The sequence below is a fragment of the Struthio camelus genome, chromosome W (genome assembly GCF_040807025.1).
Source record: "Struthio camelus isolate bStrCam1 chromosome W, bStrCam1.hap1, whole genome shotgun sequence".
Taxonomy (NCBI): Eukaryota; Metazoa; Chordata; class Aves; order Struthioniformes; family Struthionidae; genus Struthio; species Struthio camelus.
The window spans coordinates 54,887,570-54,949,407 of NC_090981.1; the positions used below are offsets into that span (position 1 = coordinate 54,887,570).

The window sequence follows — 61,838 nt, forward strand, 5'->3', positions numbered from 1 at the left end:
TCATCTATTCGATATCTGCCTGTTTAAGATGCAGAAATAGATGCCTGGTGGTCTAGCTCACTAAGTCTCTCAATAACCTCCTCTGGCACAGGGAAGTTTGTGTGAGCAAATACTTGTGCCTTCGGGTTTTGAACACTTCCCCCCATACACATGGTTGATGGAGTCAAATTTCCAATGTATGCAAGAAGAGCTGGAGTGTGCAAGTTTGAGAAATGTGACCTGTTTTCTAGTTCTATCACAGTAGATTGCTGCTATTATTTTTCTATTAGCATGCAAGATTAATGCCCCTTTGATAATTTTAGAAGCATAGCCATTAAACTTTACACCTCCTTCAGCCTCTTCCTTGCAAAACAATCATCAGATTCAGGAATTAAACACTGAACCTTCCTCACTCTCCTTCCAGTTCAGTTTATACAAGATTCTTTTTATTAACATTTTTCACAGAACAAATTCTTCTCTGCTGAATAAAGATTTATATTGCGGTTTCCTAGAATAATCTTCAAGAAGGAAAAGGTATTTCCTCCCTCACAAATCCCCTCACTCCATGCTCACACACCAGCATGCTCTGAATAGGAAGAAGAAAAATTAGTGAGGATATGATTACTTTACTAGAGAAAGACTACTCTCCTCCCGCGCCAACAAGATATTATAGGTCAAGTCAAGTAAGGTCAAGTGAGTTCTTCTCATGTCCAGAATCCTTGATTTATTCTGTCAGCTGTTCACTGTCATGCAGCACGATGGGGTGAGCGTCAGTGCTGAGACAGTGCAAAGTGACTGGACATGTTGATTTAAACAAGGGTGGCTCATGTTCACTTGAAATGCACACTGAGTCCTGCTGGGTGATTATGGATGTCATGGGGAGTGTGGGATGAACAGTATATTAGCGCACATAATTTATGTACGGAGCTTCCTTTGCCTTTAAGAATCCAGCCCTTGTGATGGGGAAGTCCTTTGGGTTCCCCCGCACCCTATTAGTGGACAAGGAAAGGAAAGGAAAGGAACGCAAGGGAAGTGGCACCATAAAACCCACTGCTGCCCCTCTTAGTGAGCTCTTTGCTTTCCCCTTTGCTTCTCTGAGCATTCCATAAGAATATATTTGCCTTTGTAAATTTGATTTTGTTTCATAAAACACTCCCCCAAAATCAAAAAGTTTGCCCGCATAGGTTTATTGCTGCAAAGCGTGTAGATTCGCTAGGCATCTGGGAGAGAAAGTACTTCTCATATAGGCAAAATGAAATTTTCTCTCTTGTGCAAATACCAGCTAGTACTCAATATTAATCTCCTGAGCATGAAATTGGAGCCCCCAGCAGAAGACTTGCTCTCACAGATCTTTCAGAAGTAGCACATGTTCCCCAGGGCTCTGTGCAGCACAGGTTGAAAACCACTGTTTTAGACCTAAGTGCTATTTTAACAATTCACAAGATAAACTGTAAACATTATATTAGTAATATAGTGTAGTACTACTGTATTAGTGACACGTTGTTTGCATATTGTGACTTCAAAGAGGTTGAAACAACTGCATCAAGAGTGATGCAAATTCCCCTCATTCATCTTACTGGGCTCTATGCTTAGGCATTTAAAGCAAGTAAGCTGATCTGAGTAAATGCACTCCTACGGTGCAGCAACGTATACCCAGCATCTCTTGATCTGAGCAGATGCTTCTTAAGAAACTGCTACCTGAGCACAGAGAAATGCCAGCCATAGCAAAGACAGACAGACTACAGCTTGGGACAGCTGGGCACAGTTTTGACTTCAGGAAAAAGTTCAGCACCCTACCCAAGGTCATACAGCAAGACAGAAATACAGCGAGGCCCCGAAGTCATGAGTTCCTGTCTGGCAGCTACCTGCCAGCCCGTGAGGTATGGGTATTCCTAGCCCACACCAAATTATATTTCCAAGGGCTAGAGTTCAGCACTTCCATTGAAAAGGTAAAGTATATATGCAGATTTGTAACACTTTTATTATGCAAGCAAATGATGGCATCAGCCCTGCAACTATTTTTTTCTTTACTTTTATTGGCAGATTTTTATTTTTGGCAGTCCTTTTATTAGGAGTTAGGCGTATTTGTTTATGCTGATCTTTTTCACTCCTTTTTTATAAATACACATTTTCTGTGGGCAGAATGCACAGTAGAACAGTTGCTAAAAGAGAGCTGATGAATATCAGAACATCCTGCACTTTCTTAAAGCGCTGCTTTTTGATAGCCTCAGATTTTACAGGCAGGGTTTTCAACAGCTCAGGAGTCGAAGGCCTCACTTAGAGTGGCAGGTGCAGTCATTCATTGGATATGGAGTAGGAAGCACTACAGTTATATGCAATAATTGTAGCACTGCTCAAAGTTTCAATTTGTCATTGTAAGGGTATATGGGAACTAGGTGATGATATGTGCATGAATTTTTGTGCGTTACCTTATACAAAACCAGAATTTAATACAGAGTGCTTTAATAAGTCTGGTCACACTACAGTATAAAATACCTGGAAGCTAAGTTATCTAGAAGCCGCATAAAAAAACTTATATACAGTGGGCAAAATCGTGACTCTGATGAATTCAATGGCAAAACTTCCATTAACATCAGTGCAAACAGCTTTTCTCACTGTGAAAATACTATTAGGCAGAGTTTTAACGAAAGTGGAATGAAACAAACAACGTTTAGCTGTGGTATACTACTTTTTTTTTTCCAAATAAGACTGACCTGGGCCTGCTGAAAGCCTGTTATGTTTCCACTTTCCACAGAGTTCAGTGGCTCTGCAGCTAAACCGTTCAGCGCCTAAGTCTGCATGTTCACATGGCCTTCCCTGGGAGCCAAGGCGGAGTGCAAGGCTAGACTGACACTCCAATAAACACACCCAGCAAGCATCTGTTCTAGGAAGCAAAGGGAAGCGGAACAATGGCAAAATAATGGGAAACAGTGCTAAAAACTACTTTTTTTTTAATGGACTTCGATACCACTGGAGCCAAAGGAGCAGAATACTGCCAGGTAGAGCAGATGGAACATCACTGCTGTGCTGCACCTCTGGAGCTCTGCAAGTACTTCCAGTGGTTTCTGTTCCTCACAGAATTCAACTTCAGATTCAGGGAAGAATTTTAGAGTTTCCTTTTACATTCAGGTCCTGAAAACTCCTACAATTCACTCTCTTTGGATATCAAAATTATTAAATAACACTATTGCAGCTTGGAACTTTGCCCAAGGCTTATCAAAAAGGTTGAGACTTTCCGCCAAGTCCTAATGTTGCCTTTCATGTGCGGCATGTGATTTCACTGCTGCTCTAATTTTTAGTTTTGATAGAGAAAATATTTGATAAGCAATATTTAGTGGCCTTCTCCATGGAAATTCCAGTTTCCAGACCTGCTTTTATTGGTTAGGCCTCCAAACAGCAAAACACTCAGGCACGCGCATAACTTTAAGCAACTGAGTAATCCCAGTGCTTTGGGCTGCAGTGCTGAAGCGAGTGGGAGTCTTGCCATTGAATTTTATAGGAGCATTATCGGACTGTAAGTGCTTTGCTGGTTCAAGGCCAATATTTTCTCAGACTTCAGAGGAAGCCAGATTGGGCCCGAACTCTACACAGCCTCTCCTAGAAAGACCAAAATAAAAACAAATGATACTAAGCAACAGGAATGCACATAGCATAGAGGGAAGTAATACTGAACACAAGACAGGCCGAGGAAGCCTTACTCATCGAAATACTGGTATTTGAGAGAACGATAGCAGGTTGTTTTCTTCACAGTATCCTTCATGCAGAGTTTTACAGGCAGATGGTTTGTTCAACTAGCAAACAAATCAGCACCCGCCTGCCTGAAATCCCGACAGTGAAAATAAACCAGCCGCAGAGCCAGGGCTGCAGGTTTTCTCCTGCTGAAGGGGGTTATGCCACACTGGTTAGAGAACAGGCTGTGTGAAATATTGTGTGCACTGACTAACCATTTCCCAAGTATTTCTCATGCCTACAGCAGCAGTGAGCAGGGTCAGCCCAGACAGAGGCAGAGCAGACACTGAGGTAGCAGACTGCCAGAGGTAGCAACATAACCAGGGCACTGCTGCTTCTTTGGTCTCTACCTGCATCCAGCCCAGGGTGAAGGTAGAGGTGAGAGCGTGAGGGACAGGATGTGCGGTGCTGGGCCCTCTTCCCAGGCACCAGCCACCCTCATTTCATTACCACAGCGACAGGAGCAGCAGTCCAGAAAAGTCCGCCCCTGCCCCGATAGGAACAACTTTTTTGGAGCAGCAGTGGTCAAGTCCTGCGCCAGCCTTGACCCAACACTTCCACAGTGTCATTTCAGGGAAGTCAATATATCCATACTACAGAACCATTTGGCTTAATATAGCTCTGTTCAAACTTTGCTTGGTGCTATAGTACTCCCCTCACACTACGGTATTCTCCCACATTAGAAACTAGGAAAACACCAATTTTGTCTCGTCTGTGCATCATACACACGCAGTCAGAGCTTGGTATATTCTGTGTACGACCCACTGTAACTTTTAATGTAGCAACTACCATGTGGAGGCATAACCCGTGGCCAGTGAGGTCAGCATAGCTCCTTTTAATTAGCTGAACCTTGTAAGAAAAGAGCCTCTGGGATCTGAAACCACTGACTGCTACACTTGTATCTTAATTTAGGAATAAAACAACCTTTTTTCAGGCTTTTTCTAAAGGGATGAGTTGTTCTTGGTGTGGCTGCTTTAGACAATGCCTCTTCAGGTAAAAAATGTGCAGGTAGACGCTCTGGGTCTGATTCTGTTACTCCTTTAAGACCAATCCAGTTACATATGTTGCTATTCGCATTGAGGTCAGTAAGATTACACTTTCTGGGTAAGATTTATCCCCCTAAAGCTGCAAAATCCAGGCCCATCATTTTCTGCTATATTTGCTTCAGTGGGATAGCCTCTGCTGGGAGAACATTTATTTATTCGTCTCATTCCATTCAGCCCCACAACTAGCCAACTCTTTCAAGCATGTGTATCTTTTTATGAAATAAAATATGACTACCAAATGCCCTGTTGCTTCAAACCAATTAAAATCATTGCTCTGCAGAGCTTATGAACAACTCAGGCCCATGAAAAGCACATACCTTGAATTGCTAACCAGCTCTGGATAGATCAGAGAATGCATTTTAAATGACAATGTCACATGCAGCTTGTGAGTGAGTAAGAAGCTATGCCACTATGATGTCTCTGGAAATAAGCACTACTGTTTTCCCTAGACATTTGATGACCTTGTGTGTTGATCTCTGTCCGTTTTCCAGGTCTGTAAATAAGAGCACTTGGAAAAGCTTTTCTGTTCACACATTTGTAGTTACGAGGGAGAAGTCCTGAATGGAAGCATGGCATCCATCAGGCAAGTGCAGCAGGTGGCACAGGACAGATTGCATTAACCAGATCCTGCAACTGGGACTTCTACTGCATTTCATTATGGCAACAACTGAATATATATTCATCAAACAACATAAAATAGAAAAAAGTTGTTCCCATGCACAGTAGTAGGCTGGCAAGTTTCCAGTCAGCAGTCTGTTGGTAACATAGAGAGCTCACTTGCTGGGGTCACAAACTGCTGGGAATTTGCAATTACTTTTATCAGAATTATCTAGAAGCACCTCACTGACCCAGTAAGGAACCTTTTCTGGACATTTATATTCTCCCAGAAAAAAATCAGATTTGGTAGAAATAAACTTAGGCTGCTTAAAATAAACTGCTTCAGTAAAAGTGTTGTGAAGACATTATAAAGCTGATTTTTCCCCCTTTTTCACTTTCACAAGTGGCAATATTTTCTCTTTCTCTACTAATTTATATTTGTATTGTTGTATTCAGGGCTATCCATGCTGAATGACTAAGAAGCAAGTCATATTAGAAAGGGTCTTTCAGCAATTACAGTTTTTTTCATAATGTCCATGCCACTGTGATAGAAAAAAGGCCGTCAGCGTCTTTTCTGAATGCTGATCATCTGATTTACAGTTTTTCCAATCCTAGAGGTAGAAAAGCAGCTTCAGGAAAGCACAGCCAGCCTGTACTCCCACTTTAAGAAAAAAGAACCCCTACATGGAAAATGACATCTACAAGATCACATACGTGCTGCCAAAATGAGGAAACACTAAGTCCTTGACACCTTTAAGTATCAAGAAGACTAATATAATTATAGTGAGTGCATCACTATTTAAAAAAAAAAACCTCCATCATTCTAACTACTTCCCAGCATCACCTTTATTACTTTCAGACACACAGAAAAGAAGAAAAAATAGAAGCAGAAATAAGTAAATGGCAGACAGCCATGATTACTGGCAAAGTTTCTGCTGCATCCTTCCTGTAATCTTTATAGAGAACATCACCCTGGACATTGTTCTCCTCTATATAATCAGTTATAACTCCTCAATCACACTTTCAAGGCAAGTTGCTGCCTACCCCAGCCTGTCTTGCAGCTCCCATCCAATGTTGAGTAATCAGCCAAAATGCAATAGAAAGGTCGCCTTTTGATGACCTAATTTCAAAATTCCATAATCCATTGCTAAATTTTCAAACAAATACCTCCCTATTTTTCCAACATTGGACCTCACACTTGGGAGCTCTCTGCAAGCAATCACAAAGTCGCTTCATTGTCCTCCTTTGGATTCCTCCTTAAAATTTACTTTTATTGTGATGTTCACCGAGAGCTGAAGACAGCAAAGCACTGAAATTGTGGCCTAGCCAGGTTTTCTCTGTCCAGCCACACCCCGGTTTTCTCTCCCATACTTTTGTGATAACCTCCTTAAGACACGAGGGCTTACATATGATGGTACACTACATCTAGGAAGGCAATATGAATAAATAAATAAAGGAGAAAAGGAGCTTACCACTCTCAGTCAAACTGGAAAATAAGGATAGTTCTTTCCTTCACAGCATCCATTCCTTAATACAATAGTGAAAGGTTTAGGTATATCGCATCATAGCCTATCAATGGCGCCTAGGTTCACAGAAATCTCCCTGACTACAAAAGCCCTTCCAAACTCCACATTAGGGAAGGAGAACCCTCATACAGGGGTGAGGGGAATGAATCCGAAAACCCACAGCTCTCCTACGTGCTAAGCAGGATAGCAAAAAGTTGGCATACTAAATGCCCCAGAGTTTCAATTAGTCAAAAGATCTTTTGATACTGGAGAACTAACCCTTCTCACCAGGACATAAGAAACCTTCCGTGGCTTCAATAGGAATTATTTGCCCTCAGAAGTTGAAGAAGAGGATCTTTGTCAGGAGCAAAATGAGAAATTACGAAGATAACTGACCCAAAACCTTAAAAATAATTCAGAAGGAGTGATAAAGAGAGAGTGTTCAAAAGGATCCTTACACAGAAATGTACAATATACCTGGTCAAAGCAGAGATTTCAGTAGAGTGTTCACACTGCAGAACTAAAGATTTCATTTCTGTAAACATCTTCCTGTTATTTTTGTTTAAAGTCTTCACTGGCTAACAGCATAGATTCCAGTCCTGTAATACAGCATGGAAAGACGACATAGTTGTAAGACAGAAAAATAGCACTGAAGAAAGCACAGAAGTTCAAGTAGGAGTCTAAATAGAAGTGGTTTTGCTCTGAATTTCCAGGCTGATAGGTTTAAATTTTTATCATTCTGTGGCATTACTAACACTTAAGAAATGTGGCATTTTATCCCATACTCAATAACAGGGGAGGAAGGAGGAGATTGCCAGTAACAACACTGAAGAAAGAACGTGTCTTTTCTCAAAACATCTAGTGTTTAGAGTTCATGTAGAATCTCTGGCCAAAGTCACTTGTGATACTGAGAGCTTGTGCATCAATGCCATTAGGTTTCTCCCTTCTCTTTTGGAAAGGTAGAGACTGATAGTCATTTTTAATCCCAGCCAAAGATATATTTTCCTATACAGTCTTTTGAGCTGCCAAACCATGAGCCAGACCTTTCTATAGCAACAAAGCACAGTAGGAGTCATCCCTTCTGGAAGCTTGGAAGGGCAGGAAGAGAGATATGCCAGTGTCTCTCTATTTATACCTTTAAAGCCTATGAGGAGACTGGCGGGGCATGAGGACCATGGCCAGCTCGGAATTCCTTGCAGAGCTAGTATTGCTAGCTGCTCTCAACCTAGATTTCTATGTCTAAGATGACTGCTACTCAGTGGAAATTACAATTACAACTCTTGTGCTTTAGCAATATTTCAGGACAAATACATTAAAATATACTGGAAGTTAATAGCTCTTGTGTTTTGTTAATAAAGACAGGCTGCATGGTATTTTTAATGACTTAAGTCACATAGAAATATTCCAATAATTGCAATATTTCAAAAAAAATTCAAATGTTCCATCCTGGAACAAGTAGAAACCCATGGAAGAAGCTACCAAGACTGTCCACGGATCTGAGAAACTGAAGGAGGACCAGCTGCGTGCAATAAAGGTGCATATTTTATAATAATAAAACCAATTTATTAGTCAAGGAAAAAATATTTTGATCAAGATCTGCAGCACAGCTGATAAATATTTCTCGGTACACCAACTTTTTCCCAAGTTAATCGAACATTTATGTGTAATGTTAATAATGCACATAAAAACCAAAAATCAGATTTGTTTCTGAAATCCAAGAGGTAAGGGGAAAAAAAAAAAGTTCTCTAAAGAGAAGAGTAACCAATTTAAAATATGGAGCAGCATACTAGAAAATGAAAAAAATATTTAATGGCCAGGCAAGTCTGCTTGCAATTTGTTGAGATAAAGCAGAATTTGCTTTTATACCTTCCGAAATAGGGAAGTCTGTTAGGTAAATCACTAGAAGCACTGAAAAGCTTTTTTAAATCTATGTTTAGAGCACTTTTTAATTGTTCCCGTGGAAAAAATGTCCTTTCAGTCTAGATTCTGAGAAACTTTCAGCAGATTATTTCATTTCTCTTTCTCTTCTGAGCCCTTTTTTTTTTTTTAACTGAAAGTGCTAAATTCACCTCTGGTGTATATATATACTAACCGGTATACATCAGGAATGAATTTGCTCTGTTCAGTCCTTATCAGTTAAAGTTTTGCAGCTTTGACTGTAGCAATGCCCTCATTGATTGATTTCAATGGTTTAAAGTGTTGCTCAATCTCAGAGAATTTTCCGCATTTTAACTGCCTCATTTGACACTATAAGCTGGTACAGGAATGCCCAGTTTTTCCTTCCCTTCTTCTTCAGCTTTAGCTTCTCTCCATTTTTCAGGCTCATGGATACTGAAATTGCTTTATACTTGCAGCTTAGCAGTATTATTCTAGATTCAGCTGTATGTTCTTTACTGGTACAACTTGATAATGCAGCCCAGAGTATTCAAATCTAATTTTGCACTGCCCCAGTTATGGGAATTTGACTCAAAGGGCTGCCCAAGAACTACACAGCATCTCCGAACTGCTCTGTCTCCATGCCACAAAGCACTCCCTGCTCTGCCCCCCAGTCCATCCTTCTAGTCTGTCCTCCACAAAGAGGAAGGACAACGGAACACTAGTTAAAGCTGTTTTTATGTCTTTGCATTAGGAAACTTCAGAGGATTTTGAATCAAACCTTCAACTGAAATTTTCTTCTGATTATTCATTACCAACATGCATTCTTCCTCTATGTGCTCATTTTTAGATATTCTCTGGCAAAGGCTCAATATCTCTGGTCTGTTGATTCATAAAGTTAGATTTCACATTTCATACCTGGTTCAGCTCTGCAGAGGTTTACCCAGGAACAAAACAATACTTTTTCTAAAGAGGACCTAAAGAGGTTGCAACTGCATGACTAGCTTGTCTCAGCCCCACGAACAGTCATTTTCCTCGTGAATAACAACGTAGGAGAGAGAGAAACTACTCTTCAAGTTTGGTTCTAATCATCCAACTGTTCTATGATCTGCCTTTAACAAGGCCAGAACTCGTTGCTTGAAATGCAAGGGGAATAACCCAACAGTAGACAGATGGAAGAGTGATCTGCTTCTGGAGAGGTCTTATTCCAGTCCATAATTGTTAGTAGAAATAATAAATAAGATGCTATTTATTACATGATGCAGCATTTTGTCAACCTAAAGCTTTTTTCTCCTCTGCTTCCTCTTAATTAGTACCTGGCCTTTTCCATCTGCTGAAGAGAGATACGATAGCAAGCACTAGATTATCTTCACCAGTATCTGATCCAGCTAACTGTTTCATGTCAGAATTGCCTAAAATGTGTTTCTCTGAAGGAAATGATAAATCACAGTCCTCATTTTTCAGTACACATTCCAAGGCAATGGTTTCCAAACTGTTTTGGACCTTGCCCCCACTGTCAACTCTCAGCATTACTTACACACCATCAGTCACCATTACTGTCAAACACGTAGCCAGACTCCTAGGAAAGGAGCATGGCTCTGTGTGCCAGCTGTACACCATGCCCTGCTGGCCACCACTTGGGACACTCTTCTCAGGAAGAACGGGCTGCTAAGAAACAGGGTTATATACACAGAGTCCACAGTACAGTCAGAACCGAATGGCCCCCACCAGGTACAAGTAAGATATGGGGCAGAAGCAAATTTCCCTCTGCCTGTCAGTCCCAGACAATGGCCAGGGATAACTGACAGCCCTGTGCTCGGAAGAGCTCAATGACCGCACTTTTCTCTGCATGCAGCTGAAAGGTTAATGACAAAATGCTTTTGCCTCTGGAGAGCACACAACTAAATACTGGAAATCGACTGGAAGGAGTCCATTGAGAAACCAATACATAGACTGAGGTGCCTTGAAACGACATGAAGGGAACATGTCTATATACCCTCCTCATAACCTCCCACGTGCATACAGAGGGGCTCAGGCAGCATGTGTACTTGTTACTCACCAGAAAGCTCCTGGAGGTGCTGACTCTCCCGGACTGCCCCTGACTCCACAAAGTTGTATCATCCCCATCACAACACTGACCCTAAATACTTCTGTGAGCCTGTGTCCTGTTGCTGCACGCTCTCCTTTACAGGCTAGTCTTTCCGTGCACATGGCCGCCCCAGCAGCTCCAAGGATGTGAATAATGAAACCTTTGATTCATTTTAGAGAATGATAAAAGTGACCATGAATTGCTGAATACTTTCAGTCCCTCTTCAAGCGCTTGGTCCAGACCCTGTTGTCATTGAAATCTAGGAGTTTTGCATTTGAATAAATCTAGGAGTTTTGCATTTGAATTCTATGAAAGCAGAATTGAAGCCTACAGCCAGCTCGAGGAATTCAAATCCCCTCCTGACTAGGCATTTGAGAGAGGGAGGGCTGCTTCTGTGTCTGCCTCGTTGCTGAAACCTCAAATTTTGATGCTTCCAAACATTCCCCAACGGGTCATTTTCCAAATTTGAAAATTATGCTTTAGGAGAGGAGATCCAGGGAGTTGCTTCCAGCTGGCTGAAGATTTTAACTTTTTGGCCTACAGTTAGCAGAACATCTACCAGTTCATATGAAGCTGTAAGTGTGTCATCAGGATACCACATGCTTTGATAATTACTCTAGTGGGTATTAAAGTTAATCCTGTGCTGTATAGGTCACTTACAAAACACAATAACTGAACCAGAAATCCTTATATGAGACAGTCATAAAATCAGTGGCTAAAAGTGCCAGTGCGTCTCTGACACGTCCGGCATAAATTGGAACCCGAAATTCCTGCCTGGTGCAGCCTGTCAGGAATCCAACTGTCCTGTGATTATGAAATCTGAGGCATGGCAGAGCAGCTTATGTCAGATCTACTGCGTATCCATGAGTCTTAAACCAAGACTTGTGAATATAACCCATGCCCTTCCTGGCTTGTGAGAAGGGTCATGAGCAACTGGTGAAATTTCTGACCAAAATAGCCAGTGCATCACTCAGAGGACCCAGCTCTTCTTTCTTTAAAGACCAGACACCCATCCCAGACACACTGGTCCTACCCAGCTACATTCCCCAATGTGAATTCTCCCATTCTGGAGAAAGCCTATAGAAAAACTAATCATCTACCTTCTAGGCTATCTCAGCTTTGGCTCTAGCCAGGACACAGAGCTAAAGTCACCTTAACTGGCATGATGGAAAGGGAAAGGTACCCATCCTCATCTGCCTGCTACTCTTCTTAGTTACCTCCCTGCAGCAGCTGACACGGCATTGTGGTTTCACCTTAAACAAGTGGCAAAAATCCTGAGAAATATGTTAAGATACTTTCAGTCTTTCCTACCTGAATAACAATGGGAAACAGCATGTCCTTACAATACCCCACTTGGATCAGTATTTTTTTTATGGCTTTTCCAACCTCTTTGTATCACATTGTATTGAATAATAAATTTGGTACAGTCCAGGAGACAAGCTGGACTCAAATGCTGGATACTATGCAGCACTGGATATAATTACCAAAGGTCACCACCCACTGCCACCATGACTGTCTAGTGCTTGGCCAAGATTGGCTTAAAGGTGAAAGATAGCTGTAACCCACCAGCGATGCTTGAAGGCAGTTTTCTCCATCTTGAACCATTCACAGGCATAAAGGTACCATCTTTGCCTGAAGATTCCCAAGCAGTTCCACTGCTCTGGATTCACTGTGTCCTCTGAAAGTAGCATCCATAAATAACACTTCATATGTCCCTGGTTAGGTACAGAACCTTCTCATACTTTCAAACGGGAGCTTCAGCTCTTAAGAAGTATCAACCAGTTTGAACACTGTGAAGTAGCAACGTGGGGTACAGTAGTAGTAGTAGTATGGATTTATTATGAGAATATCAAACCTACACACACTAGAAATTGGCTCAAATCAAATCCAAGGTCTTAATCATTGTCTTCAAGGCATTCTTTTTGCCTCGGTCCAGGATATATGAAAAGGCTATGAGTTAAGGATGAGTGGGGTAAATTTTCTCAAAGACAAAAACTATAACTTTGGGTACCTCACTACTCACCACTCCACACATAAGACTCTCTGATCTTGTCATCTCTAACTTAAACATACAGAAACATCCACAGTTTTTGTTTTTTTAAAAATCATCCTAGCTAAAGATTCTTGATAGTAGTCATTTCTCCTCAAGCAAAAGGGGAAAGGAAATAACAAAAACATAACAGAACCTACGAAGAAAAGAATTCAGGCAGATTTTGAGATTCACTGGGTACTACAACATGGAACAGACCTAATCTTATGATAAGCTCTCCTAGAGCAGCTGGAGGAGGAAAAGACAAAGCTTAGGCTTTTTAGCAGAGCAAGAAGATGGAGAGGAGGAAGCAGGTGGGTTGGCAGCGGCTGAGGAAAGCGAAGGACGCAGTGGATTTTGGGAGCAAGGGAGCTGACAGGAGAGGTGCATCTGAGCTCTAGAAACGCTGGGGCCCATTAGTACAACTTGCTTTGGCACTGGATTAAGCTAGTCTTCTGAAGGCATCAGTGCTCATGTAGGAGCTAGTAGGGAATTACATGTATGATTTCCATCCTGGATTATTTACAGTGGCTGCTCGTGTACACCCAACCCTACCTAGCAAGGAAGGGATGTGTCATTCCAAAAGAGATCCACACAATATGATCCTAGGAAGACAAAGCTTTGCTCTTAATATCAAAATAACCAGTTTTATATATGGCTTTAACAATCAACAGGTTTTTTTCCTTCTATTTCATATGCAAAAAGGGACTGGAACAGTGTCAGGATTTTCTATCAACCTTTGCTTCTTCCTAGCAGTCCTTTTAGCTGTACTCTTTGCCAATTGTTATTTCCACTGGTCTTAATTATTTTAATTAGCTCATTATCCTATTTATTAGTCTTACAGTAGAGGTAATTCTCAGTGAGCTATGAGTTACACTGCCATTAAGACTAAATGGCTATTAATACTATTAATCTAAATGAGGGTTAAAAAACAGTCAAACTGAGGTTAAAAGCACAGCAAATAGACAAATTAGCAGGAACATTGAAATTAAATGACCATTTTGGTCAGATTGTCAAACTGACCTGGCAGTGAATTAATCTTCATAAATCCTTATATAGAAAGTTAAGAGGTAGGTATTTAGTTAATTACAAATCATATGAGCAAATTTTGCCTGTGGCAGTAAAATCAAATTTTAGCTAGGTCTACATTTTAATGCTGGAACCAAATTACTGTTTATGTCTAGATTACAATCTCAAGGCTGGTGAAGGCTTCCTCCCTATATTTCATATTGCTAATCTGCTTCCTTATACCTCCCAACAGAAACTATGGATTTCAACAAGGCAGTCTTTGAGGGGAATGTCTAGCAGCTTGCTCTCCCAGATATATGTGTATGTCTGTGTGTATACACATATACACATACATATACACACACATACATATCCATATATATATATATAGCTGGCAGCTTAATTTATCTGAAACCCTTCACAAAATGAAAAACACAGATTTCAGTCTGAGATTTAGGCCATATAATTTTAAGAGATTTACTTTCATTCCCTGGTGAGGTTTTTACAGGAATTCATAGGCACGGGGCATCATCCAGCCAGTTAACCATATTAGAGTTCCTAAAATTACTTGCAGATCCAAAAGATAAGACCTTTATTCCACCCTTTGGCCCTCAGCTGGCCTCCCTGCAGCCTGTCTGCTGGAGTCTCTGGTCAGTGTGAATCAAGTCCCAACCCAAGCGTACAATCCATAGCCTAGCAGGCTGTGAGGTATATGCCACTGAGCTAGAAACTTTCTTACATAATACCCGTTATTACAACAAATGTAATAATAACAATAAAAAGGAATGTGTGAGGCCAGCTCTGAACCCTGCTCTCTGGAACCGGTGATCAGAGCGTGCTTTTGGTGTTATGAACATCTGCTAGAGAATCTAAAAAGCCATAAACAGCCCAAAAGACTTCCGAAAGTGAGCAGAGCACAGAGGCGGAGCAGTATGCCAGGATCAGAACAGAGCTGGGTCCTTGCAAGCCTGGCACTGCCTGCCTGGGTCTCGTCCAGCAGAGGACCCTTCACCTCTCTGGCACGAGGCAGCCAGGAACAGACAACTGCTTCAGCAAAACATGTTAACTGACATACATTTTCCCTTTTCCAAGCCTTCCAGGAAGGTTTTAAAGGTAAGTTCTCATCCTTGGCATATTTGTTGTCTCCTTTCAGTGGAATACATCTGAAAAATTGACTGTAGAATCATCAAGAGGCCTTAAATGTGAAGGTACACAAAACAACTTGGTGTCCAACCTCACATTTCATTCTTTTGCTCTTTTTATAACCCATCTGATAACCAAGTCTCAGAAAACATTCATGTCCAGGAAGGAACATAAGAAAGGAACCAGGGAAGTTATCAGATGATACCAGAAAGCCCACTTTGACCTTAGTGGAACTGTATAGCTCTGTACTAGTTAGAGAAACATGCCAGTGTTGTCCTTCCCTATATGACCCCTAGCTATATCAAGGAAAGGATCATTCCTCTCTTAGCTCGGCCTGCTCTCGCCATAGAGTGGCTATATATGTCCTATCCCATTCAAACTTCATCCCAAGAGTCATACCAAGCTGTGATTCACATCCCTTTCCCAGGGCCTCCTCTAATAATTCTTGGCCATGCTTACCATGGGAAGCCTTTCAGTCTTCAGAGAGTGAAGGAAGTTTAGCTATCCTGGTGCTTTTAAATGGTATCTCTGACTGACTTTCAGAAACAATAGCAATTGTGGAAAAGCTTTTAAGGCTGAATGTCTTTCACTTCATGGGGCTAGAAAAAAAAAACCATAGTTTGTCAGCAATAAACACCAAGTGGAAAACAGATACTAAAACTGGTTGATTTGTTCCTCAAACTGATCTATATTCCCACTGAAAGGTGCATGCAACCCTTACGTTCAGCACTCTGCTAGTGAAACTTGTAGCTGATATTGCTTGTAACACCTGGCTTCTACATCAGTCCCACACAGCCAAACCACACCAGGAATTTCTATCACTTCTCAAATCAGAAAGCAAGTCTATCATTCTCAAGGCAAAAAAGGCAGAATCCTGAATTAGACACACAGCAAATCCACAGAGGACTGAGATCTCTTTCTCCAGCTTGTTTACAAATTGTGAAGCTTCAACAAACTTTCCCCATTTCAAATGAATTTCAAATGAATCCCCTGCAGCACAGACACATTTAAGTATGACACTACGATCTTTTCACGTTTTTTTTTAGGCAGGTCTAGAATATCATTATTGTATGCAGATTATCTCAGAAAAGTGAAATCAGTTTTAAAAGATAATACTACCTACTAGTGTCCCTCTTCTCTAACTCTTGCTCCATTCAGTTGACTTTTGGGTACAGACAGAACTGAGTCAGAAAAGAATCATTTTCTGTGGTAACCTGTGCTGGAGAAGTAAAAATGAAAATTACTACCACATAAATCAACATTTACTGGCCCTTGCTCCACATCAACAACCTCAACAAAGCATATGCAGGCAGAGGAAAAGCATTCTGGTTTTGAAGAATTCATAGTATAGGACTTCATAGGAGGGCTAGAGCATTAATCCCACAGCATGAAACCATCTACTCTGGTCAACCTTAATTTTATCCACGTTATTGTTTGGAGGAAAGAGGAAAAATACACAGCTCATCTGTCAGTAGGCCAGAGAGAGGTGCATACGCAGGAAGGACTCTCTTATGAGGCCAAGCAGCACATACTTTCTTGGTAATTCTGCTTTACTTACCTCCTTCTGCTCAAATGAAATGAAATGCTATGCAAATACTTCCTACATTACTATATACATAGCCAAAATATAACTTACTATATGGAGATATAATTTTAGACCTTGCACTAAGCATATATTAGAACATAGAGTTCTGTATATTTATATCATTTTCTTGATTCATAAATGACAAACTTTGGAAATGCTATTTTTAGTGATAAGAGAAGCAGACAAGCAACTTCATATTGATCTGTAGAAGACAAGAACTTCAGATTTTCATATCATTTTCAAGATTTATCAAAGAATTATCTTTGCTTTATGTTCATAGTTAAGAGTTTGGAGACAGAACTGCAGTTGGTACAAGCCGCCCGGTAGTCAGGAGGACTGGTTTTATGTCAGTAGAAGATCTTATTTTTCTTTGCTACCAGACGTAAGGAAGGAGTGGATGCAGGCTTTACCTCCATGGAGGATCTGTGCAGTCATGCAGTCCCAAGAAATGACACGGTATTGTGAGTGTCAGCACCTAGACCAAATGAGATCTCCATCTCTTCATCATCTGAGCAGATGAGTCTTCAGCAATGTCGTACTTAGAAACACATAGCACCCCAGGCAGGGAGAGCATGAACGGAGGACTTACCAAGCTCCCACCAGTCTTATGCATACCTTCACTTTCCAAGCTATACTGGGCTGTACTCTTGGCTGAAGGAATTCGTTTGTGTCATTGTGGAGAGCATGCAGTTGTCCTTTGCCTTCTATCTCAGTCCTTGGAATTCTTTCTTTAGTCTTCTTTATCTATCATCTGTTTCTTCTCCTTTTTCTTGTTGATCTGACTGATGTGGTTATTACTAGAAAACTTCTTCATTCCATGATGGGAATTTGCCCAATTGTCCACATTGTTTACTTAGTGAATTGCAGTAGCCCAGAATAAAAGGATCAGATTCTGATATTGGCTAAGCTTATATAAATCTGGAATGACTGTACTGATTTGAGGACAATTTGCCTGGATTTACATTGGTATGAGTAAGACAAAAATCTGGCCTGGAGTTTCTGTTTCTTCATTCACTTCAGATTTCACCACTTATACAATCCTAGCTGCCAATAATTTGACTAAGTAAAACTGGAGACAGGCCTTTCTAAGGCAGACTCGCATTCCACAGTCTGTTACAGCTATAGGGCATCAGCTGTCCATCCCAGGAAGCTTCTGTTTACTGAAAAAACTTAAACTTCCAGCCTTCCATTTAATAAGTTAAATCTTTTACTAAAATGCTGTTAGAATTTTTAACAAGTTCTAAATGCATGAAAAACTTCAAAAGCAGCAAACTGATTCTAGTTCGGGCTCTGAATCTCATTTGTAGACTAACGGTGCTGTACACTGGTTGTGAATTATTGTAGTAGCCTCCCCTGTGAGGACCACTTACATACTCTGGAGTGATATAAAGTGGCCTTACTGCAAATCAGAATTGGGCGCTTTGTGCATAGCATTTCTTTTGCTGTTCATTGTTAGTAATTCTCTGCAGTGCAGTGATTTCGTTCTGCTGATAAGATGCATGTGGTTGTTCATTAGCTGCTGCTATTGAGATTGTTGTCCTCTGTCGACTCCGTACATCGAGATCTCAGAACATCCCATATTGAAAGCACTGTCGGGTGCACGCCTCCAGAGCCTTCCCTGACAGTTTGTCGCTGTACAGAATCCCCTCACTAAGGCAGCAGGAATTTTGCTGCAGCGATGACTGCAGACTTCAGGCGCTTTGGTGTTACGCGTCACTATCCGCAGGGAACTCGGTAACGCTGCACAATCGAATGCCACTGAAGCCGGCAGGAGCGAGATCAGGCCTTACGTCAACAGCGTTTTGGTAGCAGTGCTTTCATTCATCCCATTGTAGTACTGGCTTCCTGGGTGATAATTTCTTATAAGAAATTGATTTTTCTCTCTTGTGATATATTCAAACCACTTTGAAATCAGTGGAAAAACTAGGAACCTCCTGCAATTTTTAAGTCAATGGCACAGTCATCTTTTGAGTTCATATCGAGAAACTTATTGTAGCTAGTTATCTAGACCCAGATCCATCAACAGGATAATATCATTTTTAGATTGCTGCCTGAAGGCACATAACTGACATTTTATATATATAAAGTATTGGCGTTCCTCATATGCCAAAGTTTAAACCACAGAAAGAATCTTCTGGCAGATTATAACAGAAGCTCCCTGGAGGCAGCTGAAATGGTCTATTATCTGTGCGTGCCTGTGTTGACTAAAAGTTACACATCGGCTGCACTCCACTCTCTAGCGAGGGGAGGCACAATGCAAGCCTTATCCCTGTGGCGCTCCGGGCTCCCTCCAGCCCAACGCAGCCTCCACTCCAGGAGCTCCCACAGCATTGGGGCAGCTTTTCACATCTCTAAAGGGAAGCGCTGCTCTCCGGAAAACTGACCGAAAGTTGCACGGGAGCTGCCCGTATCCCCACGGCGTTCTCCACGCACACCACAGCCCTGCAAGGCTGCCGCGCAGCGCTGGGGCACTCGGTAAAAAGAAAGACGAGCGTGCAGAAGCGGGACGACGCTACACGTGATCAGTGAGGGAATGATGTTAAATGCTTCCTGCCTAGCAAACAGCGGAAAGCCTGTGATGAGAAGGCCTGTCAAATGGTGTGTGCAGAGAATGCCGAGAAATCTCTTTCTAACCTCTCACACTGGCTTTTTTTTTCTGAAATAGCCAAAGGCTGAGGAGGAGGGGAGTTTTCATCTGCACTAGTTTCTTTGGGCTGTTTGAATGGGCTACTCTCGGGGATTTAGTGTTTGTTTTTCAAATCCTCACTTTCTTACTTGTAAATCTGGGATGTAAATAGGGAAAGCTACCAAGAGAGCAGTGTTTACCCTTGTGTTGTTTTTACAGAAAGAGATTGAATGCCCGTTTGCAGTAGGAAGTTTTGTGATTTTAATTATGCAAAAGGTATTCAAGGTATTGTGTCATTTTAGTTTTTCGTTTAGAATCTCAAGCGATGAAAAAGAGTAGAAATTGACTGTTTAACTAAGCCTTTCTACCTAAGTTAAAAGGGCAACATTTTAAAACTCATGAATCTGTGTTATCAAGACAAGAATCTTGTTTATATTAAGTTTTCTCTGAACAACTTAGAAAATACAAATTACATTTGAAATGGATCTAAGTTACAGTTACATTGAATTTAAGCCTTTTTTTATGCCACAAGAACAGGGGTAAGGGATTTGGCATAAATGGCAATTAGGCTCATCTAATTAATACTGTTAGCGAAGACTTGCCAACACATAACTCATTCTTCTGTCCCTGGCTAGTGATCACACTCTGCCACTGCAAGTAAAGTAGTTAAGGGTGTACAAACATTGCCATACTCAACAGGTCAAAAATAAGTCCTTTATTACAAAGGGTTGTGTTTTGCCCCCTTTCTGTAGCATTTACCAAGTTTATAATACTTTGGGCTTCTTTGTGAAGAACATTCTTATTTCCAATTTAATGAGAAATTGGTGCTATAAGAGATTCCTATCGCATCTATCAGATTTCCACATTTTGGTCAAACACTACAGGAGAGCATGTTAACTTTTTGTATAGGTTCATATATTCATATGCAATAATGTACCTAATTAAGACAGCCAGCATTTTTTCCTGTTGTTCAGAGTTATGGTTCTGTTTTCGCCTTGCACCAGTGTTACATAGCTGCTGCCTTTCCTCCGCAAACATTAAGGTCATTTTGAGGGTAAGCTCAAGTGGTTGACCTATAATAAAGTAAACACATGTAGCTCAATCACATGAACTCAACACGTGCTCGTGTGAGGTTGCTTGACAGTCCGGAGTCTGTGAAAGCAAATGTGTAGCTGCAGCAGTGCAGGCCGCTCTGGAGGGGAATAGTTTACATGAACGCAAAGCAGAGTTTAGATGAATGTCCTCTGGTAGGGAGATGTTGCAGCCTTGGCCAAGATAACTCACCTCATGGAGCTGTTTCACATCCTCCAGGGTGGTGATAACTGCCACATGCTCGCCAGGCCACTCGACTCTGCCCTTCACCAGTCCATTGCCAACCTCCACTGTGACAGATCCCTTTAGCCACTGTGTGATGATAAACATGTGGTTATCACTGCATTATTAGCTGATGCTCTACTTCTCTCTATTTCAGGGACCACCCTTCACTGTCATCGGCTGTAGCCACTCTCAGCAGCACTGAGGTTGGGCACTTCAGGCTGACAAGAGGAAGAAGGAAAAATTCAAGTGGCTGATTAAAGCATCATCCACCTCCATGCACAGTTGCTCCCAGGGCCCAGGAGGGAGCACTCATATAATTTTCTCTTTCTTTCCAAACATATTGCTTTAGGAGAAAAGAAAACCCATACAAAAATTAGGAACTATGTTAGGAAGGACTATGATCCCCAATAACATTTTCTGTAACCAGACTGGACCTCCTCCGCCTTGTGCAGATTGGCCCATCACTCCAGCCCCATCGTTCGGTCCCCATATCCGTTCCAGCTGCACAGCCCATACCTCCCTCCAGTGTCTTCCCACCATCTACCCCCTCTCAGCCATCTCCCTTCTCTCTCCTTCCAGCTAACCCCTTCCTAACTAAACTTTCACCACAAGAAGATAGCCAAAAATAAAACCAACCAACCAAGCACGCAACATGGTATTGGCAGCCATGGGATGGTTCTCTCCATCTCCCCTCTGTCTGTGTCCATCTGCGGTATTTGGCCACATTATAAAACTCTCAGCAGCCATCTCTTTCATAACTTTTTGTGCTTTTGACTGAAGAAAGTGGAAAAAAAAATCTTCCCCCTCCCCCCAAGGAAAGTTTCAAAAAGACAAAAGTCAAGTTGTGTCTGCTTTTAATTAAGAGAGAAGTTTTCAGGAACCAACTTCCTCTTTCATGGAGAGCAAACCAAGGGCATAAGTCATTGCATGCACAAATGTCATGGGATCTAGGCACTCCAAGTTTTGGCTGCAGCCAAGGATTTACTCCTCAAGATAGCTGCAAACGAAGGTGCAAATTTCTCACTGCAAAACTGAGTCCAGAGATATCCGTGTGCCAAAAATGGAACAACTGATCGAGTGAGGTTGAAACTTTGGTCCCATAATTTAACATTAGCATATACAGAGTGATGAGTGGACTTCTGGTAAACTTGGAAAAGGTAAATCATTTAGATTAAATAAACCCTGTGTGCAGAAAACAGCTCTTTTTAGCATCTAGTGTCATCAAAACATGCAATTGGTCATCTACAGAAGGGTTCTTCCAAAGTATATGGAGCTGATCAAAATGCAGGTGCAAACACCTCCAGTATCAAAGTGGAACCTTATTTTTACTTTTTGTTTCTCCTTCCCTTTTGCTCAGTTTCACAGTACTGTAAAATGATTGGTTATGATATCATATGATGCTCATAATGTAATATCTCACATCCACCAAAAGCTCCTATTTCTGCTCATAAAAGAATCTTAGCTTACACTTATTTTTAAAATGACTTTTTCTGGTAGGAAAATCTGAGACTATGAACCAATGATTAATCAATGGTTAATCCTCATGGCCAATACTGAGGTCTCCACAGGTAGCAGCTTCTCCAGCATGCATCCATTTTTAAGTCCAAAATTTAAGGTCTGGCAAGTAACTTCTAAAAACTAGTGCTTTTAAACTCTTTTAAAACACTAAAGAGTTTGTTTTTATGCTAAATACATCCTAACACCAGCTAGATTGTCTAGCTCAGCTTTTTCCTCTGTCTTCACATAGCACCTAGTATAAGGGAAGCCTGGTCCATGACTCCTATGCACTTCCTGCATGAAGAAACAATAAGGAACCTGCCTTCCAAGGCAGACTTGGGTACATCACCTTATCTCACGCCCTTCAGGTGGTGGTTATTCCTGCCGTCAACAGCAGCAGTGTGCTGACAATATTACTAAAACTTCTTTGTTCTCATGGTCAAATGAATAAACCAACTCACTGGATTGGGACCAGCCATATACCTCTCCTCGTAACAAGATCCATGCTGTATCTCCCATTGCATTAGCCAGTCTCTCATCTGCACTTCTGTGCGCACGTGTGTATAGAAAAAAAAACTCATTCTGGTACTTAAATATAGAATATTCAGGCAGTTAATATTGTCCCTGGAAACTTAACTATTGCATTTTCTACTAGTTTGGATTGGGTGAGAACTATAAAGGTCAGTTTGCATCAGGTTTTAAATTTAATGAGTAAAGCTTAAGTGCTCAAAAATACATTTTGAGGTTCCAAATGAGTACACTTTGTTTCAAAGCAGCAATGCTTTGAAACATGTAAGCGTGATAGTTACTGCCCTACAATCAAGAAAAGCGGAACGCAAGTGCTACCCTGAAAAGTTTTCAGCATTTTACCGCCTGCATGAAAGACGACATTCTTCTCAAAGGAATTGCCCTTAAAAATAGAAAAGCTATTTTTATGAAGCTGCTGGACTGCTTTATCTTGTCACCTGTACCCAGCAATGAAACATTTTTTTCCTTTAATAGATATGTTTCTTAAAACATCCTGATCATAGGTGACCTTTAGTTTTTAAGCAGAACACAACAGAACAGTTTAGTCCCGCTCTTCTTTAGGTCAGTGGGAAACCTGCCAGTGCTTCCAAGGCAGGGAGTTGCAGCCTGTGGCTTGCACAGGGCTCTGCCCTGCAAAGTGATTTCACCTTGCACCAAAGTATGTGGATGAGGGGGGCTCTCCGCCCCTCTGAGGATCTTTGCCAGGAGATGCTTTCCAAACCATACACAATACAATAGCTCAGCATGCAGCATCCAGCTGACAGATGAGAGCACTGTGGGAAAGAAGCTTTCAGTTTTGATTTAAAGAGTGAAAAGGGCAGGAGTATCTCTGGCATCTTTGGGCAGGGACTTTCAGAGATGAAGTAGCAGCTGCCCAGCCTGTGTAAATTTATGAACTGGTGAGACAAGCAGGCTGCTATCAGCTGGCCCTTTGGGGGGGAGAAGGTGTGATCAGATCACACAGAGAGAAGAGCTCAGGTTCAAACCCTGACGGGCTTTATAGAGTCAGTGGAAAGCAAATTACCTCAAAGGAAATACTGAAACCAAGTATAAGCAAAGAACCAGAATAGCATTCACTAGCGGCTGGATGCATGCGTACAAGAAATTATAGTAAATTTTATATGCAGGAAATGAGCATGAGAGGCCTCACAGTCAGAACTGATTGGAAACATTTTAGTAAAACAGTTTGTTGTCAGAGAAAGGTGTACTGGCAAAATAAAGAGTTTTTCATTAATTCATTTCATTCTCAGGAAATTCCAATTAAAAAGTCTAAATATACTTTTTGTTGTCAACTGTGAGAACCCTTTTACTTCCACTTTGAGTTTTATTTTACTCGCTAGGATGCTTACCTTATATGATGATGCTTTTGTGCACAACTGCTACTTAAATATCCTAATGTGATAACTAGGAGATGCAGACAATATTTAACCTTTAAGAATTATCAGACACTGAATATAATTTAAAGACATCTTCTTATTCTAATCAAGGAACTTACTATTTATATGGTAAGGAAGGAGCTTCTGCCAGCTCAATTTATTACAACATATCCAGAAAAGACAAATACACAATTAATTGTTTCAACTGGGAAGAGGTGTGGGTCCAGGAGATATAGTGATGATATTTCTATAAAGGTTGAAACCAAGAGTTCCTACCAAGAAAAACTAATGACTCAAACATTAAATCTTACTCCTACTTGCTCTACTTCTATGATAAAGATGTAGAAGAAACAACATTGAACAGGTAGGACAGGAAAGAAGGACCACAAGTCCCCCAGGCAGTTGCTTGGGAATACGATCAAGGATAAGTTTCTAGGTTCTCTAGTGCTTGACACAGAGTGGAAAAAGAATAAGAATTTTAAACAAAGTGATGGCACAAAGGCTTAAGAATAACATTTAATACCACATAAGCATATGAAATTTTCTTGGGTGAAGTATGAACAGATCTAAGAGCAGAAACCAAAGAGAAGAGACGCTAGACTGAGGAGAGACCCTGCAGGAGACCCTCAGGGCTACCTAGGGTGGAGGAAGGGGCTCAGGTGAGTGAAGACCATCACTCAAGATGCTACGAGGCTATCAGAGATCCCCACAGGCAGAGCAGGACACAAACCACCATCCTGACACGTGGGAGGCCCTAGACCATGGGTAATAAATGCAACACTCACAGCACATAGCAAACAGCTCCTCTGCATGCTGCCCCAGACAGCTCAGGCTGCCAGGGTCCAAAACTAGCCCTCAGGGACTCTCATTTTCCACATCTCAAAGGCCTCACGACAGAGCAGCTCAAACTTGTAGAAGTTTGAGTTTAGGTCTCTTCCTAAGAGAAACAACACCAGGAATGCAGCTGCTTACCATGTTTTTTGCAGTAGGATTTAATATTATCATTAATGACTGCAGATGACAATAAAAATTTGTCCATGAACAAACCTTCCAGATCATCTCCAAAAACTAATTAGCAATTTCAGGCAGGTCATTGCCTTTGCAATTATTCTCCTCCTTCACATACTAGCAGTGGCAAGAAAACTCTTCCTTGTATTGTACTGAAGTTTGCTAAAATTTCACGTGCCAAGTTAACTTTAAGTCTTTCAGGAAAACTGATATAGCTGCGATGAAGCCAAGGGGGCGGGCTACTCCCATGTGTTTCCCATTTCCTAGTCAGCATAAGCTGCAGCAGATACACAGAGAGCAGACAGAGAAATTACACAGAGCTTGTTTCAGCTTTGATGGTTATACAGCCAGTTATCAGGACTGCAGCTGTTGAAGGCTGAAGGCTCTTCTCTTTCCCATAGTCAGTCAATCGGGAGCTGACAGCCTAGGGAATCTTACCTGAGAGAGAAACCAGTTTGTTAAGATAGCGACACTTGCAACACCACTGTTAGCATTTGTCTTTCAAAATATTATCAGCTTAGCAAGATTTTATTAAACCTGGTGATACTTCAGTATTTCCTGCTGTGCACAGTGCCTGTGCGCTTGCATTTTCCCCTACACCTGTGCTGCATTTCCCGTAGTGCTAGGGAGCAACCCATCAGGTCAAGAAACCTTTCTTCTTAGGCTATGTCTTATTCTGCAAGCAGCTGCCTGCAAACTTTCTGCCAAGGAAAGCTGGCAGAATCCAGGCCAGAGGAAACAACACAATGAAGACCCTTCTGTCTGTTGTACTCCTGGAAATTATGGCAGAAGCGATGTCTGTATGTTGCATACCCGCGTGCAATGTATGTGCACAGCAAGGGCTGGACAAGAGGTGCACTTGTCCCAGGGCACTGCTTGCAGGCAGTGGAGGAGAAAGATTAGGGTAAAAATGCCTGAGGAACGCAGCAGGGTGGGCAGTGGCAGTGTGCAAGCAAGCCATCATGGCAGCAGTGGCTCAGGGAGGGAAGTTCATTTTGTGGAGATGCATGATTTTATGTGACTCGTCACATCTGGTTTCCTCTAATGTCAATGCGGAGACAAAGAGCTGCTCCTCAGATCTTAGGTGGGCTAAATTGCTCTCTGGAGAGGCTTGTCCCCTCCATGAACTATAGAAAAAGCCTGTGGGAAACTGGCTTCTCGCTTGGGCAGCTGAGCTGACAGCAGAAAGTTTGGTGGAGGGGAGCTAACCCCCAGTGCCACCTCTGAATCTCTTTCAGTGGGGTCTTCACAAGTAAGGAAGGTCAAAGAAGATGATCCAAAACCATCAATCTCAAGGGTTGTGTATCTACTCCTCACTTCTATTCCCCCCTAATTAAAAAAAAAAAAATTAGACAGCCTCATTAAAAATTGGACCCACCTTGGTACATACAGAGGAATGTGATAAGAAATGTTGTGATTTCCATGAAGAGAACAGAAATGAAATCAGGTCATCAGGGAATTTCATACTGAACTGATGGAGATCTTTCACAGGGCATAGCAAATAGCCTGAAGAGGAGAATCTAGAAAGGGGCAGGTAAAACCTGATGGCCAGTGACCCAGAGCAGCTGGGAAGTGTTGCTCACAGTGCCTGGAAGACAGCAAAGTGGGGCGAGCTTCTGTACGGAAAGGCAGCGAGCGCTGTTGTGGCCGTCACATGGCTGCACGAATAGTTGGACATGCATGAAGGAGTATTGGAGGAGGCAAATGCCACTGACTGAGACCTGGGCCAGAACAGGGTCTGATCCCGTATCCTTGGATGTCGAAAAGTAAAAAACTCCTTGGTTTCAGGAACAGATATTTTGATGTCTTGGGAATGTCTGTGAATTAAGGAATCCAATGATGTTTTAGTAGAATTGACTTCATGTTAAAAACTACCTTGATTAAAGCCTCCTTGGATTTTTCTCCACGTGCTGTATTGTTCTGACATCTGACCTCAGCTGCTGCAGCAAAGAATGGTGGGGTTTTTTTCTGGACAAAGGAAATGTTCTCACAATATAGGTTCATCTCCCTCTAAAAATGTGAAATTGGCTTTAAACAAACCAAGAAAAAATAACGGCTTTGAGTCCTTAAAACAACAGCTTTTAACAGCTCCCATCATGATTTCTCATGCTCTTCCTGAGAAGACCTGCCAGTTTTTCCATGGCTTATTTCTAAGTGTCCCACAAGAAAAATGCCAAGGGAAACATAATGAAGGAACACTGTGAGGAAACTCCCCTTTTACCCATTTCAAGAAAAGTGAATTCCTTGAGATCTTAGCTAATAATGCTATAATCTTAACTCTAGCACAAGAGTGAATTTCTTCTTTCAAAAACCATTCTTATTTCTAATTCTCACTTCCATCCCCCCAACAAAATAAAAAAAAAACAAAATTTCTCAAAAATCTAAGTGGTTCAGAAGGATAGAAGGTGAGATATTGTATGGAAAAAATGATATTGAGAAAGAATCTGAAAAGGAAAGAAGGAATGAGGTTGACTTGTCCCATGGCAACAATAATTCTCCATGGGAAGTAGCTTTTGCATAATTCTGTTGAAACTGTCACTCATCTTGCAGCACCACACTGACAATAGGAAGTAGTCTTTTGGGAAATTGTCCCATTGAAGCCAATGGAAATACTTCTGGAGTAAGAGCAGTAGAGAAAGTTCCCAATATGTTTTGTACTGATTTTCACAGATCTAAGACAATTAACACCAGATGCTTGGACATCTTTACAGCAAATTTACCCACAGTTATCTGTGAAGCCTTGTAATGTCGTATCATCTCACGATATACAATCTGATTTTTTTTTTAGAAGCTGTGTTGTAAATTGAAAAGTATTTCTTTCCAGCCTAAAATGACTACAAGGAAATGACAGATCACATCACTCCTGTGAATTTGGGATCCTTTCACATATTCATTTGTTTGCTCACCTCTACAATGCATCCTAAATGGCTGCACTCTATTTCAGTTTGCTGATTAATACCATCTATTTTTGCCCACACAAAAGCACTGGAAATGTAACTCCGTGCTGAGACATTTAAAGATCCAGGGACCGATTCAGCAAGAAGCTTGCATGCGTCTAAGTATGCTAATCATCCCTGGCTCAAAGTCAACGTTTCAGCGCTTTGCTGAATTGAGATGCAAAACGTAATCTTCAGAGGAACTTCCTTGAAGATCACATACATCATTGCACTTCATAGTCTTACCAGCTATGCAGAGCTCAAAGATGTACGCAAAAGTATGTAACAATACCCCACGCTTTTCCTTGCTATAGGAGATAGAGGTCTATGCATGTTCCACAAGATTGCACAAAAATCAAAGCAGAAGTGACTGGCTCCTACTGAGTGACTTTAAAAGGAACCTGATATAAATAAAATGTGTCAGTTTGCATTTTTGTCCCAGATTACAGCCCTGAGTCTTCAGAACTTCTTTCATAACTGCTCATGATGATTTTCAGATGGGTAAGTTCATAGCCCAATTAATCATTGATACACCTATTTTGCATCTGAGCTATTTCCTCTGAATTTGGAACAAGCCTTAAGTCTTCTGCTCTGTAAATGTATATTCATGAATGCCTCTTCCTGAACATGGAAGCCAAAGAAAAGTTTCTATTTCCAGTAATACTGAAGTTTTCCAAATGTAAACTAGCATGTTTAAGCATTACAAGCCTGATGCACATATCATAACTGATCTTCTTTGTAGATTTTGTTTTACAAAAAAAAAGTTACCATAATTCCACTTTCATAAATACTTGCAAGCAGAAAATTAATATAATTTAATCATCTCCTACACAATTAAGAACATACAAGCAAGGAGCAGAAGACTTACAGCCTAGCTGTTCTTGTCACCATTCCCAATTACTATGTGTCTCTGATCACCCTGTCAGAAATATCTGCCTAACCACACTGGCTAGGGATAACTGTTGCTATCTGACATTCCAGTGGTTTGCAAAGACAATGCAATTACAGCTGCAAGTCTGGCATGAGCAAACAGCCAAATGCTCTACTGAATGTATTTGCAGTCATTCATGTTGTTGAGGTACTTCTTCCCAGCCTTAAGTAACAAGCTAAAAGGGATGTTCAGCGGAAAGAGCCAGGCTTCTGCTATGTATCTTGTAAAATTTGATGATTTTTGTTGACAAACTTGGCCTGGCAGAAGTTCAGTTTAACAAGCTAATGAACACTTCTGAATGACCTTCCTTATGTCTTACGCTGACATCTGGCAGTAGAATGCAAATTCAGAACTATGGAAAGAATCCTGGGGAGAGAAAATCAGGGAGAAAGGAAGAATCTCAATGGAAAATCCCACCGGTTTTGCAAAATGTTGCTACTCGTTCCAGTTGTCCCTCTGCATGGCTCGCTCTTCTTGGCTGCTTTCAGCTCAGATTAGTGACCTTCAACCCTGACAAATATGTTGCCCTCATGCTTTTATGATCTCCTAATCTCTGAGAAGGTGACACATTCTGAGATTAGAGCAAATGCACCAGGATCCCAATGGGTGCATAATACAGATGCAGTGGTGATGAATATCAGTTAAAACAGTAGCAGCATATGACAGCTGTTTACAATTACTTAAAATTAGCAAGTTTTAAACACTCTGTTATCAGGCTCCTCTTTGAGGTATGCAACTAGAATAGGCCCTGGATCTACAATCCCTTACTCCTTTGAGTAGGCTGCTGCCATAGAATTACCCCCACGAAAGGTGTTAGTAGAAAAGCTTTGCATGATCTGCTACTATGGCCCTGAAAAATACCTCCCAAAGGATAAAGAAACCTGAATTATGGGGGAATCTGGCCAAAGGACACTGCCTAGATGAATATTTAAAAACTGACAATTTGTCTATGGCGCTCCCCATCCCCAATAATAAAAGTTAAACCTTAGCTATGAATATACAAGTTAAACTCAACAAGCGATTATCTAGGATAAGGTTCTGCAAATATCTAGGGTAAGTGCTGCCAAAGAGAAGAAAAGCTAAGGTTGCTTTTAAGCCCCATTTGCCACATCTCAAAGTGATCCATTTCAAGAATCATCCCCGTACCCCAGCAAGAGAGGAGCCCCTACTTAAGGCTCGTTTCCATTGCACTAGGAGGTCTGACTAAAGCACGTGGAGACACGCCAACTGCACCCATACTCGGAAAATAAACACTGCCAACGGGTGCTGCCAGGCACAGCCACCGATACTATCGCACTGGGAGAACGGTCCTGGCATGCTCTGGCTTGCGCCGTCCTGGGCAATACCCACACAGGCTCTGGAGCTGCAGGGACCGGGAGCCGTCCCCACAGGGCAGTGCACATGCAGCCACCCTCTTTGGGAAGGAGCCACAAGGATGTGGTCAAACAGTTATACTTAGCCTCCAGGCTAGAGAACAGACCTTGGCACGCTCTCATAGTGATTCGAAAGACACAGGAACAAGGGCTAGCTTAAGTGCAGTGCAGATAGTCTCAGCTCCAACACAGGCTGGGCACCCAAATAAATCCTTAGGGGCTCCAACAAACTTGCATTCCCCAGGCGGAAACCTGTGCCATATTTTCACTTGATTTCACTTTGATTTCACTTTAATTTCACTTTGATTCTTATCTAAACTAAAGTCTCACCCCTTGCCTACCGTTTGATCCACCTTGATGCACATATCCTGGTATGCAGGCATGCCAAGTTCGGCATTGAATCCCAGTGGCAAAACATAATGACCACCCATCATACAAACCTCAATCATCTTAAGTGAAAGAAAGAAAATAAATTCTCAAAACTGAATTTCATCACGATGGCCCCATCCTGCAAGGAGCTCCTGCAGGGTCCGAGGATGATTAAGGGCACTCAACATCATACAGGATCAGCCAACCACCTCCCAAAGAACAGCTGTAGCCCGAAAAACAACTGCTTCCCAAAGTGCACAACCGCTCTGTGCATTTCCTGTTACTGAGATAACTTCCAAAGGAACTGGCTTCAGCAGCAGCGCAATCTCATCTTTTACTAATACCAAAGGAACGATTGCTTATTGCACAAACAATCATACTGTGAATAGGAAATAATGTTTCATATTTCAAAGGTAACTTAGAAATTACAATTTGGAGCGCTTGACATCTTAAGAGTTCTATACATCATGTTGACACATATAAACAAAAATGAGACCATACTGCATAATGTCAAGCAGCTTTTTAGCTTGTTTTAAAAGAGGCAACCTTTACAATGTAAAGACACGCTTTATTTAGGTCTGAATGGGTCATTTTTCTTTTTCTGCTTTTTTCTGTAAGCCATTCTTTTTTTTCCTTCATCAAACAGAGAGTTTTATCTCAAGCAGCTCCTTAACACTTATGCTTAAAACTTTATGATCTCTACAGAAAAATGTAATCTGTTCTCAAGTTTTTGTATTTTTTTAGCTTTTGATACAACTATGGAACATTTCCAGCAGCTACTTTAGTTTCCACAAAGTAACAGTACATAAGGCTTTCAGCAATGCTCCTTAACCAAGAGATTTGCAATGGTGATGGAGGGAGAGGCAGGTACATTGTTTTTGTGATTAAGAAGTAACAGGTTTACTCTCATTTTATTTCTATCATGCTATTAGTGCAGCTAAGACATCTGCATTACATTTTCTTTTGTTATGGCTCATGCAAGCTAAACAATGCATATGTTAAAAACTGGGCTTTCAGCAGTTCTGAATACTAAAGAAAAATAAATTCCTGCAGTATTACAGACACAGAATCTCTGTCTTGGCTTCATCTCTTCATGTTATTGTAAGGAAATTAGTGGCTTTGTACTGACATAAAACCTGTGCAAAGGAAAAATGCACTGAGCTCACTTCATCCAATGTCTGCAGTAAAAGTTTAGTTAGGAAGGTCTTTTAGTTAAAATACCAGGACTCCTGTCTTTCTGCATGTTAACTGGGTAACCAAGACATTAGTGTCAATGTGTCTAAGTCCCTTACCCCTGATACAGGCATGACGTTTATATCCTTTCTTCTAGCCTTGTCTACTCTGTTCAGGTTGTGCACTGCGAATGGCTTTTTGTGCATACGGACGGCACTTAAAACAATTGCTCGTCTCAGAACTCCACATAAATAACCTTCCTCACAGAGATAGCACAATGTGAACAATATCCCCGAGCCAAACCAATCACTGTTTTTTGTAATGCCTTCTCCGGTCCACTTTCTGGCATGCAGATATATATAAACAGATGCCTCTATCAGATGTCTGTGTCTTTACTGTAAGGATACCATATACACAATTTCTTGTTAACAGATCTTTGTCATTGTTCCACCAATTTGTTGTCGTCCATAATAAAGCTATACTTCAGAAACGTTTATTCCAGGTGCCTATCACTGAATTGTCTGTACTGAAAAAAGTTAAGATGATTTTTAGGTGAATACTGATATACACTTTTTTTCAAATTTACAATGGGAGATAACATATTATGGGAGTATTTTACTCTGCTGTTTTTCTGAGAAATCTCAATTTTGCAAATAGATCTTTCCCCAAATGGCACAATTATGAAAATATACAGTCTGAAATTTTAAAAAGTCTAATAAAGTAATCCATTCAGACATTATTTCTGAGCAGCGAATCTGTTGCTCCTGTGGAGTGGGTCACACATGCCCTAGGACTGCCATCCCTTTCATCACAAATCCCCCATTTAGTGGAAGATAGATAGTTTTGAAATTTTCACTTCAGCACGCTCACAACTGCAACGATGGAAAAGCCATGTTGCCCAATGAGTTGCAGTGGGGGAGGTTTGTGTTTGTCTCTCGGTCTTGTCATCGGACGGAAATTTAGAAGATGCCTCCTGCAGAAAATATTTGTTCTGACAGTCCGTCCAGATGACATTAGCAGATCCTTCCAAATTTCAGTTGAAGACAAACATGTCCTAAAAACTTTCACCACTCTCACCATGGTGGCACGGTGGGTCCTGACGCAGGGAATGTCCCTCTGTCCCATTACACCCGGCAAGGTGCGTGACCTCAGACCTACGGCCTGAGATCTCTTCCAGATCTGGATATTGGGGTGCCTCTGCACGTTTTACACATGCAAAAAAAACCAAGTGAGACTCCTGGGTGTCCGCACACCAGGCTCTGGACCCCGCACACAGGGTGTGCTGTGCCCTTTCTGCTTTCCACACTTGCGAGCCCCTCAGCGCTGGCCGGGCACTGAAGGGGTGCCCGGGCTGGGCAGCACCAGGGTGGGCAGGGGGAGCGGGTCTCACCGCCTCCCCACATCCCTGCCCTGCAGGGGCCCCGGGGATGGGGCAGAGAGGAAAAGAGAGAGGGGGGCAGGAAAAGAGGAAGGGGAAGCGGAAGGAGAAGGTGAAGAGGAAAGGGGAAGGGGAAAGGAAACGAGGAAGGGGAAAGGAAAGGAGAAGGAAAGGGGGAAGGGGAAGGGGAAGAGGAAAGGAAAAGGGGGAAGGGAAGGAGAAGGACAGGGGAAGGGCCATGCGGCCCAAGGAGCTGGCTCAGGAGAAGCGAAGCGAGGGAAGCGCTGGCGGTGCCGGTGCCCGTGCGGTCGGGACGGGCCCGCAGCCGCCCCCGAGGGGGTGCCGGGGCCGGGCAGCGGTCACCGGCGGGGCTGCCCGGGCAGCCGGGGCTGCTCGTGTACGCAACCGCAACTACACACACACACATACAACCCCCACCCAGGGGGCTGGAGGAAATCCGCAGGCAGGTTGTAACTTTTAGTGGCAGCTCGGCCGCCGGCCCACTCGTGCCCCGAGGGCCGGGGCCTCGCCCTCCCCTGGCAGCGCTGCGTGCGGGGAGGGCCGCGGTGCTCGGCGCGGTGCGGCGCGCGGCCGGCTCCTTGCCGGCACGGCCATCTCCGGCAGCGAGCTGCTCTCCTCGGGATTCCGCGGCGAGATCCCGGATCCCTTACCACCCCCCCTTACCCCCCCCCAAGTAACCCCAAACAAAAAAAAAAAAAAAAAGGCCAGAGAAGAGCGGTTTATTGGCCGCCGCACGAGCCCTGCGCTCTTCCCCAACCTCCTTCCCGGGCTGCGCTCGCGTTAATTTCATAGCACCGGCGACATGAAGACCTCATACCTCCGGACAACTGGGTGAGTCATAAATACAAGGAGCAGGGCTGTAAGCCGAGACTGTTTACAGCGACTTTGCCGCGGCCTCCAGCGAGTAAAGCCGTCGCCCTCCCGGGCGCGCAGAGGCCGGCGGCGCGGCGGGGCCGCCGCGCAGCGCAGCGCAGCGCAGCGCAGCGCGGAGATGCCGGCCGTGCCCTCGCGTCCCCCCCGCGGCGGGGCCGGGCCGGCGGCAGGGGGATCCCACCGCTCCCGGGCAAACGGCACCTGCCAGCGGCGAGGAAGGGGCAGCCACCCGCGGCCGCGGGGTGCCGGCCCGGCGCGACGTGCCGAGCCCCCGGCGCGCCGCAGCGAGCCCCGCCGGCGTCCGTCGGTCCGCGGCGGCGGGCGGGCGGCCCGCGGTGCCCCGGCCGCGGTGCGAGCGCGGAGGAGTCGGGGCTGGGGAGGGACGTGCCGCCCCCGGGGCGCGGTGTCGGGTTACCCGGGCCGGCTCCGCCGCCGCGGGGGCCCGCGGGAGCCGCGGCGCGCTGCGCCGCCGGCCGCGCAGCGCACGGTATGTCGGGCCGGTGACTTCAGCCGGGAGATATTTGGAGGCTCCGCGGGGTCCGGTGCGGGGGGCCAGCGTGTGTTTGGGTCTGAAAGCGAATCAGCGGAGGGCGCGTCACTGCCAAAGGGCCCTATAAATCCATCTGCGGCGCAGCGGCGCCCTGGCAAAGCCCCTGCGTCCGCGCGTCCGGCTCCGCGCTCCCCCTCCGCCCGCGGGTGCGGCGCCCCCCGCGCCTCGCCCCGCGCCGCCCCCGCCCGCCCGCCCGCCCGCCCGCCCGCGGAGCCCCGGCGGCGCCCGGGGAGCCGGCGCGCCCACGCCGAGCCGGGGCAGCCGGAGCGGGCGCTGCCCGGCCCCGGCCTCCCGCCGCCTCTGCCACGCTGCCCGCTGGGATCTAAGCCTTCGCCGCGACGGGACCCCCGATCTGGAGGAGGAAGCCTTGCTGCCGCCGCCGCTCCCGGCCCTGCAAACCTCAGCGCCGGCCTCTGATTCTCCCAGCGGGCTGAGGCGGGGGTTATTTTATTTTATTTTTCCCTGCCCTCCTCAGTTGGGTTTTTTTCGCCCCGCTGTTGCGTGCGTGTCCGAGCGGTGCGCGGCTCCCCGCTCCGCCTGGACCAGCTGGCGTTACAGGAGCCCTGATGTCTTCATCTGACTCCCCGCAGTTGTTGATGGAGTGTCTTTCTCAGATTTCCAGGCAGGGTCCCAAGAGCAGCACCCAGAGCCAGCTCTCGCTGCCAGGCGGCGCTCCCCGCGGCTCGGGCTGCTCCCGCCGCTGCTGAGCGCGGCTCCGGGGCCGGAGCGGGGAGAGACCCCCGCGGCGTCGCTCCTGCCGCGGCCACAGCACCTGCGGCGGCGGCGGCGGCGGCGGCGGCGGCGGCGGGGGAGGCCGCGGGGTTTGTGCTGGCGGCTCCCCTCTGCCTCCATCGAGACTTGTGAACTTGCGCCCCCCCCCCTTCCCGAGCCTCCCCCCGCGCAAAGAGGGTCCCGGCGGTCGGCCCCCGACCTGGCCCACATGCATCTCCCGTCCGGCCACTCGGCTTCCTGGCGTTAATGTCCATCTCGGGTCCGACGAGACCAGCTCGGAGGTGAGGGCAAGGTCTGCGCGCTGGGCGAGGGGCCGCGCTGGGGCGGGAGGGCCGAGGCGGGCGCTCTCCGCGGAGCCACGCGGCCGCCCCGCAGCCCCCTGCCCGGCGGGGCCGCGCCGTCGCCCCCCGACCCGGGCCGAGGGGCCGCCGGCGCCCGGACGTGCCCGCGGCCCCGCTGCCACCGCCGCCGCCCGCGACGGCACCGGCAGCCCCGGAGCCCCGCAGGGAGAGCCGAAGCCGTCGCGCGTCCCCCCCGCGGTGGGGCTGCGCCCCCTCCACGGCAACCCCCGGGGCTGGAGGCCCGTCTCCCCCGCCGGGCCGGGCCGGGCCGGGCCGGGCGGCGAGCGGCAGCCGCCGCGGGGCGGGAGGCGCAGGGGCCGCCGACACCGGACACTGCCCTCTGTCGCCGGCCGGGCCGGGCCGGACCGAGCCGGGCCGGGGAGAGCTGTCATCCCCCGGCGGCGGGCATCGGGGTGCCTGCGCTGGCCCAGCCGCGGGTGGATGGGGAACTCGGGAAGCAAGGAGAGGAGCGGGGAAAGGAGATGAAAGGAGAAGCGAAGGGGAAGGAAAAAGGAAAGGGAAAGGAGAGGAAAAGGGAAAGGGGAAAGGGAAGTGAAAGGAGAGAGAAAAGGAAAGGAAAGAAATGGGCAGAAAAGGAAAAGGGAAAAGAAAAGGAAAGGGAAAACGGGAGAGGAAAAGCAGAGGAAAGGAAAAGGGGAAAGGAAAGGAAAAAGGAAAGGAAAGAAAAGGGAAAAGGAAAGAGAAGGGGAAAGGGAGAGGAGAGAACAGGAAAGAGGAAAAGGACAAGGGAAAAGGAGAGGGGAAAGGAAAAGGAAAGAGAAAAGGAAAGGGAAACAACGGGAAGGGGAAGGGAGAAGGACAGGAAGGGGGAACGGAGAGGAGAGAAAAAGGCAAGGGGAAGGGAAAAAGGAGAGGGAAAGGGAAAAGGAGAGGAAGGGGAAAGGAGAGGGAAGGGGAAAGGAGAGGGAAATGAAAAGGGGAAGGGAAGGAAGGGGAGAATAGAGTGAAATGAAAAGGTAAAGGGAAAGTTTGCCTGGAGCACTGCAAAGCTGCCTGGCCCTGCGCCCCGGGCTAACCTGGCCCACCCTACCCTGGCCCGGCCCCGGTGGTGCACCCACCCTGGCACCCTGCCTGGGTGCCTAGGGAGGACGTGCACAGCATGGCTTGGCTGCCCAGCGTGGGGACATGGTCAGTCCCTAACTGACCTGGGAGTCAGCCCCCGGGACCTGCCTGCCTGCAGCTCTAGCCCCCGGAGTGGCAAGCCCCAGCACGGAGGGGCCAGTGGCCCTTCGCCAAACTGAGGAGGCTGCAGAGGGCATGGTCCTGTGCCTCGTCTCTCACTGGGAACATCCCAGCTCCATCCCCTATGGGAGGCAATGGGGGGGCGGTCAGAAGGCAGGGAGGGATAAGCTAAGGCCAGATTGTTTCCCCTCTGCTCTGTCCCCAGACCTGGCCTGGGTGTCTCAGGGCTAGCAGGCTGGGGACAGAACTGGGGGGAGCGCACCAGCTCCCCCAGTCAGCCGGGATCTAACCCTGCTTCTCCTCTCTGCCAGGGGCCCGTGTTGGAAGGAGATCTAAGATGAAGTTATGGGATGTTGTGGCTGTCTGCGTGGTGCTGCTCAACACGGTCTCCACCTCACCCCTGCCCACCGGTAAGACGCCTCCCAAGGGGCCCCCTTCAGTGGTAGAGGGGCCTGAAGACGATCTCTCCCCCATCAGCCTGCCGCCTCCCTATGCTGTGCACAGTGACTGTAAGAAACATTCCCCTTCATAGCCACTGCTGTCTTGTCTTGCTAAACCTGCTCTCCTTTGTCCAGGCCTCAGGGTGAGGAAAGGATCCCCACTTTCACTCCCACTTGTCCCCCAGCCAGGGCCACTGGCTCTGCTCTGGCTGCAGCAGCTCCAAGTCAAGTCATCCGCCAAAGCGTGGGGCTGGCAATCGCAGAGGCAGTGCCTCTGCCTACCCCCCACCCCCAGCCCTATCTTCCAGGCAGTCATAAGATCCCTTTGGTTGAAAAACCCTGGAAGATGGGAAAGTTAATTGTACGCTAAGCAGCTAACAGGAGGATCAGGTACATATACCTAACAACTCAGGCACAAAAACTTCCTTCCCCACCCCGCTAACCTGCTCTCCGTGCTCGGACTTACCAGTACAATTATTTACTGTCTGTAGAGGGCAGAAGTCCTGATCAAGATTGGGCTCCATGGTATGAGGTGCTGTGCACATCCTGGAGTGCTGCTGCCCTTCGTTAAACCCTTCTTGAATCCTTATTCTGAAATTAGTGTGTCCGCATGGAAATTTACAGAAGAATAACAGCAGAGGGGTTAGGAACTTGGTGCAGAGAAATCCACATGAGCCAACTCACAGTAAGACAGCTTACAATCCAAATGACAGATAATAATGCCTCTCTAATAATAGGTCTCCAATAATAGCAGATACAGCATTTTCACAGTGGAATGTGATTGTTACGTTAACACTGGTGGCTTTTTTAAGTAGGAGTTAATATGACTCAATAAGTGCCAAATACTCACGTAAATTGTAGGGGTGCTCACTTAGCAAAGGCAAAGGTGCAGTTCTGAGGTTGCTCCCTTCACCTTTGCTCAGCCCTCCCTGTTTAGGTGTTGTAGGATGCAGAGAACATCCAATAATTGGGATTCGTTTTTATCTCCTTACGTGCCTGGAGGCATGTTCTTTGTGTGGCTGCTACATCTCCAGCCATGGGTAGCACCGCTCTGGTTTGTCCAGAGCAGCAGGGCAACGATGCGGCTTAGCGGCGACATGTGGGAGAATCTCCATGCTGCAGTTCCTCTTTGCGTCAGCTCTCCAGAATCCGTCTCCTCCATCTGTCCCCGCACACAGAGGTGCACATCTGTGTCCTTCTGTATTTAGTCTTTTCTATTTCCTTTTCTCCCTCTGATTTTCCCCCGTTGGAATCTTTCCTGGGCTGTCATCTCCTCTATCTCCAGCTGAGTCTCTGCTGATCTGACCTCCCCTGTCATCCTTTCAGCCCCTTATCACGGGGAAGTTGGCCCAAAGAGCTTCCTTCCAGGTCTCCAGCCTGCAAGGACTGCAGAGCCTTTACGACTCTGTGATCTTCCTCTCCAGAACGTGCTGCAGGGAGGGGAAGGTACTCGGGCATTGGACGATCCTACAAGACCCAAAGATGTGGGTTGCTGTGCCGCTCACCTTCGCACAGACTTGTTGCAACGCCAGTTCTGTGGGAAGAAGAGAGTGTTAGGAAGAAAGCAGCGCTAGTCGATTTGTAACTCAGGCAAAAGCTGCAGGGCGGGAGAATATTAGTGCTCCGTGTTTCCAGGGCTGAAGTATTTCTACAATGTCAACTTTTATCTTAAAACTTACTTTTGGAAATGTGATTCCTCATGAGCTGCTTTCTCTGCAGCAACTCTAGGAGGCAGGTAGCAGTAGCAGTCTTGTCTGTTCCTAGCATCAGAAACTTCTCGTTGTTTCCTCCTTTTTTGTGGACTGAGCAAACAAGAAGTGGGAAGAAAGACAACCTGTGTTTTGCTTGGGCTACAGACAGCCTCTTCCAGAAATCTCTACTTCCAATGTGTAAACGCAATCTCTGCCAAGCAGAGATAGGTCATAGGCTATCATCTGGCATAGTCATTTCAAGGAAGGCTGATAATTTGGTCTTCGTCTCTTAACCGGGCAGATCACAAACAGATGAGCCTGCCTGCAAGGGGAAAATAAGCAGGACTGTTCTTCACAATAGAAGTGCAAGGAAACCCATGGAGTTTCTGTGATCTTTACACAACAGCAGTACAGTATCCATGCCCAAAAGTTAGAAACTCCTCTGTTAGCTAGACTGCCAAGTCTGATGAGTCAGGGGAGACTTGCAGAAGGGCAGCTGTATGAAATCAGGGAAATACTTTGATTCACTTTTGCGCTGTTTTAGTTTATTTTAAAACGTGTGGTGCCTGGACTGCATTCTGAAGACCCAGAGCCGACACAGCCGATCATATCTAGCCATGTCGCTGCTTTCCTCGCTGTGGCAGCACTTTGTTCCACAGTAGCCGCAGTCGGTGTATCTGACATATCTGTTTCTCTCCGTTTGGTGGCACACACCTGTCAACACATGAAAGAGGTAGAACAACGTACACAGCAGGAGTCATGTCTACACCATGTAGACCTCCTTCTCCTCCTCAGGGCTTCTTTTACAAGGAGTGGGCAATGTGCCATGAGCACGCATGCACGCTTACAGCACAGTCAGCTGGTCTGCTGGTGGACCTGCCATGCATGTATTGATTTCTCTAGGTATACTGATGGTTGACAGCTTCACCAAGTGTCTTTACAGGTGACAGTTCCCAAAGTGGTGGAAGCTTCATCATAGTTGGCCTGCGTTAGCAAATCTGCGTAGGGCAGCACGTGAGTGCTGAGCAGTGCTGAGTACTGCATGCTTTCCAAGAGGAATGCAGTGCTGTCCCTAGAGCGACCCACACATGGGCGGGGTGCAGAGTAGCTAGTGCATGCTAAGGTATGCACTACAGCTCTTCCCATATAGCACAGTTTTCTAATACTCTACCAGGAACGGTGGTTAGTAGGGTTGCGAGACCGAGTCCAGCCATATATGCTGCTGGAACACAGATCTGTGTTCCCAGGTCTTGGACGCATTTGTGTGTTCTTGTTCGATGGGATTGCTTTCTCTCCAGAGTGCCCTGAGGTCATCTGATGCTACTCCTTCTCCTTCAAGTTGGCTTGAAACCTGTCCTTGTTCCAGATTATAGGCAAGGTCTTCACCTCCCAGGCTGATCAGGTGTAATGTGTTGACCTTTGTTGTTCAGGTCAGTAATCAGAGATAGAAGAGAGTATTGACAATTGCAAGCTTCTTCATTTTTTACTGGAATGGAAATGGGTGACAGTAGCCTCCATAAATGCTGTGCATTTGAGATGAATCCTCTGTTTGTAGGTGTTGCAGGTAACAATGTTCATGGGACAGCTTATTTCACAGGAAGAAGAGTAGCTGTAGGGGTTTGTAAAATCAGAAAATCTTTTCTCTGTTATACTCATGCTACAGTCTGCTGGGGGAAGGACGTACTTAGCTATAATAGGAACCGCAATCAGAACAGTTACAAATCACATTGCGTACAAACTAAGCCAGCAATTTTGAAAGTGTGACAGTACAGATGGAGCCAAACACTAGGTTTGGCTTATATGAGCCTCCCAGTAAATACATTTTGTAACTAACTGCCTGACCCTGTGTAACCACAATCAACAGGTATATGAGAACTAGAGTACCATAAGATGGCAGGACATGATGATACACAGTCTTATGATCAACAGTGGGCACCTTGAGTAAGAGCTAGCAGTATGCATGTAAAAATAAATGAAAAATCTCACCATAGGCATTTCCCTCCTAAAAGAAGGAAAAGATGTTCTTTTGCATTGTAATGATGGCTGAGGTACTCCACAGCCGCTGGATGGTGATTTGCAGCTGGCACCCCTTTGGTATGGTGTACCATAACACAACATGTTATACATGCATTATACCTCTGTAAACATTTTTCATACCCCTGTTAAAGGCTTATTCAATGATAAGTTACTGCTTTTAGCTGGAACATTATCCTTTAGCATGGAAAGTATCTAGAATAAACAGTTATATTATAGTACTCTTTTAAGGCAAAGTCAGTATTAAAGTATACTTCCACATGAACAGATTTCCTTCTCTACAGAGTTTATTAGACACATTTGGTGTTAAGAACCAGAACTCTTATAATTCTGTCTAGGTTTTCCTCCTCAAAGTGCAGACTGCACAGCAGACGCATTTTAGCCTAAAACATCCACGAGCTACAGAGGTAACCTGCCCATGCACAGGATCCCTCTTAGAGATATCCGACGTAGTGAACAGGAGCCACATTGCATCATCTGATCTGTGTTATGTATACGGTAAAACTAACTGGTGCATCCAGCCACTGCCAGACTGCATGTGCGTATTTCACTGCGGCAGCCTTTATAAAGTCTGTGTGCATGGGCATGCCCAGGTTTTATAGGCATTCAGAAATCCCAAAATGCAAAGTCCTGCTTTTGTCCCTGTCCAGATGCTGTTCTCTCCACAGTCTCAAATATGTCTACTGAATATACTCCCATGAAGGGTGTTTGGAGACCTAAGGTTGAAATGATTGATATGCAGGAGAATATAGTTTTATTCTCATTTTAAAAGCTATCCTTTGTTTGAAGTTATGTGTTTGACTCCTCCTAAGTTTAGGAACCTCAACAATTTTCCAGTGGAAGCAGGGATCCTGTTAGATGTTTTTCAGATGTGGGATGCTAGATAATGTATCTGAACGTGCTTTTCTTAGTCACCTTTCAGAGGCCTCTTAATTATAATTCAGAAATTCCCCTGCTCAGGGTCTGCAGACCACAAGCTGAAAACCCCTTCTTGGAAGACTGAGTATTTCAGCTGAGTAAATGACTGTTGATGAATGGATGAGGGACGCACTATTTCTCTGCTGGAATGGGATCCTCAAATTGATAGGTTGCAATGTCTTTGCAAATTACACTGTTCCTAATTAGCACTGCATAGAGTAGGTTTAAAATACATAGAGTTATAGAAGTTGAGAGGAGCCATTGGGGTCACGGAGTCCCAATCCCTATAACTACAGATAATCAGGAAGAGATGTCTAGTGCGAATATCCTGTCTTTATCCCCAGCACACACTACCACTAACTGCAACTTAAAACTTTCGGTATATAGGCCAAACCCCACAAAACTGCAATTGTTGAGGAACCTCGTACTTCTGAAGTAATAAGTTAATGACAAGTAATAAATGAGGAATATTAAATATTCCAGTCATAGCAGTCTTCAGAGTCATCAGACATCTAAATAGGCTACTGACATATTAGTGCTGGTAGAATGGTTGGCACTGGAGAATGATCATTTTTAGCCAAAAACAGCTGTACTTTTGGAAGAAGTAATATTTGGTAAGGGGAACCAAAGGAACAGTTTCAATGAATCGTGGCAGCTAGGTCCTACTTACAAAGAGAAGGAAAATAGAATAAAATAGGTTTACATTAGGCAGATACAAACAAAGCATTGAGATACAAAATATAGATTACAATATGCCTGTCTTTAAGATCAAAGACTGAAAATGAATTATGTTTTATCAAACATTTCAAATATCGGGATTTTTTAAAGGAATAAAGCCCCATTGTATGACTCTGCAGGTATTTAACGTTTTGCCTTGGTCTGTATCTGACAGTAAAACACTTAAACTGAAACCAACAAATACTCTTCTTTGAAGCCAATGGGTCTTATACAAATGGTTAATGATTGTTGAATAGGAACAAGCTTAGAAAGAAACAAGCACTGAAATCAAAATACTTGTTTTTGTGCCTCTGAGCCAGGCTATGTTACAGCAGGTATGTTGAAACTTCTCAGATGGCAATGTTTTTTCAAGCAAGCTCATCATACCCCCCCGCCCCATAACTGACAAACTGCGTAAGGATATCTGGACTACCTCTGCTCCCATCCAGGAGCAGATAAGATTTCTTTGGTAAAACCAGCAGTTACTCGCTTAGGAAATTTATGCCGGGGACGTATGGATCCAGCTTAGCATCTGGGAAAGACGCAGAGCTCTTCAGAGCCTGCCTGTCTCTGCACAGCCACTGAGTGCTATCTCCGCACATCGCGCTATGAGATATGCTGCAACATAGCACCTCCCCTACTGCCGGGGAGTGATTTTTATGAGAACGTTTTCAAAACCTTCATGTTAAAACTTTTCACGTTGTTCCTATTATAAAAAGGTTTAAATGCAGGAACCTGAAAGATGATAGAAGAACATTTATTATTTATAGGTCATATCAAAATCTGAGAGCAGCAGAGACTGTCACAGAAGGGTGTCAGTTGTGGCTTTGCCACAAGCTCTTTATATAGAGGAAAGCTCTGTTTTCTTGCCCGAAGGAACAGACTGTGATAGGGTTCCTTTCTGCTGCTTTGCTACCTGCGTTTGTTCCTTGGGGACCCCATAACATCCAAAGGGAGATCTAGTGTAGGAGCGTACTCAGTAACGAATGCTTGCTTAGAGTCAGGTTGATCTTTTGTTGAGGTCACACTTCTGGTGTTGCTCATGTGAAGTGAGCTAGCACAGAAGCGGGGCTGTGTGACCAATGTGGGGTTTTACTGGTGTCATGTGCCGGCTGGGCTGGATCGCTTTTCCACCAGGAATCCTAAAGAGAATTTCTTTGTCGTACCAACACCGTTTCCTCCCTTACAAACTCAGTGCTGTGCCTGTTAGCTGGCCACATGGCTTGTTGTGAGTAGAGGACCCAGATTTTAGGTCCTAGTAATAGGTACTCATTGAGGGTTCTCGCAAAGACGTGACAGAACCGACCATTAAGCACAAACCCAGGTTGTATAAGGAAGCTGTAGATTTATCTCAGTGTGGTACGAGTTTGGAGCAGTACAAGGCCGCAGTGAGGGGATATGGTGGACAACAAGGCAGGGATATGCTTTACCCAGGTTTGACTCTTGCTCTTTCACTGGCTTCAGGCAGGCCACTTTATTTGTCCCCTTTTACATGGTTTATACTGTAAGTTTTTCAGATGCAGAGACAATCATCTCATGTATGTTTGAATATCCCATACGTGCCCTATACAATAAGGCCTTAGTGCAGATGGAGGCCTGGCAGCTACCACAGTCGCTGTAATAAGATCGCAATAGTGACCTCTGAAAAGCTGTCTGCTCCTCAGTGATTCAGAGCTGGTTTTTCAAAGCTCTGAATCATAGGAGAAAACATATTCACTTGCTGCTGCTTTGCTGCTTTGCTGCAAGATGAGACAGCCCTTTGCCCACCGCAGAGCCGGGGGAGGTCAGAAGAGGTGCCCAGCCCTTGGTGCCAGCCCTGCTCTCCTCAAGACAGGTGGGATTTTGTGAATGACTCCCGCTCGAACCAGATGGAGAACCAGAAACACTTGTCAACAGGTCAGCTTGCAAGGCAGCTTCCTTTACTTCACCCAATTCACCTGGCCTTGCTTTTTCCCCTGTTATCAGGCCATTTCCCCCAACTTCCCACAATTGCAACGGTCCTGTTGCTTCTCCTTTTCCTTCTTCTGGTGGGAACCAACAGAACGAGGTTTTCTGGGGAGACTCAAAGTTTCATACCTGTGAGAAAGCAGGCAGAGGATACAAGGGAAGACAGACACTGGAAACACTGAGCATAGCAATGAAAAATATGAAGTACCGTGCTGATTCGCCATTTTCACCAATGTATGGTAAATACCAGGGTTAGCTCATGGGCTGCAAACAGAAAACTAGGCTGCTCCATTAGGAATAAGCATACCAGGTGCATAACCTGTGCATTTTTCCAGTACTGGCTTATTGTACCTGACCTCATTGATGTGAATGGCTCAGGAGTCATACTCTAGGTTACTTAACACTGTACCTTGATAAAAGAGGAGTGACACCAGGGAGAGGATCTGTTTCTAAGGGCCTTCTAAGACCAAGAGGAAGACACAGTGTTTCCTGGGATGCTGGCAAGTCAGGGAGTAAGGTAATGAACCAGATCTATATTAAACATTTAAAGATGAGTTGACCCTGGTGTCTTTGATACTCCATTTCCTGATGAACACAGTCAACTGGTTTCTGTTTCACTCTTAGCCTCACAGGTTTTCATGCAACGCAAAGTCATTCCTCAGAAAGGTGTTACTTTAATTGTTAAAATCGTGAAAACTCTTCAGTATAACTGGTTTTAACATTGACTGACTAGGCAAGTGTGTCTTCTAAGGATTTGGTTCAAAGCATGCATGAAAGGCTTATTAATGAAGGTATTTCATTTTCAATAAATTGTATGTTTTAGCCCCATCTAAGTTCACACTTCTTTGCTTTACAAAGCAGAATGATCAGAACATTAGTAATTTTAAGCTCACTATGGTCACACTTCCACAGACAGGTTACTCCAAGGATTTCCCAGAATATGTCTTTGTGGTGTGAGACAGAGAGATTCTGTGTTCGGATATGGCTTGTCCACTATAAGTATCTGAGGAAATTACTACTAAGCAAACTAAATATACAAATAAGCAATGAATAAATGGTATACTAGCGTCATGTTCATAAATAGCAAAAGATGAGGATGATTTATTGCAGTCATAATGATATGCATAATCAAATGTATATTTCCCACCAGTAAATGATGTAAGATAAAACATCTCGGGGGTTATAATTTTGAAGGAAACTTTAAAATCAACAGGAAAAGAAGAAATAAAAATGGTTTAGTTAAGAAGGGCCCTGCTTAAAACACTAGAACTGATTTTGCAGAAGGGGCCATTTGATCCTAACACAGATCTGGGTCTGAATTTTTTAAATAGTGCTTATCATTGTAATGAGCTGGATTAACCCCCTTGATCTTTGAAATCATACTTTAAACAAGAGTCTGAATGCTGTTGTTTGAACTTCTTTCTAATTGAAAGACAGCTGTGTTTAACTGAAATATTATCCTGGCAATTTTATTAAATGTTTGGTATGACATTTTAATACAGTAGCTACACAGTCCCACAAATGCATGCATTTAAAGCTACAATATAAAACAAAAATCTCATTTTATCATTTGTAATATACTTTATGTGGGTTTTTTTGACATCATTGTAACTCAGGATATACAAAATTCAAGTTGGTACTGCAGTGACATAATTACATGTTTCCTATATCAGTATACAAAACTATTCTGTACCATGAAGTTTCTAATCACTTAAGACTTTATGCTTTATGAGATTAAGAAAAAAAATAACCTTATGTAAATCATTGTTTTGCAATTAATAGAATTTAAGCTTTTCTTGTAAACCATGATAGGCAGGATGGTCAGAAGACTCTTAGTTAGCCTTTTAAATCCGTAATCAGGCACCAAAATGAGGGACTGTGTTTTTTTTTTTTTTTTCCAAAAGCTGAAGATCCATCTGTTCCCACTGAAATCAATTTGTGGTCAGGTTCAAACTGAGGGTTTCTTGCTCTACCATGCTGAGTTGCTGCCACTGCGGGGGAATATTTGGCCTTAAAAAAATCTGTTGCTAGTAACATCACAGGATTAGTTTTACAAAATGTAATTTTGATCCCATTTGAACAGACAGAAATTTGTCCTTAATGGAAACTGTCTTCTTGAGAACATGACAAATTTGGTTTCAATATTCCCTTAGACCTATGTTATGTAAAAGTTATGTATGAACACTGTATAATTTATTCTTCTAAAAGGCAGAGGCATCCTGCTGGCACATGGTGTCCCTAATTAATTGGAAACGCAAAGGCAGGCTCCAGAGAGTTTGCAGCAGAGAACAGAACGAGGCACGTTTCCCTGCACACCACGAAGCAGAGCTCTGGGTGGCTTTCTGCACAGGTTGGTGGCGAGCACCCAGAGTCATCTGGCTGCAGAAGTGTGCAGCCATACGTGTCGGTGGCTCTTGCAGTGCTCAGGGCACTGCACTCTGTGACGTGCATTTCAACGCTGCCAATTCCAGAGAGCAGTAAAGGCGTGGGAACCTTACCTTGTGTTTCAGAGGGAAGCTCCAAATTTTGGATGAAAAGTATGAGCTGAGCATGCCCTAAAGATTCAGAACAGCAAGCAGAAGATAGAAATATTCTGATTTTTTAAATGTCTCATGACCTTTTTTTGTTTGAGTTGTGAAGGTTTGGACATTTGGTGTTGATCAGCTCTGTTCCTAGCCTGGTCAGTATTCTGAATTCCTACCATGTTTTCACCAGTTCTGTGACGTTTCATTCTTTCCTTCTTTACGTTCTTACTCCTTTCGTGATCGTGCGAGAAACTCCTGGCAGATCACAAGCTGGTTCAGCTGCAAGTGGAAGGCAGAGAATATGCTAAGAGGCAGATTAGCACACAGGCGGCAGTCCTAGCCTCCGTCCTTAGATCCTGGTGTCGATACTCCCAGCACTAGCAAGTGAACTGATCCTCTGGTTGTCTCCAGAGGAAAATGCTCTGCCTGTTTTTAGCTGGTGCTAGAAATTTCACATGCTTAGCGTGGCACTAAAAGAGGGAGAGTAGAACAGAGGAGCGGGAGAGAGAGACAACCAGCAGCCCAGCATGTGCCCTTGCCACAGCTCCAGCCAGCACGTGTTGTGCCCCTTTGCCCTGCCCCAGGCTACTGCCAGAGGACTCTTGTTTTTGCAGAGGTAATGCAAAAACATGTGTACCCCTGGAAAGAGATAAAGGGTTAAGAGAGAGCAGGGCAAGGGGTTTAATGCCATGGGAAGAAGCCCAGCAGACCAGTATGCGGCATTAGCAAGGACAGGATCCAAGCGCGGAGGAGAGGTCTTCCCCAGGACACAAACAAGGCGGGAGTGAGAGGGACTGCTCTGGAGACATGGAAATGAGTCTTCTCCATCACAGGGAGGAACGGGTTGGTCAGCCCTAACCTGCTGCGAGCCTCCAGTGTGCTTTTTGATTTGAAACATGCATACACCCCCATGCAGGCTCCTCATATTTGGGCCCTCAGGAGATTTTTTTTTTTCCCCCCAGGGAGTTCTCAAATTAGGAAACAACTTTCAAAAATGTGATGTAAAACCCAAATAAAACCTTATGACTTCAGCCCAGTCTTGTGAGTGTTCATGGGACCATTTTTTAGCTGATGGGGTTGTCTCAAGGTTTCAGCCCCCCCTCACATGGTGGGGTCCATGAGTCCTTTTCCATGCTGGACCTGTCCTGGAAATCATGACCAAGACCCCCAGAAGCCCTGTGCTTCCTGAGGGAGGATGTTACATTTCCTGTACATATGCTCCCTTCCCTCAGGGACTGCATACTTTGAGGTGTATTGCACTCATGTATGTGTGAGCCAACCTTCACTAACCTATACTGAGCGAGCGCTGTGGGCTATACTATACTATACTATACTATACTATACTATACTATATTATACTCTCCTTGGTAGCTCCAGATTTTTAATTTCTAATTCCTCCACACCCTGGAGCTTTGGACCAGGGACTATGGCTCAGTACAGGTTTTTTTTAATACTACTCTTATTGCTATAGTATCTGAGCAGTTTCTCCTAGCAGTTTGTACAACCTAACTGGAATCTGTCATGTGTTTGTTCTCTCAGCTTTTCCACCAGAAGAAGTGTTGTCAGTAAATTAATTTGTTTTGAAAAAATATATGTGTGTGTATAAATAAAAAATATGTATGTATGTATGCGTGTGTGTGTGTGTGTGTGTAGATATAACACATATACACACACACACACACACACACACACACACACACAAACCCTGTGTATTTTTATAGGCAGGGATAATAATATGTGCTTTTCACTAATATGTAAAAGCCCCAAAGAAAGCTGTTTGCTTTCCATTTGTCAAGTCAGTGTGGATTCATACAATGCTGTGTATTAGAGAAGCGAAGCTGCCAGCCTGCTGACCTTCGTTCTGAGACTATAAATGGTTTTTAAATGGTGTTTCAGACAGAGAGGAGCATGTGACTAAGTAAAACAGGTCATGGCTCTCAATCAATTGGCTTTATTCAGGTTACATACCAGGATTCGATGCCAAGGCAGCCCCTATCAGTGCACTGACGTTCCCTGGCCTGTAGCTTAGCGAACCACCCCCTTCACTCCCAGCAATTACTTATCACAAGCAAGTGCTCATCAGGTGGTGGCTGCGATGCGGAGCTGTCTCCCGGCATCCTGGCAGCACATCTACCAACTGTCTGTCAGACTGGTGTGGTCCTGCTGTCAGTCTTCTCCACCTTCCCTGCTGTCTATTAGCTTTTCATGGTCTTTAGTCCATGGTCAGTGGTTATTGCTTATTCATGTATGATTTCTGTTGGTAGCTTTCTTAGCACTCACCTTTAATGTCTTGTTTCAACCCGTCACACCTTGCATTGCCTCTAGCATTTTTACTCATCCTTGGTTGCCCAGGGTCCTACCTCAGCAGTTTCTTTACAGCGTTTGTTTCAGTCCCTCAGGCTTTGAACCCATGCTTTTTGGACAACCAAATATCCCTGCTGAGTCATGACTGGCATGTTGTGCTTCCCTGAGCTGCAAGCCTGCTATAAGCTGCTAAGTCAACTCACACTTCAACCCTGGCTCTCAGGGTTTCCTTCAAAGCCCTGCAAGCCACTCTTAGAGGATGTGCTTGTAGTCACGCTGACAGTTGCACTTGGTTAAGCAGCAAGAGATTAGCACCAAGCTGCATCCCATCAGCAGCATTAGGCCCATTGCTTGAGTCCAGGATTCAGTGGTTGCCAGGTCTGGCCAACACTTGATGCTGCACCATAAGCACAGGCCACTATGTTGCGTGTGTGTTGAAACTCAGCTTTGTGGGGTTATGTAACAACTCAGAGTTGTACCAACCAGAGGCTGGTTGATTGCAGAGGCTGGAGGTTTCTCTCGTGTTGCTGAATTACAAAAGTGAATTTAGGGCCCATCTGCAGTCCAGTTGGAAGGTGCCAAAAAGTGAAGCATTGTGTTGATGATTACTAGCTTGGGACTCCACAGATAGAGGGTGCGATTGCTTACAACAAAATGCAAGGACTTGCTGGGTAGCCTAATAATGCAGCTGCCATTGTAGTTAACATCATGTACTTGCATAGTCCCCTAACAATGCGTGTGGTTGTAAGCGAGCAGACCTTGGCCAGGACCAGTAGGTCCAATACGTTTCATTGAAGGGAGGCTCTGTGCCCGGTGTTCCCACAGATTTCCTAATGTCACCCATGTGCCTTGTGTCTCCTGCAGTGATGTAGTCCACAAATACCAGGGGGGTCACTTCAGCAGTGCTTTTGACAGATATGGATTCCCATGTGGGATATTTTCCCCCCCCCCAAAAAAAAATGTTTTTTCTCTTTTCGGCTCTAGGGAATGAAAGTTGTCATTCATCATACTCATTGTGCTGGCACCCCTCCCAGTGAGCCTCCCAAGTGGCCTGATGCTGCCATAGGGGAGAGGCTGAGCACGGATGCCCAGCTCAATTAGACTTGTCAACCACTTACCCTCTTCAGGTCACACAATGTCTGTGTGAGGTATGAGGTTAGGATCACCTGAACTTGAGCACACACCTCATCCCAGATTACAGCTTGGCATGCTTCTTGCACAGGTTGTGTTAGAGCCCTAGTGAGATTAGTGGGGTCAGTTGTGCGCTGCCTATTACCCTGCCTTGGTTGCAGCAAGTCTGCTTGTGTAAGTAGGGCTCCTCTAGTTAACTACCCCCTTGGCTTCATTATTTGATCTATTTTTTTCCCCTACCGCTTCTGCCATATTCCATGTTGAGAGCCCTACACCTGCATTAGCACCATCACATAAGCCTTTTTTATGGCATTTCCTACCCCTTAAATATCATAGGCACTCACAGAGCAGAAGGCTTCCAGCAACTTTAGCTCCCTTGGTGCAGCTGGGGTAGCGCTTATACACAAACCAGGATAGATGTCCTCCTGGGCTCTGGGCAGGTGCACCTTCCACAACACAGGCCTCTCTCCCTCTTTACGTAGCCTCCTAGGTAAACTCAGATTCACTTGAGCAGAACAGCATTTGGACCCTGCAACTAATGTTAGTAACCAAGGTAGAGTCCTGTACATATCACTGTTTGGGGTGGGAGGTTGACATTTTTGCACCTGAATTGCAAACAATGTAAGCAGTATATGCCTAGTTGAGCTGTCATCTCTTAGGGTACCCCGCAATTTCATTTCTCTGTTCTTAGGTGGGGGAGGCTTGCTTCCCTCACTGCACTAGCACCGTAGCAGGCTTGGGATGAGTATGTGGCTGAAGGCTTCATACAAGAGCCTCCACGTATAGGTTCTGTTTCCCTGTAACAATCTCCCTTCCCCTTCCTGATGGTTGACTGTTGCATGGATTTCGTTAAATGCTAGCATGTTTCCCCAGTGGTTGTTTTGCTCTCCACAGCCAATATCTTTTTACATCACACTGTTTCCACAAGGTTCGTCCATGAGTGCATGACAAAGGCGTCCCACCTGTCTACCCCAGGTGGCTGGGGTAGTCAAGCAGGCAGGGCTCAGATGGGGTAATTTGAAAGGAAGAGGGGAGAATGGTACAGCTAGAACAATCTCTCTTAGGGCCACATCCTTCTCTTATTGGGTTATAAGCCAAGAAACCTAGGTTTCTACTTGAGAAATCTAAAAATTACCCAGTCCGACGACAACAACAAGAAGTACCGCCTCGCCAGTCCGCTCTCTGCCCATGCCTGTGCCAGGTCCAAGCTTGTACTTCAGTGATGGGGGCTGCGGCTGCTTCTCTTGGGTCATCTTGTTTGGTTGGGTCTAGTTCTTACTTTTTAGGACCATAGCCCACCCACCACCATGACCTGGATCTTGCACAATAGGGCAGTATTCATATGGTGTAGGCAGACTTGCCTGTCCACCCTGCTCTGCAGCAGAGCTGGACAGCACATCCAGCGGACACATCTAGCCATGCTATCCCTCCCTTCACTAGATAAGGCTCATAGTGGCTATTTGGGTATGTGTTGTAGCGGTAATGACAGAGGAGTGGAAAAGGACTGCACTTATCACTGGTGTCACAGGAATATGGGAGTTAGTGCAGGGTCCTGCCTTGTTCCAGTCCCGCATAGGTAGCAGCTGACCCTCTATTGTATCTTTTCATAGTCACTGATCTGGGAGATTGCTGGCTTTAGCAGTTAGCTGTAAAACAAAGCAGAATTCATTTTTCCCTGGCCCAAATTCTACAGTTTATAGGATTCCTCTTCCCATGAATCACCCTTGTTAGGCAAAGGTATGACGTAGCTTGCCTTCATCACTCTTTTACCAGTATGTGTTTTGCTGGAGTCATCCATGAAACATTGTGTACTTCCGATCCACCTCTATTTTATCATGGAGAGGGGCCTCTAAGATGTGACTGCTTCAGGGAAGGCTTCTTGCTGCTCTTTAAGTACACGTACACTGTGTTTCAGAAAGTTTTTGCACTAACAGAGTTAACATCCCTCTGACCCTATCTATCTATCTATCTCCTGCATATTTGGGGCTTCTTTTGAGGGTATAAAGGTGCCCCTTCCCTAGGCAATGGGAGGCAAACTTGTATCTTCCTCTCTGCAGTTAACAGGGCCCGTGCCACCACAGTTGGGCTGCGGGTGTTCACTAGTCAGTCTCCTGTAAGGGATCCTGTCTGTTGTAGCACCCACATTGCAGTGAGCACTGCTCTGGTGCAGGGTGTACACCTTGTTCACATTTGTCCAAAAAGGAGGAGTAAAACCCTAAGGGAGCACTTCTTCCCTTGCTTGGTGCACCATCGGTTTGTGGCTTTGCTGCCATCAGCCACCTGTCACCAGCCCGATCTGGCCACCCCCTGTTCTGCCAGTCAGAGCCCACAGACCTCTTTTATTGCCCTGAAAAACATCTGCTCAGAGGCCTCTATAAAACACAAATGCTCAAAGGCCATATTCTTAAACTCTTTGGGAAGGGTAGGGGGAGGAATCCAAACCTCCACGTATGTCCAGAGCACACTCAAGCCTTGATACTAAAATGACTGTATTTGGGAGCTCAGAGCAGAAACCGGAAGACCTTGGTTCAAACCTGTCTTCTTCAGCAGATCCTAAAAACCATGGCTTCTATGCTCCAAGTTGGTAACTTAACCGCAAAGTTGTTGGCCACCACAGAGAGGTGGGATCTCTCAAACTGTCCCCTTGGCCTAGTTTTGCTTATCATAAAATACATGTAAATGTGTACCCGAGCAGTGGCTTGAGCTTGTATTTTTCACCTCCCTAAGTACCTCTGCTCACACTGAGGTTGAGGAGAAAGCTCCCAAGGGGCAGGCTGAGCTAGCAGCATAAGGCCAGCACTCACTTGGGCTTCCTGCTGTGGCTGCGAGGAAACCCAAAGGCACAACTGGGGAGCCTCCTACCCTGGGACTTTGGGTAGACAGTGGGTTTTTTTTTTCCCCTCTCTCCTGTTCTCACAAAGAGGATAGGAAAACCAGGCACTGAGTCGTTCCACGGGAAGCCGTTCCTATTTCATCACCTAACCTGATGAGCCTTCACTGATGGGTGGCTAGATGTAGGCGTCGGCCTCTGGCCCGGCGCACCGTGTTGGGCATCACCCCTTTCCTTGCAGTTCTGATGAATATTTGCAGTTCCTCAGGTCATTTGTAGGGGTCCTTCTAGAGATGGAGACTCTCTCAGCTGGATGCATGACACAGCCTGTTATGCCAGTGGCACTGAGGAGTTAGGTACTGTGACGTAGAGTTGGAAAAGGCACATACACACAGGCTCCTGACAACCTGACCCTTCATTAAATTCACTGCATTCACTAAAGCGGATCACATGAGGAATTTAGTCTGTGGGAAGTTTTGAGATTTCAAAATGTGATTTTATTCCAAATCACAATGAAAAGTTGAAATCTCAGAACGTTTCAGAAAAATGTGCTCAATTTCATCCTCCTTGAAGAGTTTCATTATGTCAGTGTCAAAACATTTCATTGACTTTAACAGTTAATTTACTTGAATAATTTATCTCTGGTAGAATATATATCAAGTGCAAAATGAAATAGATATTTTAACTTTATAGAAAGAAAATGCATTAATAAATTTCCTGTGAATAACATTATACCTCTATTCTGATCTATTTCTATCCAATCTAAGCAGCATCTTTGTGACACAAAAGTTCTATGAGAAAATTTTCAAAAGCTCTAAGACTTGTCCCCGAAAAGCATTACAAAACAGGCATTCAGACAGGAATAATAACTCAGCCTGGCACCCCAGGAAACTCCTCCTTCTGTCCTGCCCAAGAAACGTATTGATAGGTGGCTTTAGCAATAGTAACCACTGCAGGTTTAGAGAGACAACAATTAACAATTAGAATCAGAGAAATGTATCAGAGAAACTTCATTCACTTGCTGCTTTGCTAGGAAGTGGCTGTATAACCTCTTTACAGGTGGTTCATCCGCCCATGGTTTTCTTTCCTTCAATTGTGACAGGGCTCATTCAGTGTTGAAAGATGTGCCAGAATGCCATCAGGTGTAAGCAAGAGACACCTACACAGATACAGCTCATTACTTTGTTCCTAAATAAGTTTCCATTATGATCCAAACCATTCTATTATCCCTGATTTTTGGGTGTGCTGTGTATACTCTCTGAAGTAACGGACAGGGTAGCTTGCATGTGTCTAATGTTTTTGAACCACAAATTGACAAATTTCCCTCGATGAAAATTGACATATGACAAAATATTTTCTGTTTTTCCCAAACAGCTAATATGCCAGAGGATTATCCAGATCAGTTTGATGAGGTAGTGGACTTTATTCAAGCCACTATTAAAAGACTGAGGAGGTCACCAGATAAACAAACTCCGATTTTTTCTAGGCGGGAGAGAAATCGGCAAAAAGCAGCCACAAACGTAGAGATTTCCAGCAAAAGGGAAAGGAGCCAAAGGGGTCAAAGGGGCAAAAATCGAGGATGTGTCTTAACAGAAATACATTTAAACGTGACTGACTTGGATTTGGGATATGAAACCAAAGAAGAGCTAATTTTCCGGTATTGCAGTGGATCTTGTGATGCAGCCGAGACCACGTACGACAAAATTTTAAAAAATTTAACCAGAAAGAAAAAGCTAGTCAATGACAAAGTGAGGCAAGCTTGTTGCAGACCCACAGCCTTTGATGATGACCTGTCATTTTTGGACGATAACTTGGTTTACCATATACTGAAAAAACATTCCGCAAAAAGGTGTGGATGCGTCTGACTGTTGTGCTTTGGAGATTGCTCCAGTATTGCATTCCTGCTACAATGCAAAGAGAGGGACCAAGGTTCCCAAGGAAACATCTGCTCAGAACGGAGAAAAGAGGACCAAGGACGCAGAACAAGTGGTCATGGGAGCCCAGTTGGGCATGAGGCAACGTAGAAAAACGGAGGCTCTTTAAGTCCGATGGGAAAGTAAATAAAAGCTCAGGTGGCGTTCTCGATGGCTGGATGGCGTGTGCGCTCTCTTTCCTGTTTGACACAGTCTGCCATCGGTGAGACTTGGATCCATGAGGAACGTGCTTAAAAACACAACCCTTCACTGCCATGTAGTGTTGTAGCTTTCACCATCCGTCCCAGGGAGCTTGCCTAAGGAGCAAGCTTACCCATCAGCTGTGCCATCAACTTTGCTATTGCTCATTGGAGGGCAGTTCCTAAGCACTTAGGACAACTTTTAAATTATAGTAAGATTAATCTCATAAGGAAGGTGGTATCAGGCAAATATCAAAATTCATAGGCTCTAGGTCTCTAGGGCCAGTATCAATATAAGGCAAAACAGTTCCACTTACTGGTTAAGTCTGGTTATTTCCATCTCATATTTCTTCAGAACAATCAAGTGCAGGATTTCGTTCTTCTGCTACCTACGAAAAGAAGTTGAGTTTTTAAGCACTTCTTCCTGCTAAAGTAAGAGAAATAGCAAGTCCTGGCCTATACAAAACATGTTTCTTTTGGTTTACAAAGGACTGATGTCACTTACATAACTACATTTATATTTGGTCATTGTGAGTGAGCAGAGACTACTTGATGCAATGCATCCGTTCAGAGACATAAATATACAGAAGATATTTATTGAGATTAAGTTATTGTTATTTATTACAGTCAGTAATGAGTCTCCTTTCCTTATTTATTAAAGTTTCTTTTCAAAGGTGCCAAAGTAGAAGGTGCTTGGAAGATACAGAGAGACAATTAAGTTGGGAACAACGGTCCATGCTTTTGAAAGTATTAACTTGAATGCAAAAAATCACTTACTTTACCTTTTTTTCTTTTAAACAAAACCCTGGTTATGTTCACAAAATGCAGTACCAAAGCCTGCAGCCCTTCCTCTTGTTCACTAATACTTTTAAAAATCACTGCAGTCCTATATGTGCAGGAGCAAAAAGGGCTCTGCCCAAGTGAGGGTTGCAGAACTTGGCTCATCATTAGCAATTTGTTAGAAAACTAAATCTAGCCATTTTAAATGTAGCCACATTCTTTTCACACTTTTTGCCAACTGACCTCATACAAGTTTTGACAAATGGAAATTAATCACATTTAGCCTTATAATTTCTTGTTATATTTATTTAAGCTTTTCCTTCCGTATTTCCATATAGGAAAGGTTAAATCCCTCTTATTAGTTAGTCCTGGATTTAATATAACCTGCAAGTAAACAGTTGTGTTAAATAACCAAAGTTTTGTATAATTTGCTGAAATGTTACAGGATCATACCCACACAGAAGAAGGAACAGTCTGAGCTTCTCTCTGGAGCATTTCTTTATGATGAGAGAGGTTATACAGCAAAGGCATAAATATCTAACCCTTAATGCAAGCTCTCATACTGGAGGTTTCTCTCCTGAAGGACAGCAGCAGTGCAGGTCACTAGACATATCTGACAACTGAAGTGAAGTGCAGTGAAGTTTCACTCCCGCAAAAAGAATAGGAAAAAAATTCCTACTGAAAAACAAAAATGATGGCCCCCACCTTTTATTTCATGCAATGTGCATGGCAGAGCTATGGCTCTTCATATTTCTTTAGTCCTGGTACCCTCTGGGCACTGTAGAAGAAGGGTCTAGTCATCAGAAAATTCACAACACACATAGAAAGACATACCATGTATTAGAAATGTAATTCAGCCCCAACCTCTGCCGCTTTCCGGGAGGGATGGGTGGCACCGAGCCAGCGTGAGAGCTGGCCTGCAGGCATGGCCCTGCCCGGAGCCTCCCCAATGTGCAGCGCATCCCTTCTCGCACTGCGGCTGTCCCGTGTAACCTCTGTGTGGGACAGGGCATGGCAGTCCTAGTATCACCATCAGCATCTGCATACTTTGCATATTTATTTGCATAAAACCCTATTAAGCCTGGACACAGCTGCACTGCTGGGCAGATTAGTTGAGTGCAGCAGTCAGAGATAAGCTTTCGCTTCCCCAAATATAGCACTGGTTGTTGAAAACTTGCTCCCAAGCATTTTTCTGTGCAGCTCAAAGAGGCTGCAATCATAGCAGATCACTATGTTCAAAACACAAAAGGGTAAAGTTTGTGATTTTTTTTTTTTTTTTAGACCTTATTGAAAACAGGAGTGTGCTTCTCTGGAGTTTTTTACTTCACCTACAGTTTATGTCTCAGTCATTTGTGTTAATCAACCAAAGTTCTCTACAGACTTTATTTTTGTACAATATTCATTTTATAACTTTTTACAAAATAAAATTCATTTCTATTGTTACCTGGCTGTTGTGCTTCTTCCCCATTCCACTGCTTTGGAGTTGTAACGTCACCTTGTTGCCAATCCACGTGGGACAATGCTGGAGGAGCAGCAGAGCTTTCCTCTTCTGTCTCCCGCCCCGCTTTCACATGCGTCAGAGATGCCTGTCGCCCCTTAGCAAAGCCCACGTTAATGGGCAACGTGACTGCAGAGAAGCGACTCTGTAGCAGAGAAGAGACTCGGTGGCAGGCTTGAACCCTGGTGTCACCCGAGCTGTCCCTTGCCCCTGCCGGGCTCAGCAGCGACGCAGTGGCCTTGACTAGGCACGGCTGCAATTCCACCACTCAGAGGTGATTTGCCTTTTGCTTTTCTAACAGACGTTACACCAGTTGAACTAAATTCCATTGGCTTTGGCAGTCATTTTTCCTTTTTCTTTAAATAGGAAAATACCATTTGAAGATTCTTCTTTTCCTCTACCATCATGGAAAAGATGAAGGTAGGTTTTGTGGCTGTAGCTAGTAATATTTTCTCAACTATTTTGTGTTAAATGTTGCAGTTCCCATCACAGAGTCAAAAAACACATGCAGTTACAGATTTTGATGCTGGGCTCTGTGCACTCCTAGAAACTAAGAAAAGGAAGGGTAAGCGTCTGAGCAGTGAGCTAGTGAGCTGGAGGCTTCAAGGGCTCATTCCAGATCAAACACTTTTTCTCTTAATGTACAGCATATGGATGCCTTGGTTTCATTTGCGACAAGCAAGGCCATGCACGCAGCTCTAGCCCAGCCATTCGAACTCAAAGCAAAGCTAGCGACTGCTGGGGCTCCCTTTTGAAGCTCACGGTATTCAAGGCATTACTCCTTGCATGCCACCGCCTTTCCTCCTCACAGAAAAAGCCCATCCACCGTGCAGAAAGGCTGTTGATTGCAGTCTGGTTGAATATGGCTCACATTAAGTGTTTGGCACGAAAATGACCTGCAGTTTCACATTCAGCAGAGCTCACGCACTTTCCAAAGAGCTGCAGTGCATGTCTGTGTAAAACATAACTGTGAGATGCTCTGAAGATGAATTGCTGATCTTGCAGCCCAAATCCTTCTCAGCTCCTCTTATGTGGAGGGAGAAGCGCTAGCACAATGCTGAAGTTCTGCTTGGCTTTATCAGAGGCTCACAGCGGGCTGTGTGGGGTGGCAGGAGTAGGTTTGCTTACGTGAAGCTCTTTTGTCCTCCTTCCTCAATCTTTCTGGGGAGGCGAACATCAGATAGAGCAGTTAGGTATTGTCATTTTAAGCTCAGGCTCACCACCGCTGGGCTGGCACTTGCAGCCTTGTTTTCTGGTTAGAGTAAGGACTGCATCCTGAATGCACTAAAGCAGCTTGAAATGTTCAGCTGTCAGGTTGTATAAGTGTAAAAGATTACAGAAAGGACCTAACAAACTCCCTTTTGTCACTAGGTATTACTGACACCGAGAGAGACATTATGTCGCTGTGTGCGTAGCAGGGACAACATTATTACGGGTCCACTCTAGAAAGAGAAGACCAGTATCTAGTCTGAGCAAATGATTTGCAGTGGAGGGGTTGGACCAAAACCCCATAACTCTTTACACTTATTTGATCCTAAAATCAAGAGGACATAAGTTCAACTACTCAAGATCCTAATAAGGGCTTTTTTGTTGTTTTGCTTCGTTTTTTTTTTTTTTTTTTGTATTAGTTAGCATTGTGCTGTTAGGCAAGAGGGGGATGATTAGGGGCTCGGAATATATTATGAATGGCTGAAGGATAATGCAGCTATTTTGCAGGAGGGCATGTTTGTTGATGCAACCTGGAACTTTTACTGGCTCTCGGAGGGCACCATCCAGGAGAAAGGATTGCAGCTGCCTACACCACACAGGTAAGGTCGCAGCTAGGCAGAGGCACGGCTGGCTGAGGGAAGGGCAGTGAGAGGCAAGGAGGCTACAGTGAAATTTGTAATATCAGGTCCCCCTGCAAACTCTCAGTAAGCTCTGTCCCACAGCTGCCTAGTAGTATCGGTCTCATTGCAGAGCGGATGAAATAGGCAAAACTTTGTTTGAATTTGGGTTGTTTCACCTTTGCCCGCTAAAAGGAAGAAAGAACAAAGGCAGCCAGTGCTGGGGTCCTTAACAGAGCAGGAGGAAACCAGAAGCAGCCTTGCTCCTTGCAGTCTGGATGGCTAACCAGAAATACAGAGGAAAATATCAGGACGAAGAAAACAAATGGAGCTGACATACTGTATAAATAGGTCTTCAAATGTCATATGTGGCTGGAACAAAGATGTTTTGTTCCAGAGCAAGAGAGAGCTTGAAATGGCTCAGTAATACACATTGAGAGGTTTGCTTATTTGGAACAGTCCTCTTCTAATGAAAAGGTTAATTGTGTTGCAATGGAAAAGAAAAAAGGCTAAGTAGAGGCCAGGCCTGCACTCCTCACCCTAGCAAAATTTCCCACTGGCTTCAAGTGAAGACTTTCTCTAGCAAACATCACAGGACTGAATCACTAAAATTACAATAAATTTACAGTAGGTATATTCACGGGTCAATAAAAATGACTAAACAAACCATATATTCTAGCAGTATTAATCGCAGTAGCTTTCAGAAGAGCTACAGCAGCAGCCAGCAAGAGGACACAGTGCTGGGCTCAGCCTAATGCCGGGAAGTTTCCTTACACAGGCACGCTAGCAGACAGTGCCGGTACTCGAGGTCAGCACAAACACCTTTTAACTTGCCATTGGTTTTTTAACTCAGAAACTGTGGCATTTTATTCGCTTCTCCCAGAAACGATCTCTTGCCAGTGTACAAACCTTTCTGCTTTGCAGCTGAAGAAATTGCAAAGAATACCATGGGCTTTTGAAGGCTGTGAAAGGGCTACCGTAAGAAGCAGAAGGCCTGAACTTCTGTGGGCAACTTTTCTGACTTTTCTGAAATGCCCCACGGTGATCGTGGCCCTGGCCTGCAGGTGTGGGTTTCCTCCCACTGCCCCCAAACCTTTGGCTTCCTGACTGCCAGAGCGCTGGATGGGTTAACGATCCCTTTGCTGCTGCTATAGGAAAAATACAAACATCAGTCCTTGGCCCAGGCCTGCAAGCCTCATCCTCCAAACAGTCCTAACAGATCTGAGCCACCTACATCTGCACCAGAGCTGCTCCATTGACTACCATGGAATTACTCCAGTTTTGCAGGAATGTAAATAAGTGCATCAGAGCCATTGATTTTTTTGGCAGTATTCACATAAGACTACAAAGATTGGATGCTTTCACAATCCTTTTAATCTTTTTCTTCCTGTTCCTCACGAGTTTCTGTTACTAATGTGCACTCAACTTGCTTCATGTGTCCTGGAAGCTCCAGATCTTCAAGGCCTTTCATTGTGATCTTCCCACGTCACTCCTTCCCCCTTCTTTTCTCCCTCTCCGTTGCTGCCCTCCCACAGTTTTCTCTTCCCTCACTGTCTCATCACTTCCCCATTAATCTCTGGCACCAAAGATGCTGTAAACATGTCCAAATATTCCCTTATTTCAGGTTAAAATCCTTTCTCTCTGAGATGCAAACAGGGGTCAACAGGCACTCTTTGTTAGAGTTTGGTATCATTTTTAAAAGCAGTTTTAATACAGCGATGAAACATTTCCTTAAACACACATAGACAATTTAGAGAGGATGCTGGGTGGGAGCAAATCCTGGCATTCACAGTGGCACAAGGTTATTTTCTTTTTTCTGTTCTTTTTCCGGTAATTCCTTTCAGGTCCTAAACTGAGAAGTTACCAGAGTCATTACTTTAGAGATAACTTGTTGTGACTTTGGGAAATCCCCTTCATTTAACGCTGAACTTTTTTTGGCAAATATCAGGTCTGAACCAGACTGATGCAAATTGTGTCAGCCTACCCAAAATAGCCTCAGGCAGGCAAAAGAAGATCTCATCTTCCTGAGGTAAAATCATTGTGGTTACATGCCTTTGAGCCATAGTTGTAGAGCCAGAATGGCATTGCCCCAGTGCCACGCCACTGTGCAGTACAAATAAATATACTCATGTCCCAGAGTTTTCAATATACAAAGACACCAACTCTCCAGGACTGAGAAATCCATTTGACTTAGGGACAGATCTTGTGCCTCGTTGCTCACATAGAGTTAATTAAAGGGATCCTGTCTCGAGGGAGCAACCCGTGGG

General features: G+C 44.5%; 1 protein-coding gene and 1 long non-coding RNA gene across 3 annotated transcripts; one reads left to right on the forward strand and one right to left on the reverse strand.

Annotated features, from left to right (window-relative positions):
• The first annotated feature begins 33,646 nt into the window (after positions 1-33,646).
• Positions 33,647-57,688, forward strand: GDNF (glial cell derived neurotrophic factor). 2 transcript variants are annotated; one of them, XM_068925974.1, is made up of 3 exons: positions 33,647-33,949; positions 37,129-37,227; positions 54,729-57,688. In XM_068925974.1, the coding sequence occupies exons 2-3, from the start codon at positions 37,155-37,157 to the stop codon at positions 55,217-55,219; spliced, it is 564 nt and encodes a 187-aa protein (XP_068782075.1). In that variant the 5' UTR covers positions 33,647-33,949; positions 37,129-37,154; the 3' UTR covers positions 55,220-57,688. The 2 variants fall into 2 exon arrangements, with proteins under 2 accessions (XP_068782075.1, XP_068782074.1); XM_068925973.1 differs by lacking the exon at positions 33,647-33,949 and adding an exon at positions 35,451-35,554 and having other exon boundaries at positions 37,129-37,326; positions 54,729-55,786.
• On the reverse strand, positions 46,091-57,216 carry LOC138064260 (uncharacterized). The gene is made up of 3 exons (XR_011137535.1): positions 57,082-57,216; positions 55,785-55,856; positions 46,091-47,368 (listed from the first exon to the last, which is right to left on the reverse strand). It is a non-coding gene; the product is annotated as an uncharacterized lncRNA (long non-coding RNA).
• Positions 57,689-61,838: the final 4,150 nt, after the last annotated feature.

Bases quoted from the DNA above. Each gene is read 5' to 3' on its own strand.
- GDNF (XM_068925973.1), top strand. From the start codon at position 37,155: ATGAAGTTATGGGATGTTGTGGCTGTCTGCGTGGTGCTGCTCAACACG. The intron at 37,327-54,728 runs GTAAGAAACATT...TTTCCCAAACAG, and splicing joins CTATGCTGTGCACAGTGACT to CTAATATGCCAGAGGATTAT.